Source organism: Hevea brasiliensis, chromosome 18 (assembly GCF_030052815.1).
Source record: "Hevea brasiliensis isolate MT/VB/25A 57/8 chromosome 18, ASM3005281v1, whole genome shotgun sequence".
Classification (NCBI taxonomy): Eukaryota; Viridiplantae; Streptophyta; class Magnoliopsida; order Malpighiales; family Euphorbiaceae; genus Hevea; species Hevea brasiliensis.
The window spans coordinates 51,089,451-51,151,161 of record NC_079510.1 but is presented as its reverse complement, the minus strand read 5'-3'; the positions used below and the strand labels follow the sequence as shown (position 1 = coordinate 51,151,161).

General features: G+C 34.3%; 3 protein-coding genes and 1 pseudogene across 3 annotated transcripts; all 4 read right to left on the bottom strand.

Annotated features, from left to right (window-relative positions):
* Positions 1-23,953: 23,953 nt before the first annotated feature.
* LOC110636640 (uncharacterized) lies at positions 23,954-36,520 on the bottom strand (annotated as a pseudogene).
* A 1,964-nt stretch (positions 36,521-38,484) lies between these two features.
* LOC110636592 (ubiquitin domain-containing protein 7SL RNA1-like) lies at positions 38,485-39,774 on the bottom strand. Its single transcript, XM_021786368.2, has one exon. It carries the CDS (start codon positions 39,558-39,560, stop codon positions 38,748-38,750), a length of 813 nt encoding a protein of 270 aa, XP_021642060.1. The 5' UTR covers positions 39,561-39,774; the 3' UTR covers positions 38,485-38,747.
* A 1,568-nt stretch (positions 39,775-41,342) lies between these two features.
* LOC110636614 (tyrosyl-DNA phosphodiesterase 1) lies at positions 41,343-46,707 on the bottom strand. The gene is made up of 16 exons (XM_021786402.2): positions 46,534-46,707; positions 46,270-46,449; positions 45,906-46,187; positions 45,664-45,822; positions 45,459-45,519; positions 44,569-44,645; positions 44,212-44,469; positions 44,026-44,115; positions 43,746-43,880; positions 43,285-43,434; positions 42,744-42,847; positions 42,569-42,622; positions 42,319-42,409; positions 41,925-42,005; positions 41,665-41,809; positions 41,343-41,589 (listed from the first exon to the last, which is right to left on the bottom strand). Exons 1-16 carry the CDS (start codon positions 46,546-46,548, stop codon positions 41,492-41,494), a joined length of 1,980 nt encoding a protein of 659 aa, XP_021642094.2. The 5' UTR covers positions 46,549-46,707; the 3' UTR covers positions 41,343-41,491.
* A 401-nt stretch (positions 46,708-47,108) lies between these two features.
* On the bottom strand, positions 47,109-55,776 carry LOC110636636 (chaperone protein dnaJ 50). Its single transcript, XM_058140619.1, has 11 exons — positions 55,636-55,776; positions 50,474-50,531; positions 50,259-50,361; positions 50,072-50,138; positions 49,745-49,804; positions 49,012-49,062; positions 48,821-48,901; positions 48,332-48,444; positions 47,965-48,082; positions 47,658-47,784; positions 47,109-47,496 (listed from the first exon to the last, which is right to left on the bottom strand). Exons 1-11 carry the CDS (start codon positions 55,774-55,776, stop codon positions 47,393-47,395), a joined length of 1,023 nt encoding a protein of 340 aa, XP_057996602.1. The 3' UTR covers positions 47,109-47,392.
* Between the last annotated feature and the right edge of the window lie 5,935 nt (positions 55,777-61,711).

Genomic DNA, 61,711 nt, shown 5'->3' with positions numbered 1-61,711 from the left:
CGTAATAAAAGTGACGTAAGCGCCAAAGTTAATTAAAGTTATCAGAGATTAAAATCGAGAGTAATAGAGTTATAATGAATACCTGAGATGTTAGAAGAGTGATCAGTGAATAGCCAAGAGATAAGAGCATTTCTAGAAAGAGATGATGACAAATAAGATACTATAGTAGAATCAGAGAGCGGTAGAATATCATATATAATATACGAAGAGTTTGAAGAATAAATGTTTTACCAATCTCTGCAAAGCTGAAGGAGTAATGATTGCACTTGTTCTAATAATCTTCTTTTCCTTATTTCTTTGTTATTCAAAAATTCGAGGACGAATTTTTCTTAAGGGAGGAAGAATGTAACAACCGCAAAAAAAAAAAAATAAAAAATTTGAATTGACTTTGGCGTGTGACAGTGGATTTCCACTGTCACACAGCGAACTTTTTATTATAAAAAAAAAAAAATTCAAAAGAAAAACGGGAGGAGGACCCCCCCCCCTCCCATTTCTCTTCTTTCCCTCTCCTTCCCTCTCTTCTTCTTCTTTCTTTCTCCGGTGACCGGTCGGCGACCTCGCAAGCAGCTTCCCACCCGGCCGGCGACCCTCCGGCAACGGCCAGACACCAGAAACGGCGGCAAGAGAAGGAGAGGAGAGAGAAAACGCGTGCACAGTGGGTAGCGGCTTTCCGGCGCGATTTCGGCTTCATCCGACGTCTGATCGAGGTGATTCAGGTGGCTTACAAAACTTGTTCCGAGAGCTTTCTTTTGATATCAATTTTGCAGCAAATGGAGGTCGGATGAGTGAGATATGGAGGAGAGAAGTTTCGGGTTTTTCAAGCTTTTTCGTCAGATCTACGACGATCCGACCGTTGGATCGACGATCTGAGACCACCTATGGACTGAGGAAGAGGAGAGGAATATGGTGGTACGATCAGATCCGGCAAATGTCGCCGGCGACCGACGGCCGGCCACCGTGCGCGGTGGTTCCGGCGGTGGCTCCGATGGGCTATGGAGATAATTCAACTTCCAGAGGCTTCCTTATAAATTTTTGGAATTTTTGAGACACAGATAAACTTCGGGTAAGACAATTTTTACTATTTCTCTGTCTGTGGAGCATAAATACAGTGTTTCTTAAACAGGAAAAATTAGGGAAAAATTCTAAGAAAAATATATGATGAAAGTAAAATTATTTGGAGATATTCTATGGTGTTTGTTGAATTTTTGAGTGATTGTAGAATATTTTTGAAAAATATAGATGGAATTTAGTTAGATTTTTAGCATATGGGCATATAAGATTATTTGAAATTAAGATAATTAAATTTTATATAATTGGTTGAAGCTTGAGGATGGAGGTTTAAATATGTGAATATTTAATTAGGTTAAATTAAGAATATTTTAGATGTTGGAAACTTATAGAATCGAGTAAAATTCTTGAATAAAATATTCATGGGCGATTAAAAAATTATAATTCATTTTGCAATAGCCTTATAATATTATTAAGGACCGCGGGGCAAAATTTTAGAATTTTTAGAGCTTGTTTGAGTGAATTTTTGAAAAATGTCAATTATAGGGACTAAAACGTAATTTTTAAGATTTTGAGTATTATCTTATTTGGAGGGCCCAGGAGGGGCCATGTGATATTGATGAGATGTGGTTGTGGAAATTGAGAATTTAGAAGTGTTATTTGAGCCTTTTTGCAAGTTGGGTAGGTCCCAGGTATAGGGGAAACTCTGCCAGATTTTCGGCATGAATTAGGCTTTCTATTGCCTCTTTAGAGTTTTATCTTAACTTAGTACTAATAAAATTTATAATTTAATTATTAGGTGATCGAGGTCAGCTATTTTTCTGCATTCAGCAGCCACAATAGTCATCGGTGTACTGTGAGTAAAATATTAATTTTAATTGTAATTTCGATATTATTATATGTTCAAGCATGCCCATGCATCACTTATATGTAAATATCTATGTAGTTAAACTCTAGGCACGTTTTATGTTGCATTTATAACTGTTAAGTGCTATGGATGTTGTTGTGGTAATTTGGAGCAGTGTGCGTGCGTCTGATGTGGTGTGGACTATGGATAGGATGGGTAGACACGGCTTGAGATCTTCGCTGGGACCCGGTCCTTCGGGGTAGACACGGCTTGAGTTCTTCGCTGGGACCCTGATTTGGTTATTAAGTGGAAGTCTGAGCTGAGTTCTTCGCTGGCACCAGGTTGGATTTAAGAGAGCTGTATAGGGGATCAGCTCCCATATATTATGATTGATATTACTGGGTGTGTGAGTGCTCCAAATTACCTTTTTGCTGTTATGATGCGAAATTATTGCTGATGTTGCATTTCACTCTACAGGGTGCATTAGTTTTAGATAGTTATAGAGATTATGGTTAAAATTGATATTTTACTCTCTGAGTTGAACGCTCACTCCTGTTCATCTATTTTTCCAGGCTACAGGAGGAGTTCTTTTACAGAGCAACCTGTTTTCTTCCTTGCAGGTTTAACGTCGGTTATTTAATTGTTTATTTATTTTTCAAAATTTGAAATCTAGAACTCCGCATGTGTTAGTAATAAATTGTGTTAATTTAAATTTTTGAGATTTATAAATGAAGATTTGTATGGTATTTAAACATTTTGTAAATGAGGTAACAGGGTTGAGCTGGGCTCCCCTGATTTTAGTTTTCTGAAAAGTTCTGGGCTAAGTTGGCCCAAAATGAAATTATAACAGTTTAATTTAAATTATCTTATATGCATATTGGGTCTAAATTGTGGGCCTGGTTATGGATTTGAGGAATAGTTAGGCTTACTACGGGCCTCGGGGGCTTTAAGCTGGCCCAGGTCCTAGTGCCGGTCCGGCCCATAGGTTGGGTCGTGACAGTAAACTAATGTTTTAACAAACTCATTGGCAAACTAATGTTTTAGCAAACAAGTTAGCAAACTAATACAACAGCTGCATGTCTCAACTTTTAATATTTTAAAAAATCTGATTTAGACCTTAAGAAAAAATATTTTCCAATAGTAATATCCAAGGTCATGATGAGAGAAAATTTTTAAAAGAAAATTTAATTTTGAGCTCCATTAGACTAAACTTTCATCTGTTCTTTTCACATAAGTCTTAAGACTCAATTTTTATCTCTATGTCTTTCATACCTTTACCTTGAATCTTGGCTTACATAATCTTATCATTTCTCATCTTGAATTTGTCTTGAGATACCTTTAAGTATTCTTCCTCCTTAGATGTAATTTTAAAGATTCTTTGTGAATAAGAGAAAGAATCTACACATTACTTTAAAGTTGGATTAGATAGATTCTATTTGAGTTTTGTTATCATCAAAATCAATGCTAATTTTGAGCTACAAGGGATCAACAGAAAAACAACACCAGATTCTCTTTTGGGACCCCAATCAACTCCTCAAGTCTGTACTTGATTTCCAAGATATTTGCATCATCTTAAATTCTTATGATGTCTCTCATATAATTGTAGTCAATCATGATTGCTAATTAAGCATATCTGCAGTGTTAATAATTGAAGCGCATTATGTGGAGTACAAACCACATGGAGAAATGATCTCATTATAAGGTTGAATTCGATGATCTTCAGCTTTAACTTCATCTTGCAGATGCTTCCCATTAAAGAATAGCTCTTGATCCTCCACTGCAACATTAATCAGGTCCCTGATCTCCAAATTGATGTCATAAATATTTGGATCCTTCGGAAGAATCACAGGATATCTGTAATCGTAACGAATCCAGACCAACATGATGATCTGCCAAGCAACAACAATTCATTAGCTAGGAATTAAAAAAATGTATACATAGACAAACTGATATATATTTACTATGAGATATATATAAATTTTGAGTAGAATATTCATACAATTGCAAGTAATTAAATGGAAGTTAACATTACCTTGTGGGCTCTAAGTACACAAATTAATCAGATTCTGAACTACTATATGCGGAGAACATCTGTTACAAGCTTTTTAAGTTGTGTGATCATGGACTGGGAATGATAGCTTCAGTATAATTTGAATGTTACTTTTGGTCTGGTAGAAAAGATGTGATCAATCGGCTGCTAATTAAATTCTTCAGTAATACCACCCATATTTGTTCCCTGCAACATATGCTATCATATAATCCACATGAAAACCGATAAGATTGTGTCCTTAGAAGCATCAATTCCATGAAGCAGCTACGTACAGCTATCAAGAAAATGACCCACTGGCCCGCTCAAAGCCTTTTATCCAGTATTGGATTCAAAAATTAACAATTAGGGGTGGTAAATTAACCATAACTGTTTAATTAATAATACAATCTGTTAAACTAATAATTCAGATTTACAAACTATTATTTCGCCCACTTAACTATTGCTAAGATTACTCAAATGGAATGAGAATTTCATCATTAGCATTTGCTTTAGCTAACAACGGGGGAGCACTATCATTCAACAAAAAATCACTATCCGGTTTTTTAAGTGCCAAATTTGTCATATCAAGGCCATATTGCATATGAAGAATCTGCTACAAAGATCCCACAAGCCTATAGCGATGAACAATACACTGATAAAGTCCTTGAATCCAGACAGTATACCTCTTAACTACAATAATTTCAGCGTCAGGATAATATCCCACATTTGCTTTATCTTGCAGCACCTGCTCATTAAAAATCATTACTTGATCATTTATTGCAACACCAGAAAAAATCCAAAATTTGGGCTTTGAGGAACCGAACCGTGGTTAGTCCACTGATCAGCCATTGCAATCCTCCTAGGCCTTCATATTTTAGTGTGATGTCCAAGTACTGCAGACACACAGCAAAGCAACTTAATTATGTTATTTATGGTCATGGTTTAATTAAAGTTTTATCACGATTAAGAAGCACCCACGTACCCGAATGAGACTGATTTCAGAGCCTTCATGAACCATAATCTAGCAATCTTGTTCTATCTTGTAGCACCACTGTCACGACCCAACCTATGGGCCGGACCGGCACTAGGACCTGGGCCAGCCTAAAGCCCCCGAGACCCGTAGTAAGCCTAACTGTTCATTAACCCAACTCTAAGGCCCATTTGGGCCCAATATCAAGAAAACAAACGGACAGAGTCCGGCCATAAAATGGACTTTCTAACGGGGAGTTTTCGACTCACCCGACCTATAAACATAATAAATACTCAATTGGGGAGCTCAGCTCACCCTCCACATACTCATATCCTCATAAAAATAAATGGGAGCTCAGCTCCCTCATCCAATCCATCAAACATGCATATCATTATACGTTTACAGGTCCAACATGATAATAATATTACAGACCATAATCAAATAAATACTTCTAACACATGCGAAAATTCTAAGAGTAAATAAAATTACGCAAATATTGATAAACAACCTGCGAAGGAGAAAAGCAGGTTAACCACAATAAAATCCTCCTGTAGCCTGAAAAAATATTGAACAGGAGTGAGCGTTCGACTCAGAGAGTAAAATATCAATTTTAACCATAATCTCTATAACTATCTAAAACTAATGCACCCTGTAGAGTGAAATGCAACATCAACATCATTTTCACATCATAACATCAAAAATGTAATTTGGAGCATTCACGCACCCTGTCGCATCAATCATAGCATATGGGAGCTGATCCCCTATACAGCTCTCTTAAATCCAACCTGGTGCCAGCGAAGAACTCAAGCCGGACTTTCGCTTAATAAACCAAATCGAGGGTCCCAGCGAAGAACTCAAGCCGTGACTACCCCTCGAAGGATCGGGTCCCAGCGAAGAACTCAAGCCGTGACTACCCGTCCTATCCATAGTCCACACCACATCACACGCACGCCAACGCACGCACACTGCTCCAAATTACCACAACAACATCATGGCACTTTAACATTTATCAATGCATCATAAATCGTGCCTAGAGTTTAACTACATAAATATATGCATATAAGTGATGCATGGGCATGTTGAACATATAATAATATCGAAATTACAATTAAAATTAATATTTTACTCACAGACTTGACGACAATCACTGTGGCGGCTGGGCGGAGGAAGAAGGCTGTCCCGGCTCACCTGAAAATTTTATTACAATCATTTAATAAATTTGACTCAGTACAAACAAAGAAAAAGACCAATACGTCCTAAGTCGTGCCGAAAATCCGGCAGAGTCTCCCCTATACCTAGGACCTACCCAACCTGCAAAATGGATCAAAACACACTTCTATACTCACAATCCATATATCCACAGTTCAATCATATCACACAGCCCCTCCTGGGCCCACCAATTCAATCATCCATCACAACATGTAAAATTTCAATTTAGTCCCTATAATTGACCATTTTTGCAAAAACTGCCCAAATAAGCTCTAAAAATTCTAAAACTTTGCCCCGCGGTCCTTAGCAATATTACTAGGCTATTTCAAAAAGAATCATAATTTTCTAAGCTACCACGAATATTTTATGGATTTTTAATCCTATTTAAGCACTAGAAAATTACGAAAAAACAAGGTTCGGATTTACCTTTGCCAATTCCGACTTCGGGAACGCGGTCGGGACGTCTGACAATAGGGGGCTAGCCAAAACCTCGGTCCACTTCGGAGACTTTTCCGGTAACGGGTTTGTCTGGCTGGAATTTCGCAGACCCGGTCAACTATCGAATTTCCGCGAATCGAGGATACCTACACGAAGCCCATAACACGGGGGTTAGTACATAAATTTTTCAGAATTTTCTAAGCTCATTAAATACTCGGAAAAACACTGCGAAGTTCCGTGGGACCCACCGAAAAACGTTGTCGGAAAAATTTAAAATTTATGTTGCCGCAAAGCTCTCGACGAGTGGAGCGCGCTGGTAGCCTTGGTTTTCTCGTGGGATTCACGGTTTTCGAGAAATCTAGCCCAAAAGTCGAAATGGGCTAAAATCTTCCCGAGCAAAAATCGGACAAACCGCTCGATGGATTTCGGCGTTCTTGGTGTCTATGGAAAGCTCTCGCCGAGTAGATGATTTTAGACACAAGACCTGGTCCAATTGGTGGCCGGATCGGCCGGATTTTGGCCGGAGAAGCCGAAACGACGCGCGCGCGAGGGAGGGAGATCGCGCGCGTTTTTCGGCCGTTCGGCGTGGCCACCGGGCCGGGAGGTGGGTGGCGCGCGGCCTACCGGGTGGCAGGGGAGGTGGCGGCAGGGGAGGTAGGAGAGAGAAAAGAGAGAGAGAAGGGGAGAGGGAACGACGCGCGCGGGGAAGAAAAAAGGAAAGGGAGCCGGTCCGATTCGACCGGTCCGATCCGGTCCGATTCGATTCTATCAGTTCGATTCGAAATACAAAATTTTGAATTTTTACTCTGCCTCGGGACCGAAAATGAGGTCCAAAAATTCCAAAAAAATTCCAGAAAACTTAGAAAAATACGTAGACTCCAAATATATTTTTAGTTTTGCCACGTGGTCTTTAAATTAATTTTTAAAAATCATCAAAGTTTATATTTTCGGAAAATCGAACCCGATTTTTAAAATCCGAAAAATCTCAAAAAAATTCCTAAAATTTAAATAAAATTAAAATACCAAAAATGCTCATAAATTTAAAATTTTTGGGGTGTTACATTCTTCCCCCCTTACAGAAAATTTGTCCTCGAATTTTACACAAGGAAGAATAAAACACATGATTATACATTGAACAGATAAGGGTACTTGCTACGCATGTCCCGCTCGACTCCAGTGCACTCTTCCACCGATCGACTCCTCCACAAAACCTTAACCATAGGGATCTGCTTTGATCTCACTGCCTCACTTGGTAGTCCACTATGGCTACAGTCGCTACTCAAATGTCAAGTTCTCTTTAGCTCTATCACATCCATGCAAAGACATGAGAAGGATCGGGAATGTATTTCTGAGCATGGAGATGTGAAACACGGATGAACGTGAGAGAGGTTGGGTGGTAGCTCCAACCTGAGGCAATCGCTCCAACTCTATCAAGAACCTCAAAAGGTCCGATATACCGAGGTGCCAACTTGCCCTTTTTCCAAATCTCATGACTCCTTCATTGGAGAAACCTTCAGAATACATAGTCGCCCACCGCAAACTCCACATCCCTCCTTCGGGTGCATAACTCTTACGCCTCATCGAAAGTCGTTTTGATCGTTCTCGATTAAAGGAACTACCTCAAGTGTCTTGCACTAGGTCTATATCATGCACCTTCGCTTCCCCCATTTCTGTCCAACACAGAGGAGACCTACACTTTCTTCCATATAATGCCTCATAAGGTGCCATCCCTATACTGGAATGGTAACTGTTGTTGTAAGCAAACTCCACCAAGGCTAGCTGCTCATCCCATTGACCTCCAAAATCCAAGACACTCATGCGAAGCATGTCTTCCAGTGTTTGGATTGTCCTTTCGAACTGTCCGTCTGTCTGAGGGTGGAAAGCCGCATCAAGTTCAATCAGGTGCCAAGTGCCTCCTGCAACTTTCTCCAAAACCGAGAAGTGAATCGGGGCCCTCTCGAGATATTATGGAAGCCGGAACTCCATGCAATCTGACTATTTCTCGAATGTAGAACCGGGCATACTGTGCCACAGAATATGTAGTCTTCACAGGTAAGAAGTGAGCTGATTTGGTCAAGCGGTCTACAATTACCCATATCGAATCATATCCTCGCGTGGTACGAGGCAACCCAGTCACAAAATCCATAGTAATCATTTCCCACTTCCATTCTAGGATAGGGAGCTCTTGCAGCTTCCCTGACGGTCTCTGGTGTTCAAACTTCACCTTCTGACAAGTTAAGCACTTGGACACAAAGTCTGCTATGTCTCTCTTCATGCCATTCCACCAATAGCTATCTTTCACATCATGGTACATCTTGGTGGAACCTGGGTGGACATTGTACAGTGTGTAGTGTGCCTCTCGCATGATTTCATTCCTGAAGTTATCCACATCGGGCACACATATTCTAGAACCCTGCACTAGGGCGCCATCATTGGCAAATCCAAACTCACCACCTTCACCTTGGTGTACTCTTTCTATAATCTTCATCAATTGTTGGTCTCTGTGCTGGGAAACTCTAACTCTGTCCCTCAAGTCTGGCCTCACTGAAAAGTGAGCCAACAATACCCCCTCATCTGAAAGATCTAGGATTAAACCTTGATCCATCAACTCATGTACCTCCTGAATCAATGGTCTCTTCTCTACTGAAATGTGCGCCAAACTGCCAGAAGATTTTCTGCTCAAGGCATCTACTACAACATTGGCCTTCCCAGGGTGGTACTGGATGGTGCAATCATAGTCTTTCAAAAGCTCAATCCATCTCCTCTGTCTCAAGTTTAAATCCCTCTGCTGGAAGATGTACTTCAAACTCTTGTGGTCGGTGTATATCTCGCACACTTCACCATACAGGTAGTGTCTCCAGATTTTTAGTGCAAAGACTATAGCCGCCATTTCCAAATCATGGGTGGGGTAGTTCTGCTCATGCCTCTTCAGCTGCCTTGAAGCATAAGCCACTACCTTTCCATTCTGCATCAAAACACACCCTAGGCCAACTCTGGAGGCGTCACAATACACAGTGTATCCTTCACCACTCACAGGTAGTGTCAACACAGGGGCAGTGATTAGACACTCCTTAAGCTTCTGGAAACTCACCTCACAGTCATCTGTCCAAATGAATGGAACATTCTTCCGAGTTAACTTAGTTAGGGGAGCTGCTATCCCGGAGAAATCTTGTACAAAACGCCTATAGTAGCCAGCTAAACCCAGAAAACTTCGCACCTCAGTGACTGGTGTAGGCCTAAGCCAATCAGTTACAGCTTTAATTTTCTTGGGATCCACTTGAATGCCGTCACTAGAAACCACGTATCCCAAGAATAAGATGCTTTCTAGCCAAAATTCACATTTTGAAAATTTGGCATATAGCTGGTGCTCCCTCAACGTCTGCAACACCATCCTCAAGTGCCACACGTGTTCTTCCTCGGTCTGAGAGTATACCAAAATGTCATCTATGAATACGATGACAAAACGGTCCAAAAATGGCTTGAACACCCTGTTCATCAAGTCCATGAAGGTCTTTGGTGCATTAGTGAGTCCAAAAGACATCACCAAGAACTCATAATGACCATATCTTGTCCTCGAAGCCGCTTTTGGACACGTCCTCATTCCCGATTCTCAATTGATGGTAGCCGATCGCAGTCTATTTTGGAAAAGAATCTATCCCCTTGAGCCGATCAAAGCGGATCATCGATCCGAGGAAGTGGATACTTGTTCTTCACGATCACCTTGTTCGGTATGCGTAGTCGATACACAACCTCAATGACCCATCCTTCTTTCTCACAAATAGAACAGGAGCACCCCAAGGTGAAGTGCTCGGACGTATAAAACCCTTGTCCAAAAGCTCCTGTAGTTGCTCCTTCAGCTCTTTCAATTCTGCTGGTGCAATCCTGTAAGGTGGCATCGATATGGGGTTTGTACCCGGCACAACATCAATGCAAAACTCTATTTCCCTTCCTGGTGGCAACCCTGGAAGCTCCTCTGGGAAGACATCCATAAATTCTCTGACAACAGGAACATTTTCCATGCTGACACCTTCTACAGATGTATCTCTCACCAATGCCAAATACCCTTGGCATCCACGCCTCAACATTTTTCTAGCGCTAATTGCTGACACCAAATTATATGGAGCCATGCTCCTGTCACCATCAAAACTAAACTCTTCCACACCAGGTATGTGGAAATACACCTTTTTGTTCCTGCAGTCTAAAGTGGCATAGTGAGTTGACAACCAATCCATCCCCAGGATTACATCAAAATCCATTACTGGTAGAGGAACCAAGTCTGCTGGGAGGATCTTTCCATCCACTACCACTGGGCTACCCGGAAAAACCATATCTACATCTATGTTGTCACTAAGTGGGGTAGCTACTGACAAAGGGCACTCTAAAGTTGTAGGGTTTCTACCCAACCTCATGGCAAACACAGGGGAGACAAATGAGTGCGTAGCACCCGGATCTATTAAAACACGAGCCTCATAAGAACAGACCAGAAGAATACCTGCCACAACTACATTTGAAGCTTGAGCATCCTGGTGGGTCAGGGTGAAAACCTGAGCTTGACCCCTACCCTGAGTGGCAGAACCTTGATACTGATTTCTACCTCCTGATCTGCCTCCAATTCCACGTCCCCCTTGTCCTCGGCCCTGTTGACCACTGAACTGACTGCCTGCCATGTTGAAAGTACCCGGATACAACTGGCGAGGAACATTTGCAACAGAACCCTGTGACCCCATATGTGGCTCACTGAAAACGGGGCATTCTCTAGCAAAGTGACCGGGTTGGCCACACCTGAAGCATACTCCTGATCCCATCAAACAAGGTCCTGAATGTCCTCTTCCACACTGTGCACACGGTGCCAAAGAGGATCCTGAACTGCACTGTAATCGCCAGATTCGAATCGTGACCCGCCGGATCCGCACTCGTGCAATCCTCGTGGTCTGTGTCTAAAACCACTCTTCTTGTTCCTACTTCTTCCTCTGTAATTATTCTGGCCACCACTGTCTGGAGTACCCATGGAAGGGACACCTGAGGAACCCTCTGCTCTGTTTTTCTTGGCTCTCCCGCTGTCATCCGCAGCGTAGCTGATCTCTATCTGTCTAGCTCGATCAACTACCACGTCAAAAGACCGACGACATCATGGCTAGGTTCGCATACCTCCGCCAAGCCCCCTTAGGAATCTCTTCACCTTCATAGTTTCGTAGCTCTGCTGCAGGGCATATCTGCTCAATTCGAAATTGCAGAGCATATTCGCCTCTGCACTGCCATTCGCCTTAAGGCCTCAAAGGCCCACCGCTTCGATCTCTCAAGCTTTCTCGCACAAACCGATTGATAAAAGTTCCACAACCGAGCCCATGTCAAACCCTCCATCCGGGGTAACACGTAGTCATTCATCCATTGTCTAGGCATAGGCCCCATGACATGCTGTATACACTCTATTAGTCTTCTATCACCAATCGCACTCGTTTCTGCTCATGCAGAATCCAAAACCGATATGCATCGTCGACACATCATAAGTACCGTGCACCAACTTCTTGAAATTTATGATTTGTTTGTAAGATTCCTCTTGGTGAGGTGGATCGCTGCTTTGTGGAGGGTGGACCATATCTTTGCGCTATCATGTCGATGGTTCTCTGCACTCCCAGAGTAGTCGCCATGGGGTCCATGGGACCTGTGCCATAAAGGACCGATCTCAGATCGGGGTGGCTGCTCCTCTACTTGAGCAGCTCTAGGCCTCCTACCCCGCCTCCTCGGGGTAGGCGCCTCATCCTGTGCCGACACCTCGTCAGGCACGTCTGGTTCTGGTGCAGTGGCAGCTCTCCTGCTTCTACGCATTTTCCTGAAATTTAACAGCATTAGCCCACAAAATTCAAAACTGCACATTGCACAGCTCTATAGACTCATATTTACACACAATATATGAAGCAGAAACTAGAAACAAAGACGACAATGCAAGACGAATATGGACCCTATTTTTCCGCATGTGACTCCTAGTAGACTCTTCCCAACACTTTAGACAAACATTCCCTAAGAATCTGGAGCCTAAGCTCTGATACCACATTTGTCACGACCCAACCTATGGGCCGGACCGGCACTAGGACCTGGGCCAGCCTAAAGCCCCCGAGGCCCGTAATAAGCCTAACTGTTCATTAACCCAACTCTAAGGCCCATTTGGGCCCAATATCAAGAAAACAAACGGACAGAGTCCGGCCATAAAATGGACTTTCCAACGGGGAGTTTTCGACTCACCCGACCTGTAAACATAATAAATACTCAATTGGGGAGCTCAGCTCACCCTCCACATACTCATATCCTCATAAAAATAAATGGGAGCTCAGCTCCCTCATCCAATCCATCAAACATGCATATCATTATACGTTTACAGGTCCAACATGATAATAATATTACAGACCATAATCAAATAAATACTTCTAACACATGCGAAAATTCTAAGAGTAAATAAAATCACACAAATATTGATAAACAACCTGCAAAGGAGAAAAGCAGGTTAACCACAATAAAATCCTCCTGTAGCCTGAAAAAATATTGAACAGGAGTGAGCGTTCGACTCAGAGAGTAAAATATCAATTTTAACCATAATCTCTATAACTATCTAAAACTAATGCACCCTGTAGAGTGAAATGCAACATCAACATCATTTTCACATCATAACATCAAAAAGGTAATTTGGAGCACTCACGCACCCTGTCGCATCAATCATAGCATATGGGAGCTGATCCCCTATACAGCTCTCTTAAATCCAACCTGGTGCCAGCGAAGAACTCAAGCCGGACTTTCGCTTAATAAACCAAATCGAGGGTCCCAGCGAAGAACTCAAGCCGTGACTACCCCTCGAAGGATCGGGTCCCAGCGAAGAACTCAAGCCGTGACTACCCGTCCTATCCATAGTCCACACTACATCACACGCACGCCAACGCACGCACACTGCTCCAAATTACCACAACAATATCATGGCACTTTAACATTTATCAATGCATCATAAATCGTGCCTAGAGTTTAACTACATAAATATATGCATATAAGTGATGCATGGGCATGTTGAACATATAATAATATCGAAATTACAATTAAAATTAATATTTTACTCATAGACTTGACGACAATCACTGTGGCGGCTGGGCGGAGGAAGAAGGCTGTCCCGGCTCACCTGAAATTTTTATTACAATCATTTAATAAATTTGACTCAGTACAAACAAAGAAAAAGACCAATACGTCCTAAGTCGTGCCGAAAATCCGGCAGAGTCTCCCCTATACCTAGGACCTACCCAACCTGCAAAATGGCTCAAAACACACTTCTATACTCACAATCCATATATCCACAGTTCAATCATATCACACAGCCCCTCCTGGGCCCACCAATTCAATCATCCATCACAACATGTAAAATTTCAATTTAGTCCCTATAATTGACCATTTTTGCAAAAACTGCCCAAATAAGCTCTAAAAATTCTAAAACTTTGCCCCGCGGTCCTTAGCAATATTACTAGGCTATTTCAAAAAGAATCGTAATTTTCTAAGCTACCACGAATATTTTATGGATTTTTAATCCTATTTAAGCACTAGAAAATTACGAAAAAACAAGGTTCGGATTTACCTTTGCCAATTCCGACTTCGGGAACGCGCTCGGGACGTCTGACAACGGAGGGCTAGCCAAAACCTCGGTCCACTTCGGAGACTTTTCCGGTAACGAGTCTGTCTGGCCGGAATTTCGCAGACCTGGTCAACTGTCGAATTTCCGCGAATCGAGGATACCTACACGAAGCCCATACTACGAGGGTTAGTACATAAATTTTTCAGAATTTTCTAAGCTCATTAAATGCTCGAAAAAACACTGCGAAGTTCCGTGGGACCCACCGAAAAACGGTGTCGGAAAATTTTGAAATTTATGTCGCCGCGAAGCTCTCGACGAGTGGAGCGCGTTGGTAGCCTCGGTTTTCTCGTGGGATTCACGGTTTTCGAGAAATCTAGCCCAAAAGTCGAAATGGACTAAAATCTTCCCGAGCAAAAATCAGACAAACCGCTTGATGGATTTCGGCGTTCTTGGTGTCTATGGAAAGCTCTCGCCGAGTAGATGGTTTTAGACACAAGACCCGGTCCAATTGGTGGCCGGATCGGCCGGATTTTGGCCGGAGAAGCTGAAACGACGCGCGCGCGAGGGAGGGAGATCGCGCGCGTTTTCCGGCCGCTCGGGCGGCCTACCGGCCGGGAGGTGGGTGGCGCGCCCGGCCACCGGGTGGCAGGGGGAGGTGGCTGGCCGGCGGCAGGGGAGGGAGGAGAGAGAAAATAGAGAGAGAAGGGGAGAGGGAACGACGCTCGCGGGGAAGAAAAAAGGAAAGGGAGCCGGTCCGATTCGACCAGTCAGATCCGGTCCGGTTCGATTCGGCCCGTTCGATTCGAAATATAAAATTTTGAATTTTTACTCTGCCTCGGGACCGAAAACGAGGTCTAAAAATTCCGAAAAAAATTTCAGAAAACTTAGAAAAATACGTAGACTCCAAATATATTTTTAGTTTTGCCACGTGGTCTTTAAATTAATTTTTAAAAATCATCAAATTTATATTTTCGAAAAATCGAACCCGATTTTTAAAATCTGAAAAATCTCAAAAAAATTCCTAAAATTTAAATAAAATTAAAATACCAAAAATGCTCATAAATTTAAAATTTTTGGGGTGTTACAACCACCCCTCTAAAATGTACTTGTTGTTTCTTGGGTTTAATATGAAGCAACTTCATAATCTCCACTTTAACATCAAGAAGAGTTGGATTTGGATTTGATTCTGGAATGATCATAGGTAAGCTTTGTTCGGGATAGATAACTGTTAGCTCCATCGTCTGTGTAACAGCAAGGTTACTTAATTTAATTATATGCATTGTTAGATTCAATAATTCATAAAAAAAAAAAAAAAAAAAAAAAAAAAAACTAACTATATAAGCTAATATCACCTCAATTTTCTTAATTCTGAGCAGCCCAGTGCAGAGACAAGATTAATCATTGGCATCTTTAAGAATGTGATCATAACATCTGAACTATGTCTATTATCAAATATAATATGAATGATTTCCTTTTTTAAAGAAAAAGATAAAAATATGGGACGGCAGAGAAGACATGAGCACTCTTTCTTCTGTTCTTTTCATTCACATTTAAAAAAAAAAAAAAAAATTGTTATGCACATTTGTTGAATGATTTGGGAAGAGGGTATATTAAACCCTAAACGCAGCGTTTTGGAAGGGGAGTACTAAATCGCAAGAACTAAAACCACGCAATTTTTTTTTTAAAAAAGAAAAAAAAAATTAAATCACACAATTTTATTTTAATCTATACTACATACGATAGTAATAATAGAATATATAAAAAGAGTAAATTTATGAAAGAATTAGAATATTTTTATAAATTAATTTAAAAAAATAAATTAATATAAATTAAAATTTTATTATAAATTCTATTTAAAAATTATTTATATAATAATATTTATTATTAAAAATAACTTATAAATTTTGGAAATATACAAGAATAGCGCTTGTACTTTTTAGCTACATTCACAATTAGACAAGAAATCTTATTCATATGATTTATTCATATTAAAAATTAATTTAAAATTTTAAATGAAGTCTAATAAGGAAATCAATATTTTAAAATGCTATTTTAATTTGGACGTTCAATTTAAACTTAATTAAAATATTAGAAATATATAATTAATTTTATATATTTAAAAAACCTATTTATCTATAACCTATCAAACAAATACAAAAATGGAAAGGAAGATGAATGATGTGAGGGAGAAGAAAGGATATGGCTGAATTTAATAATGATAAATTATTCTCTATTTTGATTTTATATTTATATTCAAATTTTGTTTTATTAAGAACTATAATTTTATTAATATTTTTTAAATTATATTAAAATTTAAATTAATCAATAAAAATATTAAATAGTATCAATAATATATATAAATTGAAATTTCAAATACATTTCAATCATATTATGATCGATTTCAATTGAATAGAAATTTGATTTTTTTCCACTCTAGGCTGAATTTTTTGATTTAATTATTAAAATTTATTATTTTATTATAATATATGAAAAAATATTAATAATAATATGAAAGATATATTACTTGAGAAAATATATATTATAAACCTTAATACTAAAAGAAAATACAATTAAAATAAAAAATTATCAGTCATTAAAACAAGATAAAAAGAAAATAAAAGAGTTATTTTAAAATCTTGTCAGAAGTCATGTTTTCTAATTTTATTTTTTTATGGCTAATTAAAATAATATTTTTTTCAAGTAATTTATTTCTTTTTAAGAATAAAGGAAATCTTTCTGAAAATCATTGTTGAGATCATAATAAAATTTTTCATCGTGTATTTCAACCATCTGAACACCAACTTCATATCTAATGCAGCGTTTCCTGATATAAGAGATTTGGCAAAGATCATGCAATGATTCATGATTGACCCTCCAATCTTCTTCTGATAAAAAATCAAGTTACAAATTTCTTGCTCTCAAAATGTTTGAAATGAAAACTTGTAAATTAATTTGGTATCATGTAAGTTTTTTCTGAGCCAGAGTCACCATATGCAAAAACACATATATTATATCCATAAAAAACGAACTGAATCTCTTAAAATAGAGAAAGCACATAAACACAATTAAACTTTCAAAAACAATTCTCACATTTATTAGCTTTTAGACCAAAAATCTTATTGAATTTGAATAGTTTATGACTGTGTTTTCCTTGATTTGAGGGATTTAAAATAAGTAATTCACCTTTTTTACCAATATCCTCTCTAGTTGTTTGCTTTGTTTTTTCGTTGGTGAGTAGGAAATGTCCTTATCCAACAATACACTCTAATATCTATATAAATGCCACGTTACTTTTTATTTCATAGGATTGTTATGTAGCATTTCTCTATTTGATCCTCTTTTACATTTCTTTTAATTATATAATAAAATTTTAATATTTAAAATGATAAAAATAGTTATATGAAAAAATTAATTTCAAATGATTTTATATCTTTAAGTAATATTCTAATTATATTACTATATTTTTATTATAAAATATTCGTTAAAAATTTTGCAAAATAAAAAAATAATAAATAATATTTAATTAATAAAAAAACTATATCTTTAAATAATATTCTTATTATATTACTATATTTTATTATTTTTATTATAAAATATTTATTAAAAAAATTGGAGAGATAAAAAAATTAATAAAAAATATGAAATATTACTTAATTAATAAAAAATAAAATGTGAAATAATTAATAAAAAATTATGGCATTTTCTATAGGTGGCATTTCTCTATTTAATTCTCTTTTACTTTTCTTTTAATTATATAACAAAATTTTAATATTTAAAATGATAAAATAATCATATAATTGAACCACCTTCAAATGATTTTATATATTTAAATAATATTCTTATTATATTACTATATTTTTATCTTCATTAAAAATTTTAAGAGATAAAAAAATTAATAAAAAATATAAAATAATATTTAATTAATAAAAAATAGAATATATAAAAATAACTATATTTTTAAACAATATTCTTATTATATTACTATATTTTTATTATGAAATTTTTATTAAAAATTTGAGAGATAAAAAAATTAATAAAAAATATGAAATAATATTTAATTAATAAAAAATAAAATATATAAAAAATATGAAATAATTGATAAAAAAAATAAAGATATTATTTAATTTTCATATATTAAAATTAAAAAATATATGTCAATTAAGATTATTTATATTTTAAAATTATTAATAACTATGTGCATTAGTACGGACAATTTCTTAATATTTTTCTATAATGAATGATAGAATAAATAAAAGGCAAAAGCAATGATGGTCCGGCCTCTAAAATTTTGATTTTATTTTCAATTTAGAAGATTTTTAATATGGATATGTATTTAATAGACTCTTAGATTTAACTTCAAATAAATTTTTAACAAAAGATTAAAAAATTAAATTTTTTTTATTAGCTAATGAAACAAAAATAATTAACAATAATTTAAAAAATTATTTTTTTATTAGTCTAGCTAAATCTAGATATTAGTGTCAGCGTTTCAAAATTTCCTTTTGAGTAATAAAAAAGAATTTAAAAAATTTTAAATTAGTGGCCACCTCATTTTTAAATTTATTTAGGTTAATAGAAAATCTTTTAAATTATTTAGTGTGTAGGCTTATTAATTTTTTTATTTAATTAAGCCAATAAAAGAAATTCAAACTTTAAAACATAGATTAGAAATTTTTGGGACTAAATATAAGAGTCTATTAAATATATACACGTATCAAAATTCCTCCAAATTAAAAATTAAAATTTTAAAGGAGTGGAGGCCCCTGCTAGCCCTTGATCAATCGTCGCTTCTATACTTCTTTTTATAGCACCCAATTCAATGCCAAATACTCTCTCAGCAAAACTTTAAGGTACTTATAATTCTGGAATAGGAATCCATAATATGATTAAGTTGGACAAATATGAAGGTCTTTGCTTGACCACCTAAAATGCAAAAGAGGTTAAACCAAGTTTCCAGTTAAAAAAAATAATAATAATAAAACATTAACTAAATTTACAATATTGCATATTATGGAACCATGCACCATGAAAAATTGATGACTTAACATATTACCTAGAGAACTTTGCAGCATTTGATTCAATTTACTATTTGATAGAAAGGAACTGCAGAGTTGTACATCCTAACTCGTTCGTGTATGAATGGACAACCTGTGGATAAAGTAGCAGTAGAAGTAATCAGAGAACTCCATGAATTGGAAGCTCAGAAACAGCAGACTTCACACGGCAGCAGTGAACATGATGCCACCTACAGCCAAGCATCGGATATCACTTTAGTATGGGCTTCTAAGGCCCAATGGAATTTTCAATCTATTTAATGCCCATTTCAATAGTTCATATATGCTTTTGCAATAAAAAGAAAAACTTATTTAGAAATGATTTATTATAAATTTAAGGCATAAATTTGAAAAGAAAAATAAAAATGAGAGTTGTCTTGCGGAAAATGACAAACTTCAAACATGATTACTACAGCAGTTTTCTAAACAAGAGACCACAAGCGAAAGCTACATTAATTTGAAAGAAAAGAGAAAAAAATAAAAGAAATACAATACATTAAAGCAGTCGATGCTATTCCTACAAAACAAAGACTCTACAACTTGAAATTAACCAAAAATACAAAGAATAGTACCTATAAGAGACTAATATTAATCATATATTAGGAAGATCTCAACTGAACCACCTTGACAAACATGGTGCCACTTGAAGGACCAATCATCATCCTTAACAGACTGTTTGTATATGAACAAAAATACCCTTCTGGTGGAGGATGAAAATGCAGGCTCTGTGTGACATCCTCACTTTAGGTAGTTTGTATGTTCTACTGTTTCAGTATCCAATGTCTGCCCGGATAGTTAAGATATCTGAAACTATATTTAAACTAGAGTGAGGAGTCATAAATAATATAAATAATGACAAGAAAAAAATTAAGAAAAAATTTAGGAAATAAAATGCAAAGAGGTTAAATGAGCCGAAACTACGGTGATGGATAGATCTAACGGAAAGCGTCTGTGAAGATAGTTGGCAACTCTAGACCCATGGGGAACCCTGTGAAATAATTTTTAGGAGTCAAGTAAAGGATTCTTGAGGTTTAGATGACAATAGATTGCTAAGAAAATACAAAAAAAATTTAATTAATCGGTACAGATAATTTTAACTCGGTAAATAAAACGAAGGGCATTTTAGTCATTTCACTCTCAGAGATGAATTTTGACCTAAATGTCAATCAAAATGAGAGAGAATAAAACCTTAAAAATAAATTAAAAATCATGAATTATAGAATGGAAAAAGAGAAAAGAAAAGAAAAGAAAGAAAATAAAAATATAAGTGAATTATTACATAAGCATGACACAAGAATGACATCATTAAAAATTTCTTAGCCAATCACAATTTAACAAGACTAAGTATAAAAGGTAAAAAGAGAATAATGGAACAAAAAAATCAGCTCATCTTCTTCCTTGGGTCAAGTGGCCGAAACCCATTGAAAGCCATCCTTCATTGTTGAGCTTACCAAGCTCATGAAACCCTAGATTTCCACCATATTTCTTATAAGTCCCAACACTAAATTTTATTGAAGTTTTGGTTGGCTTGGACTTGAGCTATAAGAGGTTAGTGCACTAATTATGTTTCCTTCCTATTTTAAGTATGATTATCATGTGAAATTAGGTTAAAATTTCTTGAAAATGAAAAGAATACTATGAGTAAGTAGAACCCTAATTTTGGCAGCCATGGGAGCAGGTTGGAATTTGTTGATTTGTTTGAATTAAATTGCTTAGAAGTGATTTTTTATAAGTATATTTGAGTTAGATATTGGTTGGCATGTGTTACATGAAATTACAAAATTAATAATTTAGGGTTTGGTATAAAAATTAGAAATTTTATGATATGTTAATTAATTGATGATGTTGAGATCAAATATGGACTATTTGAAGTGTTTTGATTGTGATTTGAAATTGGTAGAAGTGTGGAATGGTGGTATTGGGACTATTGTTTTAATGCAGGATTTTCTGGACCTTGAGTCCAGTATAATTTTTAGGCTATAAGTAAAGTTGTGTTGCTCCAATTAGTGTGAGACCAATTGGAGATGAAACGTAAGACAATTTTCCACATTTCTCATGAAGAGATCCTGCTTAGAAAACCAACACAAAGTGACCTAAAATTAGCTTGAATCCGGGTAACCAAAATCTGGACATGGAAAAATGATAATATGAACAGTGATTATTCAAATGGCCATAACTCACTCTAGAAAAGTCAGAATGACCTGATTTTTAAACCCATAGAAAGCTTAGACATAGAAGAACAACTTTTATGAAGAACAGAAATCCAAATTTTGATCATAACCTAATCAAATTACTAATCAAAATTAGCTCATCAAAACTGTCAGAACTAGAATTGTCCAAAAATTCTCGACAATGATCAATCCGGCCAGTTATAGTAAAAATGTCATAACTTGAGCTATAAAACTCCAGATAGGTCTAATGGAATAGTAAACTTAAGTAACCAAAACTGAAATTTTAAAAATACATCTAGGGAGCTTTGAATTGCAATTGACAACTAGTGCCAACAAGTATATAACCCAAAATATAGTACTATTATGAATTTAGAATTAGTAATCCTATTATTTATTAAATAGTCAAAATTTGCATGAATAGTAATGTGAATAGTAAATACAATGACATAAATTGCAAGAACTAAATTGTTAGAGGAAATTAAGGTATGAAGTTTAAAATCCATAAAATGTTCATGGATTACTTAGAATAGGAATGATAATTCACCTAAATGACTTAATAAATACTTAAATTATGTGAATAGATAATTAGAATTTGTATTCCCATCACACATGAAACTCATAATACATAAGTAATACAACCTAAAATATGAAAAGTAATTAACATAAATGGATTGTTAAAGGTATCAATGAGATGAAATTATTATTAAGACTTATGTCTCTATTACAAATAGGATAATAATACCTTGTACAATAAGTGGTACATAAGAGGTAATAATGTGAATGATAATTTATATAAATATTGTAATGATTAAATGAATCATATAGATGCGTGAATTGGCTAAATGTTATTATCATGAAAGAAAGAAAAATATTTCGATGTAAAAATGATACATAAAAATCGATTGATGTGAATTACAGTTAACATGAATGGTATGATGAATGCATAAAGTATGTAAAAATTAAGATTTGTGGATTTATGTTTCTACTATGAATAAAATTAAAATGCCATAAATTATAATCGGAACATAGAATAAAATAATGAAACATATGAATACTTAATGGTGCTAATGTGCCTACGTATTACTTAGATACGTGTATCAGATTGGATAGATTGATATGCCAATAGGGAATTGTTTGAGCAGTACTGTATAAAACTTTGTGCCTGTATTTATGGCTTGTATGCCCAACTATTTGTTATCATGACTTCTTAGCCGTATTGATTGCATATGTGGTTGACGTTTTGTGCATTCACGTTCTATGGTATGACGGCCTGAGGCATTGTGGTGCCCTGTGTCTGCTATATTGATTGTATACTTGGTTGACGTTTTGCATCCCATGGTATGACGGCCCCAGACACCACAGTGTCCAGTGCCAAGGACCCGCTTATCCAGTTTAGTCAGCCTGTCATAAGTTACTTGGGTAGTAAAATAAGTTAAGAATATTATGAATTAATAATATTAGAAATTAAATAAATGAATAAGAGATACTTGAAATGAACCAGATTAGTTATAAAATTTTATTTATTATGAAATGATCTAAAACATAAGAAAATGTGAAATAAAGCGATAAAAAGATTAGTAAAATAAATTTAACTTAAATAAATATTACAAATGCATCTTCAATAATACTATGAATATAAGTTTTAACATTTTAATTAATTTTGTATAATATATATATATATATATATATATATATATATATATATATATATATATATATATATATATATATATATATATATTACTATGAAATTAAGAGATAAGCGCTTCCAAAGAACGTCAAGAATGACAAAACATATTTAATATTAAAATTCTATATGAAATTAAAATAATTTTTTATTACATGAATTAGGCTTTATTTTTATCTTTATTTTTATATTATTTCCTTATTGTATTATTGCACTACTAAGTAGAAATATTTAGTGCGATAGATTGTTTCCTCGCGTAGGTACTAAAGATAAAGCCCAGTGGATATTAAACTGGAATTTTGGAGTTCGGATCTGCAGAAGTATTCAGGTTGTCACCTCATCAATAATGCATGTAGATATGGCCCATATAGGTCATATTAATATATTCTGTACATCATAAATATTTCCTATATTATAATGTAAATTATGAAAATGTATTTAATATGTATGTGATGTAAATTAATAAATTGGCTCTTTCATACGTAATTAATTTGGATATTATGTAAATTATGAACTTATGTAGTTAAATTGTAAATAATGTAAATTAATGAAATTTGAGAATTTTTGTACATGAATTGAGCATGAATGGAAATATATGAAAATGAATATGGGAATTGAAATACATATATGATACTAGAAATGATGAGATGGTTTTGATGAAGGTATGAATGAAATTATGGTATGAAAATATATTGTTAAATTTTTTTTAAATAGATGAATAGTGAAACACGTCAACTGGCAATAAAATATGAGAAACTCCGTTAGTTTCTCCTTTAGAAATATATCTTACTTTTAAAAATATAACGAGAATAAATTATTAAAGAAATAAAGTAAAATAAGATAGGATGCTCTGGCACCGAGTATGACATGTCTTGCTCAGCTACACTATAGACGGGTGAGGGGTGTTATACTCTGATTCAACTTTTGTATCTCTTTCTCAGCTCCCAACATTGTCCGATGTGTTCACTTCAACCAGTATCTTCTTTGTAACACCCTCCCGGTAGCAACACCGTACATTCTACTGTTCCGGTGACCGGTGTCGGTCCGGACAGCTAGAACGTCCGGAAAAATATTTAAACTAAAGTGAGGGACCAAAATTAACTCAAATATTAATAAGAAAAATATAGTAAAAATTTTAGAAATAAAATACAACCAAGTTAAATGAGCCGGTGCCCAAGCGATGGGTAACCAGAGGGAAGTTGCGGTTCTCACAACGAGGAGCCCTAGACCCGGGGGAAAAATTATAAAATAATTTTTGAGACTCCAGAGAAGGGTCATTGAGGTTCCTATGGCATTAGAATGCCAAGAAAATATTTAGAAAAATTTTTCGATCGGTACAGACAATTTTGACCCGTTAAGCCAAACGGAGGGCATTTTGGTCATTTCGCCTTCAGAGGTGATTTTTGGCCGACTTGTCCAGTTGAGTAAATAATTAATATGACATAAAATATGAATAAATATTACAAAAATTAATGTGAAAATGAGTAGAGAAAAGAAGAAAAGAAAATGAAAGAAAAACCTAAATATGACATCACATGATGTCATTTGGAGGGCTTCCACCAATCACAACCTAATAAGCCAAATTAAAAAGAGAAAAAAAGACAAATGAAGACACAAAATTTCTGGTTCTTCTTCTTCATTTGGACGTGAATCTCTCCCTCTCCCTCCACCATTTTATCAAGCTTTGAACTTGATTTTCTCTTCATCCACTCACTAAAACCCATAAGTCTCTTCATCAAAAATTAATCCCACACCTAAACAAAGCTTTTGTCAGCCTAGAAAAGGAAGGAAAGTGAAGTTTTAGCTTGAAGAAATCTACCCTACAAGAGGTTAAAGTGAGGTTAGTGCTATCCTTTCACTCTTACTCCTTTAATCCTTGTTAAAGCATCATTTTAAGTTAAGAAATTGTAAGAGTTTGAAGTAAATTATATGTGTTAGGGCATCTTTAATTTTTGGCAGCCCTAAGGAAGGATGAGGTTGATTGTTTTAATGAATTTAGAATGGATAGAAATGATGTTTAAGGTATGAATATGCATGGATGTTGAATTAGTGTGCTAATTGAGGTTTATGGGTAATTTAAATTGGACATTAGGGTTTTGAGAAGTGAAACTTGGATTTAGCTTATGGAATTGTGAAAGAACATTATAAGGGTCAATTAGTGACCATTTTAGGTATGTTGACCATGAATTGGACTGAAAAATAGTATAGCCAAGTGAATGTGTAGGCTGCCTTGTTAGTGCAGCAGAGGGACTGAAAATTCAGTCCACTTGCACAGCCATAACTTTGGCTGTGTAGGTCCAATTGATGTTTGGCCAATTGGACATGAAACTAGGCTTATAATGGCACATTTTTGCTGAAGAAACCATGCCCAAAAGACCAAAGCAAGAGGACCAAAACTTGGCCCCAATCCGGATCCCCTGCAACAGCACCTGCAGAAATGACCAAATGAACAGTAATTGTTCATTTGGCCATAACTCACTGTAGATTTGGTCAATTGACCTGAAATTTTTACAGCAACAAGTTAAGACATAGAAAAACAACTTTCATGAAGAAACCTACCCCAAATTATGACCAGAACCTAACCCAAATGGCAGTCACAGTTACTATTCAAACCTGCAACTCTGCAGATTTTCATTTGAGCAGTAATGTTTGGATGGCTATAACTCTCTCTAGAAAACTCGGATTTAGGCGATTCTTGAACCGATGAAAACCTAAGGCATAGTAGAACATTTCATATGAAGAAAGTTAGACCAAATTATGAACTTAACTTGATCAAATTACTGACCAAAGTTGGACCAAAAATCGCTGCACTCCAAAATCTCAAAGATGAATAAAGCACGTGAACAGTAAACTTATTTTGGCCATAACTTGAGCTAAAAAACTCCAAATGGAGTGATTCAAAAAAATAAATTCAACTAGACAAAATAAGAAACATTTTCTATGAAGGAAGTTTTGTCAAATTCCAACAGTAAATCGACCAATGAAACAGTGCAACTTCGGAACACCAAAACCGAAAATTGGCAATTTTGCCAAAATGACCTAAGCTTTGAGAAAGTGACCAAAACCAACAAGTTTTAAATGAAAAATGTAGTATGTTTGAAGTGCCAAAGTCAATGTACATATTTTCTATGCAAAAGTCAACATTTTAGTTGACTAATGAAGTGAATAGTGACATGAAAACTTGAAATAAGCTTGGAAATGGATTTGGTAATTGATTCTAACAAGTTTTAAATGCAAAATGTGGTACATCGGGAGTGTTAAAAACAATGTACCTATTGTCTATGCAAAAGTCAACATTTTTGTTGACCAATGAGGTGAATAGTGACACCAAAACTTGAAATTCAAAATTTGAAATTAGAAATGCATCTAGTGGACTTTAAATTTCAATTGTAAATTAATACTAGTAAATGTAAAACTCAAAATGTGGGATCTTGGTGTAATTAGAATTAATATATCCATTAAGTATAAAAAGGTCAACATTTTGGTTGACTAGTATGGTGAATAGTAATCAAAATGATTAGTGAATTAAGATGAAGACCTAGAACCAATTCTAAGCTTAAATGCTTAGAATTGTATGACAAATATGGACTATGCATCCTAGTCAAAATTGTTAAAAAGAAATTAGGCCATAAATTTGAAATCCATGAAATATTCATGGATTACTTGAAACATGAAAAATAAGTCACCTAATTGATGTGAATAGATAGTTAGGGCATATATGCCCATCACAAATGGAATTCATAAAATATTAGTAACTCAACTTGAAATATAAAATTTGTAATTACATAAGTAGACTCTTGAATGTATAAATGAGAAAGGAAAAATGTTTTGAATACAATGGTACATATGAACCATTATTTAGAATTGGGATCAATATGAATAACATAATGAATGGATAAATAAACCATATAAATGTATGAATGAGAAATTAGTTCTCATTATTGTAAAGAGGAAAAGTATTTTGAGTACAATGGTATAAAAGGATAATTGATGTGAATTGTGATCATATAAATGATCAAATGAATGTATGAATTATGATTGAAATTTATCATGAAATAATGAAGTCATAAAGCACAATATATTAATATTTTAAAGTATCAAATGCCCTAGTATACCTAACAAGATTGGTTTGGATAGTTTGGCATACCAATAGGGTATTGTTTTAGCAGTACTGCGAAAGGAAAGGCTTTATGCCTGTATTCATGGCTTTATGCCCGTATCCATGGCTTTTATGCCCGTATTCATGGCTTTTATGCCGATTATGTGATATCATGGCTCTTTAGCCATCACGATGCATACGTGGTTGACGCTCTGCGTCCCATGGTATGACGCCCGAGGCACCGCATGTCGATGCCAACGACCCGTTATCGATCCGATCGTCTAGTATAGGTTACTTGGGCAGTCAATTAAAGTATTATTCAATTCAGGCAGCTAAGTTAAGTTAAGTATAATGAAAATCTAGTACAATTAAATTAAGTATTGAATGAATAAGCAAAAGAGATTAGCAAAAGAAACATAACAAAAATATAAATTGCGTAACTGCATGACTTGAAATACAATACAGATAGAATAAATTATATACCGCTAGTATTATCAAAAGTTATAAACTAAGCACTTCCAAAGAGGAACAAACTAGTATATAAGATCGTTGATACTAGAAATACCATACCAAATTAAATTGATTCTTGAGTATCTGAATTATCATTTATTTCTTTCTTTACTTGTATATATTATATCTGGTTATATTATTGCACCACTAAGCAGAAATGCTTAGCGCGATGGAATTGCTTCCTCGCAAGTGCATCAAGGTAAAACCAAGAGACTGTCGATCGAGATTTTTGGAGTCCAGATCTGCGAAGTGTCGAAGAGTTCAAGATTGTCACCTCCTCAAAGAATGCATGTAGATAGTGCTCATTTTATACATGTTATGTATATTGTTCATTCCTAGCACATTGTAAATTATTTGTATATCTTGTACAAAATAAACTCATGTAATTAACCTATGAATTATGGAAGCTATTCAAAGTAAGTATTTTAGTATGTGAATTGAATTTGAGTTATAATGAGATTATACTTGTGAATATTGAGATATTGAAAATCTAATGAGATTTCTGAGAAATCTGGATACTGCATTGAGATATATTATGTTTGAAAATTTTTGAGACTATTAAGTTTGAGAAATTGAGTATATATTGAAATTGTCTTTGACAGGTTCAGAAGAACTATTAGTCCAAATTACAGCCGACACTTTGTCGGATTATCGTTTAAATTTTTGAAATTTCCAACTTATTTAGATTTTGATAAAAGTAAAAATAGCCTAAATCTTCAATAAAGTTTTTGAATAAATAAATCAAGGACTGTAATGAAATCAGATAAAATAGAGTGCTCCGGCACACTGAGTGGCATAACTTGCTACACAATCGTAGTGCAAGGGGTGTCACATTTAGTGGTATCAGAGCGCGGTTTAGGCGTTTCTGGACCTAGATAGATTGCATATCATGCATTGCATTCATAAGAGTCGAGGTGACACTATTGCAAATATGTATTTCCTGTTTATTTTAGGTTAAGGTATGGAATAAGAGAATGAAGAGACAATGAGGTAGTGAATGGAGATGAGAAGGAGACTATATTTAAGATGAAAAAGGATGAGTACATAACTGTTTGTGGATAGGATTGAGACTAAGGAGAAAGTGAAGTAGGATAACACGGAAAGGTGAAGAAATAAAGAGGTAGTAGCTCCTTGGCTATTTACATTGGGTAAATTTCGAGGACGAAATTTAAATTAGAGGGGAAGAGTTGTAACACCCTCCCGGTAGCAACTCCGTACATTCTACTGTTCCGGTGACCGGTGTCGGTCCGGACAGCTAGAACGTCCGGAAAAATATTTAAACTAAAGTGAGGGACCAAAATTAACTCAAATATTAATAAGAAAAATATAGTAAAAATTTTAGAAATAAAATACAACCAAGTTAAATGAGCCGGTGCCCAAGCGATGGGTAACCAGAGGGAAGTTGCGGTTCTCGCAACGAGGAGCCCTAGACCCGGGGGAAAAATTATAAAATAATTTTTGAGACTCCAGAGAAGGGTCATTGAGGTTCCTATGGCATTAGAATGCCAAGAAAATATTTAGAAAAATTTTTCGATCGGTACAGACAATTTTGACCTGTTAAGCCAAACGGAGGGCATTTTGGTCATTTCGCCTTCAGAGGTGATTTTTGGCCGACTTGTCCAGTTGAGTAAATAATTAATATGACATAAAATATGAATAAATATTACTAAAAATTAATGTGAAAATGAGTAGAGAAAAGAAGAAAAGAAAATGAAAGAAAAACCTAAATATGACATCACATGATGTCATTTGGAGGGCTTCCACCAATCACAACCTAATAAGCCAAATTAAAAAGAGAAAAAAATGACAAATGAAGACACAAAATTTCTGGTTCTTCTTCTTCATTTGGACGTGAATCTCTCCCTCTCCCTCCACCATTTTATCAAGCTTTGAACTTGATTTTCTCTTCATCCACTCACTAAAACCCATAAGTCTCTTCATCAAAAATTAATCCCACACCTAGACAAAGCTTTTGTCAGCCTAGAAAAGGAAGGAAAGTGAAGTTTTAGCTTGAAGAAATCTGCCCTACAAGAGGTTAAAGTGAGGTTAGTGCTATCCTTTCACTCTCACTCCTTTAATCCTTGTTAAAGCATCATTTTAAGTTAAGAAATTGTAAGAGTTTGAAGTAAATTATATGTGTTAGGGCATCTTTAATTTTTGGCAGCCCTAAGGAAGGATGAGGTTGATTGTTTTAATGAATTTAGAATGGATATAAATGATGTTTAAGGTATGAATATGCATGGATGTTGAATTAGTGTGCTAATTGAGGTTTATGGGTAATTTAAATTGGACATTAGGGTTTTGAGAAGTGAAACTTGGATTTAGCTTATGGAATTGTAAAAGAACATTATAAGGGTCAATTAGTGACCATTTTAGGTATGTTGACCATGAATTGGACTGAAAAATAGTATAGCCAAGTGAATGTGTAGGCTGCCTTGTTAGTGTAGCAGAGGGACTGAAAATTCAGTCCACTTGCACAGCCATAACTTTGGCTGTGTAGGTCCAATTGATGTTTGGCCAATTGGACATGAAACTAGGCTTATAATGGCACATTTTTGCTGAAGAAACCATGCCCAAAAGACCAAAGCAAGAGGACCAAAACTTGGCCCCAATCCGGATCCCCTGCAACAGCACCTGCAGAAATGACCAAATGAATTTGGCCATAACTCACTGTAGATTTGGTCAATTGACCTGAAATTTTTACAACAACAAGTTAAGACATAGAAAAACAACTTTCATGAAGAAACCTACCCCAAATTATGACCAGAACCTAACCCAAATGGCAGTCACAAGCATCGTTCAAACCTGCAACTCTGCAGATTTTCATTTGAGCAGTAATGTTTGGATGGCTATAACTCTCTCTAGAAAACTCGGATTTAGGCGATTCTTGAACCGATGAAAACCTAAGGCATAGTAAAACATTTCATATGAAGAAAGTTAGACCAAATTATGAACTTAACTTGATCAAATTACTGACCAAAGTTGGACCAAAAATCGCGGACTCCAAAATCTCAGCATGAACAGTGCACGTGAACAGTAAACTTATTTTGGCCATAACTTGAGCTAAAAAACTCCAAATGGAGTGATTCAAAAAAAGAAATTCAACTAGACAAAATAAGAAACATTTTCTATGAAGGAAGTTTTATCAAATTCCAACAGTAAATCGACCAATGAAACAGTGCAACTTCGGAACACCAAAACCGAAAATTGGCAATTTTGCCAAAATGACCTAAGCTTTGAGAAAGTGACCAAAACCAACAAGTTTTAAATGAAAAATGTAGTATGTTTGAAGTGCCAAAGTCAATGTACATATTTTCTATGCAAAAGTCAACATTTTAGTTGATTAATGAAGTGAATAGTGACATGAAAACTTGAAATAAGCTTGGAAATGGATTTGGTAATTGATTCCAACAAGTTTTAAATGCAAAATGTGGTACATCGGGAGTGTTAAAACCAATGTACCTATTGTCTATGCAAAAGTCAACATTTTTGTTGACCAATGAGGTGAATAGTGACACCAAAACTTGAAATTCAAAATTTGAAATTAGAAATGCATCTAGGGGACTTTAAATTGCAATTGGCAATTAATACTAGTAAATGTAAAACTCAAAATGTGGGATCTTGGTGTAATTAGAATTAATATATCCATTAAGTATAAAATGGTCAACATTTTGGTTGACTAGTATGGTGAATAGTAATCAAAATGATTAGTGAATTAAGATGAAGACCTAGAACCAATTCTAAGCTTAAATGCTTAGAATTGTATGACAAATATGGACTATGCATCCTAGTCAAAATTGTTAAAAAGAAATTAGGCCATAAATTTGAAATCCATGAAATATTCATGGATTACTTGAAACATGAAAAATAAGTCACCTAATTGATGTGAATAGATAGTTAGGGCATATATGCCCATCACAAATGGAATTCATAAAATATTAGTAATTCAACTTGAAATATAAAATTTGTAATTACATAAGTAGACTCTTGAATGTATAAATGAGAAAGGAAAAATGTTTTGAATACAATGGTACATATGAACCATTGTTTAGAATTGGGATCAATATGAATAACATAATGAATCGATAAATAAATCATATAAATGTATGAATGAGACATTAGTTCTCATTATTGTAAAGAGGAGAAGTATTTTGAGTATAATGGTATAAAAGGATAATTGATGTGAATTGTGATCATATAAATGATCAAATGAATGTATGAATTATGATTGAAATTTATCATGAAATAATGAAGTCATAAAGCATAATATATTAATATTTTAAAGTATCAAATGCCCTAGTATACCTAACAAGATTGATTTGGATAGTTTGGCATGCCAATAGGGTATTGTTTTAGCAGTACTGCGAAAGGAAAGGCTTTATGCCTGTATTCATGACTTTATGCCCGTATCCATGGCTTTTATGCCCGTATTCATGGCTTTTATGCCGATTATGTGATATCATGGCTCTTTAGCCATACTGACTGCATACGTGGTTGAGGTTCTGCGTCCCATGGTATGACGGCCCGAGGCACCGTGGTGTCCAGTGCCAACGACCCGTTATCCAGTCCAGTCGTCTAGTATAGGTTACTTGGGCAGTCAATTAAAGTATTATTCAATTCAGGCAGCTAAGTTAAGTTAAGTATAATGAAAATCCAGTACAATTAAATTAAGTATTGAATGAATAAGCAAAAGAGATTAGCAAAAGAAACATAACAAAAATATAAATTGCAGAACCGTACAGACTTGAAATACAATACAAATAGAATAAATTATATACCTGCTAGTATTGCTGAAAAGTTAGAAACTAAGCACTTCCAAAGAGGAACAAACTAGTATATAAGATCCTTGATACTAGAAATACCATACCAAATTAAATTGATTCTTGAGTATCTGAATTATCATTTATTTCTTTCTTTACTTATATATATTATTTCTGGTTATATTATTGCACCACTAAGCAGAAATGCTTAGCGCGATGGAATTGCTTCCTCGCGCAGGTACTGAAGGTAAAACCAGTAGACTGTCGACTGAGATTTTTGGAGTCCAGATCTGCAGAAGTGTCAGAAGAGTTCAAGATTGTCACCTCCTCAGCAATGCATGTAGATAGGGCTCATTTTATACATGTTATGTATATTGTTCATTCCTAGCACATTGTAAATTATTTGTATATCTTATACAAAATAAACTCATGTAATTAACCTATGAATTATGGAAGCTATTCAAAGTAAGTATTTTAGTATGTGAATTGAATTTGAGTTATAATGAGATTATACTTGTGAATATTGAGATATTGAAAATCTAATGAGATTTCTGAGAAATCTGGATACTGCATTGAGATATATTATGTTTGAAAATTTTTGAGACTATTAAGTTTGAGAAATTGAGTATATATTGAAATTGTCTTTGGCAGGTTCAGAAGAACTATTAGTCCAAATTACAGCCGACACTTTGTCGGATTATCGTTTAAATTTTTGAAATTTCCAACTTAGTTAGATTTTGATAAAAGTAAAAATAGCCTAAATCTTCAATAAAGTTTTTGAATAAATAAATCAAGGACTGTAATGAAATCAGATAAAATAGAGTGCTCCGGCACACTGAGTGGCATAACTTGCTCGGCTACACTGTAGTCGGGTAAGGGGTGTCACATTCTTAGTCCTTACTTTGGCAACACCATCAATTTTAGCTTCTTGGTTCTAGAGGTGGTGCCTCTGTAGACCCTATTCCTGAACCAGTGGGTGATAGTCTTATATTCACTTTAATTTCACCATTATCCATCAGCTCACACTAACATAAAGAGCGATTATCCTGCAATTCTCCACCACTAGATTGAAGTATTAACCTTTGGATAAGGCACTATTTTTGCGTCTTTTCTTTTAATTGTAAAAAAGTATCATCTACATCCATTTCAAGTGTGAATCATTTTGGAGGATGTTATTTTGATGCTATTTTGAATTTTATTGGAAGGTGAGGATTGTTCAATCTTGATTTGAGGCTTATTATCATTATCTTGAGCTATAAGGAGCAAAATAAGAGAGTTATAGAGGATTTCACAGTATTAGATAACACAATCATCCTAAAAAACTTGACCAATGAAAACTAGGGTTTGATTGTTTATTGATATGCCTTATTATTTAAAGTTAAGAATAGCTAGATTTGGATTTGACTCTGAAAGGATCACAAATAAGCTTTCTTCATGATAGACAACCATTAGTTCCATGGTCTATTTAACAATAATTAATTGTTAATTAAGAATTTAATTATATGAAATAATTGAGGACTAATTACTAAAAAAAGCACTGAAATTTGGTAATTTTTGTAATTAAATCCTTAAGTTTATATAATTACCAATTAAACCTTTACATTTGATTGATATCTTAAATTGACTCAAACTATCAAAAAAGCTGCTATATTATCATTGGAAAAGCCACATCAAAAACCTTAAATTTGTGTTAATAGTCAAAAAACTTATGAAATTTGCCACTTTTTACAATTAAACTCTGAAGTTTACGTAATTATCAATTAAACCCTTACGTTTTATTAATATTTTAAATTGACCCGACTATCAATAAATTATTAGTATACTTCAACAAACTATAAATTATAAGCCAAATTACGTTTTGTAAATACAGTTACCCTATCTCATTCTAATCAATCTATAGATTAAACTAACATTAATAAAGTTTGTTCACTGTTACTATACATATGCATAACAATATAATATAACCTTAGAAACATAACAAAATAAAATAAAATCAAATTCTTTCTCCTCTGCTTAGTCAACTCTTTCTTCAAATAAACTATTTCATTTTTTATTTTATTTTTTTGGTCTTTGTCAACACTTCAACTTTGTTTTGCATATCATTAATCAATTTATCATTTTGATTTCATTTTTCATTGAGTTACATCCATTTTTCAGTGATTTTGTTGTAAATCTCATCCAACTCTGTAACTTTCTCCTTAAGAGCATTTTTTTGCCAAAGTAAATATGTAAGTAGCTCATTCTCCTGGACATTGCAAGGTGGATCAAACCACTAGAAAAAAGAACAGTCATTCTTCTAAATCAATTGTTCATTAATATCAGCTATTAATAAACTTATAGAGTGTAACTTTCAACCAAAATGGTCAAAATAAAAGCTATCAAAATTACTTGCCAAGCATCACATACTAATGGTTTATTGATGGCCGAATCAATTTGAGACATTAATAAAATATAAGAGTTTAATTTATAATTATGCAAATTCCAGAATTTAATTACAAAAATTGATAAATTTCATGTTATTTTGGCAATTAAATCTGATTTGAGGTTCTGATATAGCTTCTTTAGTGATGATATGATAGTTGATGTAAAATTCTCATTAAGTATACTAATGATTATTAACGGTTAGATTAATTTGAGACATCAATTAAATGTGAGGATTAAATTAACAATTATGCAAACATCAGATTTTAATTACAAAAAATAACAAATTTCAGGATTTTTTTGTAATTAACCGAATAATTAATAAAAAAACATATTAACTGTGAAAAGCCTCAGTCTTTCGCATATATATGCTACTTAATTCTAAGCCATCACCATTTGGCTTCTTAAAGAATGTGATCACTCCTTATAGAGTTCTGAACTATGGATATTATCAATATAATCTGAATGTTTTCTTTTTCCTTAAAGAAAAAATCTGGTACAACAAAGAAATATGAATTTCTTTTTTTTTTTTTTTAAATTACATGAATTATGGTTGGTTCTGTTCTTTTCATTCACATTTATTATTATTTTCATGCACATTTGTTAAATGATTTGGGAAGTGGGTGTATTAAATCCTAAACGGCAGTGTCTTGGGAAGAGGACTGCTAAATCCTAAGAATTAAAACCACGCAGTTTTATCTAGGTTTAAATGAAACAAGTTGTGTTGAACTAGAAATAAAACTACCTCATTTTGGCATTTGAGTTATTAACCTTTATATGATAATGGAAAGATAATATAGAGAAATACCAGTCGCAATAGCAATTGATCTCGCTATCCATTACTAAATAGTATGTTTTACGCGTACATTAGATTTACAGGGGATATAAATTTAAAAATAATATTAATATGGAATCAATTTTATATATTGAATATTTATTATTTGAATTTATTTGTCTAAGTAAATAATTCATTAAATATAAAAATATTAGAATTTGTAATAATATTTATGCAATTTTAATTATTGTATTTTAAATAAATAAAATTTAAGTCTTTAAATACATGACTGGTCCATGTTTTTATCCTGTCAATTTTATGATAAAATATTCTTTGAATGAAGATATTATTATTATTATTATTATTATTATTATTATTATTATTATTATTATTATTATTATTATTATTATTATTATTATTTTAGTGTGAATCTTCTTATAAAAAATATTATTTTGCTTATGATATATACAATTGGAGTGAATCTCATTATATAAACCTATAAAATTTTCATGGGAAAAAAAATATTATAATTCAATTGTACATCATTTATCTCACTTGTGAAAATTTTAGAATATAATAATTATATATGTATAATAATTTTATTTTAATTATTGATGATGGTGATTTTATGTGGATTGTATTATAATCAATTGGCAAAATATATTTTTATATTTTTTATTTTTTAATTAATTTCTAATATGTAAATCATATAAAATTGAGTTATTAACTCGATTTAATAGTAAAATTTATCCTAAACGCTCTAAAACATTCTAATTAATGGCAGCCCATTAACATAGTCCTAAATCTTACTGACTGATAGTAGTATGAATTTCAGACATTTTGGATCTTAAGTATAATGATTTCAGTGTTACGATAATATCCTACTTCATCCCCGTTTTGCAGCACTTTCCCATTTAAAATCAGCATTTGTTCCTGCATTTCTAAACCAAATAAACACTCAACATGGCCTTTTTAAGTTCAAACCCCCTAGCATCTTCATGAATCAACACTTTGCGTCTTTCACCTTTATAGACTAGCATGACCTCCATGAACTGCATGGAACATGGGTAATTATAGTTAAGCAGCAGCTAATATATGGAAAATTTTCACTTAAATCTAATTCATCATTCAATGAAGACATAAATGTATAGTAAAATTTACGTATTTGTGCTTAAACTCCTTAATATATATATTGCATACTCGAATGAGATTGATTACAGAGTTTTCATCAATCTTGTAATATTGCTGTCTTGCTTGAATAAATAGCGACTCGCCATTAAAATATAGGGCATGCCCCTCGGGTGACACATCAATAAGTTGGTGAATAATTTGTTTCAGGTCAAGAATAGCTGGGTTTGGATTTGATTCTGGAAACATACAACTCATGTCACCTTCAGAATAGACAACCTTTACCATCATGCTCTGTCGAGCAAAAACCACTTTATGTTATGTTAACAAAATGTTAATTAAGCAATTAATTATATGTTTTTTTAGCATAAATAAATTAAAACATAAATTAATGGCTAATATCACCTCAGTTTTCCAATGCAGAAAATTTGATTTGATATATGCCAATTGATTTTGAGTAGCTGATATTGAGAGTTAAAAGATCTATTAACTAGCTTTAGGTAATGTTTGGTATAAATGAAAATTTTGTAAAATTTATTTGTGAATCTAAAATTTTAGTGTTTTTTTTTAATGAAAATTCATTTAGAATTCTTAATAATCAATTCCATGAAATTTATTATAATTAAATCAAATTCTATTAAAATTGATAGAATTTACAAATGAATTTCAAATTTAAAATCATATATATGATCAAATGACAAAATTATCTTCTTATTATATATTATGACAAAATTATCTTCTTATCATATATCATTTTATTTTAATTATTCCAAACACAAAATTCATTTTATTTGAAATGAATTTCATATTTAATATAAAATAAACCAAATAAAAAAATTCATTTGTAGATTAATTATATCATGGAATTCAATTACAAATGAAATAAATTTTACCATAGAATTAAACCAAACAAGGTCTTATAAAGAGTGTTATCACAACATTTGAATCATGGGTACTTTTTCAATATGATTTGATTTTTTTTTTGAAAAAAAAATATTAATAAGGTGGAGAAGATATGAATGCACATTTTATTTATTCTAAATACAAAATTCATTTCATTTGAAATGAATTCTGTATTTAATATAAAATATACGAAATAAAGAAATTTATTTGTAAATGAATTCTATCATGGAATTCATTTGCAAATGAAATGAATTTTATTATAAAATAAAACCAAATAAGGTCTTATAAAGAGTGTTATCACCCCATTTGAATTATGGGTACTTTTTCAATATGATTTGAATATTTTGTTTTTTTAAATCCAAATAGGGTGAAGAAGATATGAATGCTTATTTAATTTGCAGAGTATAAAATAAAATTATGACTAGTTATTATGATAAGGTTAAATTATGCCTGAATATATAAAATATTATTTTAGAGTATATTTAATATTATTATCCAAACTGTTAAGAAAAATATTTTATTAAGTATATTAATTAGAAAAATTAAAAATTAATTTAAAATTAAATTTAAAATATTTTAATCATAAAAATTTAAAAATAATTAAATAACTTTTTTCAAATTTGTTTTTTAAACATTTAAAACAATATTTTTCGAAAATTATTTTTTTAACTTCCCAACAACAAACTTGAAAAAATCAAAACTATTAGGCATTGAATCCCAATGAAAATATATGACTTTTATACCTGATTTGGTATTAATTTAAAATATAAATTTATCTAGAATTAAACATCATATATATTTTTATTTTGGTTTCGTGATGAATTGAGAATTTATATCATTCGGTAGAAGCAAAAGAGAGAGTCTTGTAAGTCTTGTAGGAAATGAAGCACTTGAAACAATGATTACTACAACATTCTAAACAAAAGCATACATTAAAAGCAAAACTACATTAATTCGAAAGCAAAGATAAAAGACAAAATGGAAAAGGATACATGCTGTTCATAAGTACATAACATACTAAGCAACTGGATGCATCATGTTGTACACAACATAACAAAAACCCTGCAACTTGAAATTATCAAGACACACACATAGTATTACCCATAAAGGGTAACATTAATTATAGATTAGGAATTTAGGATCCCCCCGTGATGCTTCCATTAAAGATCTCAACTGTATCACCTTGGCAAACATGGTGCCACCTGAAAGACCTATCATCGTCCATCACATTCTGTTTGTATATGAAAAAATACCCTTCTGGTGGAAGATGAAAATGCAGCCTCTGGCTCAACTTTTGCAGCTCTTTTCTCAGCTCCCCAACATTGTCCGATGCATTCACTTCAACCGGTATCTTCTTAGTCCCGCACTTCGGCAACACCATCAATTTCAGCTTCTTTGTTCCAGTGGTAGCGCCTCCTGTAGAGCCTATTCCTAAGCCAGTGGATGATGGCCTTATATTCACGTTAATTTCACTATTATCCATCAGCTCACACTCACGTAAAGAGTGATTATCCTTCAATTCTACACCACTTGATTGAAGAATGAGCCTCTGGGTTGGAACAGGCTCTATTTCATGTATCTTTTCTTTTAACTGTAGGATGGTATCATCTACATCCATTTCAAGAGGGACAAGCATTTTGGAAGATGGTATCTTGATGCTGAGTTGAATTTTGTTGGAAGGTGAGGATTCTTCGATCTTGATTTGAGGCTGTGGCTTATTATCATTATCTGGAGCTATGAGGAGCTGGATGTGAGAGTTATGGAGGATTTCACAGTATTCAATATCACGATCATCCTGAAGGACTTGACCATTGAAAACTAGGGTTTGCTTGTTTACGGGTATACCTCGGTATTTTAGAACCTTTTCTTTGATCTCTAGGACAGTGTCAAAGTAACCCAGTTCAATGGAGAATGGTGAGCCTCTTTGGGGTTCAAAGAAGACGTCCATTGAAAATGGTGGTGGCGGCGAAAGGCAAGTAAAGCAATGGAGGGACTTTTTTTTAGTGAAGGGTTTTGCTTGTAGTTGCAACAATATCCGATATTGTCTAACTGTGAACCGATATCAATGGTGATATTGTTTATGTGGATGTGAAGTTTTGAAAATGAGAAGCACTCTTATAGAAGTGTTTAGATTCTTTCTTCTGCCACCCATCAAATTTATGTGACATTTGTAATCTGCAAATTTATGTGACATTTGTAATATATATCTCTTCTTCTCTGTTTTCCTTCAAAATCTGCATTTAATAGTATATGTATAATTTCAATTTTTACATCTCAAATTAAGCAATATCCTACACATAAATTCTCCTTATAAAATAAATATTTTTAAACACACCTTTTTTTTCATATTTAAATTTTCATTTTTTTTTTCTTTCAAATAGATCATAAAGTGCAAAATTTTTTTAAAAAAATGGAGTTCGTCATTTTGTAACAAGAAATAAAGAATTATTTGTTTCACTATTTTTTTTTTTTATAGGTATGAATTCACTTGTATTAAAGAGATTATTTTTTTCTGTATAAATAGAAAATAATATGTTATATTATTACGTAAAAATTCTAGATAAAGTAGATTCCCAAGTGCGTAATTATAAAAAAAAAAAATCGATCGTTTCACCAATTTTATTGTCTCATTCAAAGTAAAGAGTTAGCCGTTTTGCCAAACCCTTTGTCTTGGCGAAAATGATAATATAAGTATTCTCAAAAGAAGAGTTGGCAACAAATTCTGCACGTGCTCACCTGTAAATAGGGAATCAGTTGTTTCATCTCATTCAATATAATGAGAGCCATTTCATCATAATACAATGTCTTATTCACCATAAAGAGTTAGAAGAAAGTTAGCCGTTTCACCAAATTTTTTTGTCCCATTAAAGATTATCAAGCACACATATTCTCAAAACAAAAGTCATAGCAATTAGAAATCAGTGGTTTCACTAAACTTACATCACATTCACTATAAAGAGTTAGCTGTTTCACTAACTTATTTTCTAATTGAGATATTATCACGTAAGTATTCTCTATTTGAAAATTAGAATTTTATATTTAAAATAAAAAAAAATTATTTTAAAAAAAATAAAAATTAAGCATAATAATATAAAATTTTAATTAAATTATTTTCTTACAAAATGATCTATTTCAAAATAAAGTTTAAAAAGAAAAGAAAAGTTGATTATTCATATATGCTCATTCATAGAAAACATATGTAGTTTTACAAAATTATATTTATTGGTTCATCCAAAATAAGGAGGTGGTTGTTTCATCAAATTTATTATTTAATTGAAAAATATTATTATATGAGTATTTTGAAAGGTAGATAATAGGTGTTTTCACCTATAATAATCAATTTTACTGTTTTCACCTCAGTTATTGTCCGATTCAAATGGTATTATATAAGTGTAATTAATAGATTGTTATTTGTCTCATCCATAATTCAAAAAATAAAAATCCATTCTTAATTAATAATTGAAAATAATTATTTTAGAGAACACTATTTTGCACTTTCAACTTTTAAATGGATGTTAAGTTACATAACTGTCATTCTATATAGAATAAATATCAAATCATTTTATTAAAATTGTGAGACATTTTACACAAAAATAAATAAATAATATCCTATTATATTGTGAAGCCTGTCATAGGATGAAGGGCTGATTTCCAGTATATATATATTTATCTAACAGACCTTTGATATACTATAACATGCACAAACAGATGACAAATCAACAAGAATGAATTTCCTCTTTTGTAAACCCATGACATAATAAATAAATTAAATAGGTTTGGTAGCACAATGAAATAAATTAACAGAAAAAAAAAAAAACTCATAATAAATTTAAAAGGAAATATATTCCCTAGGAACACGTTCCAAACCAAAACCATGAGTCATGAATCCTGAGAAGTATAAAGCTGTACAAGCCTAGGCCAACTTTGACCATAAACATCCTTCTTGCTATATCGCTGGTCCCAGGACCAAGGAACATCTGCAGATGGGATTAAGAAGAGTCATACCAATATCAGAAGTGAAGAACACGGCAACAATGGGGAAAAATAAACACCTTCAGAGGAGTATGGTTGAGGAGGTAGCTCATAAGGCACCGGCAGTGGAATCACTTCAGATGATGAATCTACAGTTCCTTGCCACATCAAAGTCACTAGTTTCGTCCTCAGCGCTTCAGAATCTGCTAGTAATCCACATTTATTCTGAAACCCAAACAAGCCAGCATTTTTCTTCCTTACATAATCTCATGTCAAGTGACACTCCTAAATATATCAAACACGCATATAAATGACAAAAAGGCCAGGATGTAGCCACTACCTCTGATGGAACTCCATTGTCTGTGCAAGAAAATCGAAGACCATGTCTTTTACAGTGAGATGGTAAAAATAGCACCCCCAGCTGAGGTAAATCACACAAGACGAGTAAAGGCTTCAATGCTTTCAGTGTAGCAAAAAGCAGGAAACATCAAGTGTGTGAATAGGCAAACTGTTAAAAGAATCCAAACAAAGAAAGTTTTCTTTTGTCGTCTGTCTATAATTTTCTGTATCTCATTCAAGCAGAAAATGGTATTTAGTTGATATTGCACATTAATTTTAGCGATAATTACACCCAGCACCCTAAACTTTGGGGGTTATAACAAATTGAACCTCACTCTTTTAAAGTTACAATGTCAATTCAGGTTCTCTTGCATGCTTCATTTTAATATGCATACCTCATAGGAACGAATCATCAACTGAGAATTATTCTTCTGCAAGGCCCCCCAGGCTGCTTTGCTTAGATTTGCTGAAGTTAGCAAGAACCAACTGTTTGAACAAATACATATTCAGGTTCAACAATCAAAACTGGCATGTATCTAGGAGTAATATGAGTTTCCTATTGGCCTAGATAACAATCTAACAAGAACATTGAACACACAAGAACCTAATACAGTGATATTTAATTCATCAGAAAGTAAGACTTACGCAAGTTTCTGACCATTATAACGAGTGAATGTCTTTATATGCGGCATCGCACGACTGAAAAATTAAAGAGCAGAGTTTAAGCATCAAACCCAGGCACATGTGCATATTAGAGTATAAGATAAATCCAATTTGATTTTGTAATCCAAGATTACAAAGGAATTCCATGGATATATACCAGCGGCCAGTGTGGTTAGCCTTCCATTTTGACCAATACTTTCTCAAAAATTCTTTCTCCACATTCTTTAATGGGCTTGGGATGGCATTTCCAGCTGCATAGCCCTGCATGACAAAGTAATATATTATAAAATCAGAAAATTTTACTTAGCTAGTGGAAGCCAACATTTGCAAATTAATGAACTTCAATTTGAAATATGCAGCTAAAGAACTATTCATCTTTATTTCATGCTTAACAGACAAGATGAAATATGTCAGCAAACGAGAACCATCTTTTCAACAAAGATCAGCAGAGTAGCATAATAAATATCTATCTTTAAGCCAAAAAACTTGCATGAATCACTTGGATGAAATTCAGTCTAGATGAGGCCCATCTCATGTTCTAAATTATTCTATCCCAACCAAGTCAACATAAACACACTTTAGCAAGGATGAATGAAATTGATTTGGCCCTGTTTAATGGATTAATGACCATAACCTCACATAGGAGAGGGAAAAAAACTTGTGGAAAAGAATTGTAGAAATGACCTACTCGTCACTACCTCTAAAGAGCATCTGACATCTTCTACAGTAGGCCATATTATTTGAGGCTCTCCAAGACCAAGAGGTGTTTTGTCATCTGAGAATCCAGAAGACATTGAGGTAGCCAGCTCAGTCATCCACTTTTGATCTAGTGAACCAAGGGAAGAGAACTGCAATAAGACAAAAAAAAAACATGATTTAATCAAAGCCATCTTAAAATGGAAAAAAAAAATTACCTTAAAGCCCGATGCATAATGTGGAATAAAATCAGTGTCATAATTTTCTTTTATGATGCCACATTATTTCATATTAGCAGCTCATATTGGTCATTAAACACAAATAGCATTGACATGATGACATACACTTCACATTGATTAAGATTACACCATTTCAGCACCTGATCACTGAAAAAACCTAGCATGACATCTGCCTAAACTGCAATGTCACCATAATAGCAACCAAGAATTCACCATATCCATACCTGATAGGCAAGAGGAGAATTTTTAAACTCCTTTCCAAAGGTGCATTCCTGGAGAACACTCCGTAGCTTCATATGTCCCCACCTTTTCAGGTTGGCACCAGTATGATATCCAGGAACAGATGCTATTAACCTAACCTGGAAATTATGCAGTTAGGTTTATAAGATACCACTTAAGAGCATGCAAGACAGTCTTTAGCATTACAAGGAAATATCATTTAGGAACCAACAAAACAATTAATACGTGAGAAAGAATGATAAGAGTGAGAAATTGAAAACATACTGCTGCATTGCTATAATCAAACTTTTTGAAAAAGGTTGGGTTGATAGTGAAGTTCCCAAGGGCTGGTAACTTAACGGTGAATTCTGGCCACTGTGAACATTCAAATAAAACATAAAATTGATCTCAGAAGAGATCCTTATGTTGAATGCCTTTTATATCCAATCTACCATTTACATACAATAATACCTTTAATGCATTGAGATAATCAACCAAGTCATTTTCAAATCCACATCCTTTGCTTTGATTCTGTTTATCCTTCCAGGGGAAATCTTGCATCCACAAACCTTGGCTTTTGTTGTTCCAGTCAACATATATTAAGTTTGCTGTATGTATAATAATTCTCAACCCTCGAGGATAGACTAGAAGCATGGCCTTTGAATGGTGTGTCCCAAATGAAATGGGTAGTGGGGGTTTATGCAGAATCCAACTTGCAGGCTTGCTTCTCTAAGAACAATCAGAGCTAACAGAGTCAATGTCCAGGCTTCCAAAATAAAGTGTCAAACGTGTAAATGGAGACTGGTGCAAACAGGATCTAATGCAAACCTTCATATGTTCAACTGTACCGTCACCCTCTCCATGAATAACCAAGACATGACGAATTTTCGCAAGTGTAGGGCATGCTTCATGAGAGAAAAGCAAGGTAAGGAAAAAAAAAAAAAATAAAGGAAAGTCAGAATTCCAAGAATGTGATATGATTGGAAGGAACAAAGCCAAAAACACAACCAGCAATTAGCCTGTGCTTACAAGCTGATAAATGATACCACAGCATAAGTTTACAACTGCACCAAGACCGTTATGACTAAAGAAATCATGGCTGTTAGTGCAAGCACAGTATAACTAGAAGAAAATGATCTACAATGGGCAAAGTGCTAAAAGGTTTGGCAATACATGACAGTGAAGCAGAACAAGAATCCATTATTCCATTACCTAAATCTACTAGTAACCTTGGAAATTGCAATTTTACCTATAGAACTACCATTAATTACTGGACCTCTACTTAGAAATGATGGATTACCTAACCATGCTGATGTGCATACATTCACAAATGCGTATCCCTGTGTACAAATGAAACACTCATCAAAGCCAGCAATAGAATGCAAATGGTTTATCTGAATCCTTGGCTCCTCTCTCACCAGCTATAAATGCATAGAAAAGAAACAAAGCATCAACAAACTTGGTAGGCATGTTTGTGGGAGTAAAAATAACCTCTGCTAAAGAAGATAACTCTCTTTTTGAAGCATACTCAACAAATGTGAAAGAAAAGTTGAATTTCTCAAGCTGTTTATAGTTAATGTAAAAGCCTCTCCAAGAAGAAAGTTGGAACTAAATCTGAAGAATTTATTAAAAGAAGAAGAAGAAGAAGAAGAAGAATAATAATAATAATAATAATAATAACTTTTAAATGCAGATCACACAGACTTAAAAGTACTCACCAGACATCAACCAATCAACGTCCACCATGTAGTTTGAAAGGATAGCAACAAGAATATCCCCCTAGCGAAGAACCCAAAAATAAATAAATCAATTAAATAAACTATCTGACTGAATTGTATATCTCCAAGCAGTTCTTCAACATCAAAGTCAGCGACTTACAGAAAAAAAGAGGCACAAAGGAACAAATTGCAGGATCATTTTTACCTGAATCACATCGGTTATAGAAACGCAAGAGGTATTTGCCCAAGCTGGCAGCCCTTGCACTTTCAAAAGCCGGAAGGTCAATGGCAAATTATCATTAGGAACACGAAATTTACGAATGTCCTCTTCACAAATTACTGGTCCACTATTCTCTGCCTCATTCTAAGCATGCAACACCAAAATGCAAAATTAGAACAAAAAATTAATGCAAGCTGCTCTTAATTTCGATGGCATAAATTCTACACCTTATTAGCAGCTTTGGCTTGATCTTCAGGTGCTTCTCGCATCTTCTTTAAGCAAGGTTGGTCGCATTTGACAATTCCTTCACCGTCATTGCAATGCCTCTTCGACGTGTTAAGAGAAGAAGAGTTGCTGCTACTATTCGAAGGCGACGAAGCCACGTACTTGAAGAAATGGCGGCCAGGTATCAACTCTATAATATCACCGCTAGTAATCGATACCAGTTCTCCAGGACTAAGCTTCCTTCTCTGATCCCCAGATTTTACCACAACCGGATTGGTACCCACCTACGAATTTTTTTTCCCCATTCTTAGAACACAGTAATGAAGTAAAGGTCCGAGAAAAATAAAAGCAAATTAGTGAAATTACGACAGTTATATTAGCAGAGCCATCGGCAGAAGCGGTGAGAGCAAGGTGATTGCGGCTGAGCCTCTTATCGGCGACAGAAACGTGGCTGCGGCCGATGGTGTTAGAGCCTTTGGAGAGAGGTAGCTTAGGAATCGAAGTTTCCTCCTCTAAACAGAGATTTAGTGGAACCAGATAACCAATCTTCCATGCCACACGAGAGAGTCAGAAAGGAATAAAAAAGAGAGATTGTATAAAGATTTTGATCTCGTGCAACGAATAAGTTACCTGAGAGTGAGACATCGGTTTATATTTTTCATAAGGAGAGAATGAATGGCGCAATTCCGTTGAGAAAGAGAGAGGAGCTTTTTCCTGCAGTAAAGAATTTCGAGCACCGAACTCTTCGTGTTGTGAAGAGCGAGAGCTGCAAGACGAGTGTACAGTGGTGTACCATCGATACGGTAGTGTTTTATGTGCACTTTGAAAATTAGAAAACGCTGCCGTTTAAAATGAGAAGATTCTGTATTAACATAAAAACCTTTAATTTTTAATTAAAGTAATTTTTTTTAAATCAAATTTGAATGTAATAGTTTTTATGAAAAGAATTAAAATTTATTTTTTAAAAACACTCATAGCGACCACAAAAATAGAAGGCTTTCTAATGTGCAGCATTCCAATTACATTTTCGATTTTCATATTTTGAAAACAAGTTCAAAAATAAATAGAGGAATTGCATCCTAACGCTATTTTTCAAGCTTTCCAAGATGGAAGATGAAGCCAAGCTCCCATGGATGATCTGTTTCTCACATGGTAATCTGTTCCACAAGAGTGGGTAAATGGGAAACTAGTGAACAATCTGAGAATGCCAAAAATAATTTCACAATAGCTCACTGCCACCAAAGTGTGCAATGTTAATGCAACAGCACCCATAATATGCTCGTCCTCAAAATTTCTTATATGTTTACAGGTATATAATTGGTAAATGGCAACAACAATCTTTGCTCTGCCTTCGGATATAAATCAACTAAAGAAATCACCTATTTTTTATTTCAATATGGGTGAACTCTAATATATCGTTCAACTTCTACCGAAAACAGTCATGTTGTCAGGATTTGAAGAACATGAGAAAGCATAGCAGCAAAATCTGCTATCTTCTGCGCTTAGATTCTTTGCGCACTTCTGCGAGGTACCTCTCTAAGTTGGACTTATCCCACAATCGTCTCTGAACAAGATCATCCTTCATTGATTCATCTAATAAACATAGAAATACAGCCATTTGGTGAAAGAACAAACTACAAGTTAATTAAGCTTGTTTACTTCCCTAACAAAGTTAATGTGTTGTCCTTTATATTATCATGGAAGGGGAAAAGAAGGGGGTGGAGCCGAGGATAAGACTTTTGAAGTATGATTACCAACACTTCTCCATGCATCAAGAGGCACGCTCAGGGACCTTTGCGTTAGGTAGGATGCATCCTCCCAAGAATATGGAGCCTTTTTCACTTTGTATCTCCAGAACCAGCAGCCATGCCACAATAGTAGCTGGGTTGACAGAAAATCAATCAGTGACCTCATTATACAAAACTTGAGTATCAGATTAGAAGTGAGCACTGTTTTTGGATACAACAAAATAAAGAAATCAATTTAAGCTGTTTTTTCTCCTTTATTCTTTAGAAGATGATTGAGGCCATAAATATATGATAATAAGAGAGGTACTCTAACCTTGCCTATAGTGTAAGGTAAGAGGACAAATCGAACACCAATAAGTTCCCAGATGACAGGTTTTTGAGCTCCCTTTATGTCCAGTTCAAGTTCTTTGCTGAGATCTTCCTCCACTTTCCTGCCATAGAAATATTGCCTGTTACCATTAAGCATAACCTTAGAACAACAGATGTGACAGCCCAACAGTAAGAATTAACAACCCCCCTTCCCAAAATTCCAGTCAAAACTAGTAAAAATGCACCCAGCAGGAAGGGGATGACAAGATAAACAACTGAATAAATCAGACCTATCAATGACACAGCATATTCACATCCATGAGGTAAATTTGTCTTATCATGGAAGATCAAAATAAGTTCACAGTTCATACTTGTCCATCTGCTTGCTACCCTTCTTCTTGGTTGTAGTTCCTCCACTGCGTTCAAGTTCCAGTGCTCGTAACCTATTTTTGTAAGCAGGTGTCTTCTTGACCATGGCTACAGCCTGCAATGATGTGAAGGACTATGAAAAAGTAACTCAGAGAACTTATAAAACTGATTAATGCAGGGAATGCAAAAGATAAAATGATCTCTGCATGTAAAGTTACACTACATATTATATAATCCTTGATGCCATAACTTCCTTATCCTGTGACATTTCCTACCACCAGTATCACACTCTTAGAATGCAAAAAAGATAATACTTACTGTAGAACTCAAATGCACAGGCGATGTTGTTAGCCAAGAAAAATGACATCATAATATTAAAGATTACAGTTGCAACAGAGCTAGGATACTGACATCCAGCATAGGCATCAATATTTATCACACCAAATTTCAAATGTACCCATGTATGAATTTTATTTAACTTGAGACTATACCTGATTATACCTTGTCCACTGATTCAGATATTGAAATCCTGAGAGAATCAGAAGAAGACCAACCAGGACATATTGAGGATCCTACAAAGTATATATATCAATGTTAAATTCCAACATAGCTTCATCTATCAACTAAAATACGTAGTTCCAAGCCAGTACTAAAACCATCAAAATAATGGATAAGTACTCACCGTTTTATGACCATAATATGCGTGATAGTAACGAGCTGTATTGTAAAATACCTAAAAGGAAAAGAACATTGAAATAGTTTTAGCATTACTTAATAATCTGAAGTCCAAGAATTCTCCATTGCTAGTTACTGGGGATGCTGACAGCCAATGACAAAAGAATGTACAAGAAATTTTCTAATTAGTAATTTGCTTCAAGGCTCCACCTCAATGAATGAGTGTACACACACACAAAGAGATAAACAATCCTGAGTATGAGATGGCATACATCGCCTTCAGATGTCATCTCCCTCTTAAGTCATAACAGAAATTTCTTCCAAAATGCTTCTCGCTCATCACATACTCAGTATTCTAGTAGGGAATCAAAGAGAAGGTCATATATATACTGCAAATTTCAAATGCAGCATGTTAAAGATTTAGATCAACATCTGTAGCCATCATTGTTTTATAACAAATATGCAGCACATTGAAAAGAAAATGATTTTTCACAACATACAATGTAATATTGTAACTAAAAATCTTTTATGATAACCAAAAACTCGCAGAAAAAACAATCAGTCCTTGGACTTAGCAGAACTTCCTTAACTCCAAAGTAATAGATAGATTAAGTGGTCTTAAGATAGTATTCAAAAATATGAAAATAGACGTTACAAAGCTATAAGTTCCACTAAAATTCTGTTATGAATAAACAGGGGGAAAAAATAACAACGAAAGTGAGAATGGAAACGAGATGCACCTCCTCTGGATGTGCAATTGCATAATCATACTGCTCCCGAGTAGCTTCATCTTTCAGAATCTGCAATCCAAACATGACTCTATATCTCATCTTACATAAACACAAATTTTAAACAAGGAACCAAAATTTTTTGCAATCCAAATCATTATGAATTGTTTGTTTCAAAAGTAAGAAGTTCATATAAGCCAAATGATATTCATTGAATATATAAAATTCACTCATTTCTATTGAAATTACATTCAATATACAATTAGAGCCAATGTCGCTTCCATTGAAGTTAAATCGCAATGCATTGATTTGAATAATTGAATGAAGGATTAGTACTACCTCATAAGCATTTGCGATTTTCACAAACAGTTTTCTGGACTCCGGATCCGGGTTTTTGTCTGGGTGACTTGCCACAGAACACATATTAAAAACTCGAATTAAGCTAAAAAAATCAACGCACAAAGAAACAAATAATAATAATAATAATAATAATAATAATAATAACAATAATAATAATAGAACTTACTATTTCAATGAGAGTTTGTAGTATGCTTTTTTTATCTCTGAAGCATTGGCGTTTTGAGAAACCCTAGAATTGGAGGTAAATGTTACTAAATCAGTCACAATTAAAAAGTTTCAGAGAGAGAGAGAGAGAGGAGCCGACCCGAGGAGATCATAGCAATCGTCTTCATCGCAGTATATGGCAGCTGATGGAAGGATGAAGAATGACATAACAAAAACTGATAGGACTGCTCGCCACCGTATCGCCATCGGTGGCGCCATTGGCTTTCCGGTTTGTCTGATAATCGCGTTTTTGTAAAGAAAAGAAACAGAAAAGAGAACCCACGTGTTGAATGAAATTACCCGAATTTCATTTATTTGACACATGAATGTCAACAGATCCAGAGAGCTTGATATCTGCACCGTCCAATAAGGTTGCGCATTTTAATCCATCAGAGCTAATTTTATAATAATATTAGTTGACAAAGGATATTTACGGCATTTGATATCTTTTGATTTTGTTTTTTTAAACATGACCACTTTATTTAATGAAAAGAAAATCAATAGATAAGAGTTAATTAATTCGATTTTAAAAATAAATAGATTAACTAGTTGATATTGTGAAAATTTACTAAAATTAAATAATTATTTAGCATTAGATATTTTTCAGAAATTAATGCTTAATGAATTTAATAATTTTTAAATAACTATAAATTTAATAAATAAATATATAAATTCTACTGATTTTTTATACACAAGTCCTATGACAGATAGATATAACTCTATCTAGCTACCGTATAAGAAGAGAAGAAGCGTATATCACCGTATCGAAATCATATCATCAACATTGTTGTTGATTTTTTTTTTTTTTAACTCTCTGTTAGAAGACTCCTTACCTTAATTTAGAATGGTTTTTTTTTATATTAAAGCTTTTAACCCACATCAAAAAAATTTATTTCAGTAATTATAGACTATTAATAATTACACGTGGAATCAAAGAGGCCTCTAACTTCAGCCTTAATGAAATAGACACGCAGCTAATGATTATGACTTTTATTTTTTATGGATCGGCCTCTGTTTCTCTTTCTGACATTGTGTATCTCAAAAATTTCTCCGCTTTAATCTCGAATATGTACTTTTTTGGGTTTAATTTTATTCTTACTTTGTCTAACACATCAAATGCCTCTATTATATCTTTGGCATAGTCTTTCACCTATTTACTTTTGATGATCATGTAATCTACATATACCTCCATCACTTTGCTAATTAAGTTTTTTAACATCATGTTAATTAGACGCTGGTAAGTTGCACCTGCATTTTTTAACCCGAATGGCATTACTCTATAACAATGCACTCCATCATTAGTAACAAATGTTATTTTTTCTACATACTCAGGCTCCATTAATATCTGGTGGTATCTAAAAATTACATCAACTAGTGAACATACAACATGTCTTGTTGTGGCATCTACCAAACGATTAATGGTGGGAAAAGGGTAGTGTTTTTTTGGACATGCCTTGTTGGGTTTTTTTGACAAGGACAACATTGGCAACCCTAGTTGGATATTAAACTTTAAAGATCAAACCTGCGTTTTTTAGTTTTTTTACTTTTTCTGCTATTGCCCTTTGTCTGTATGGGGCAAAATTCCTCTTCTTCTGTTGGACTGGTTTGACAATAGAATCAACATTCGGTTTGTGAGTCATGATTGATGGATTAACACCATATACATGATACGGTGATTTCCGCAAGTGCACGGGTCACAATAGTATAGTTTTAAAAAAATGATATCGATCCCACAGGGAATTGTGCTTATATTGGAAATAAAAGTATAAGCTAATTAGAATGACAAAAATTAAAGATGTAAAATGAAATTTCAAATTAAGACAAAAATTAAAGATGTAAAATGAAATTTGGAATTAAAATTGGTATTTGAGGAATTAAAACTAAATCAAACAATTAACTAAAATTAATTAAACTAGATTACCAAAAATTAATGTGGAATTTCTATTTATGAAATTTGAGAGGAATTAAATCTAAATTCAATAAAAATTAAAGTGATTCTAGAGATTGGATTTAAATTGTATTTAAATTTAAATTGGATTTAAATTGAAATTGCTATTTAAATGATTTGGAGGATTTAAATCTAAATTCAATGAAAATTAAATTGATTCTAGATATTGGATTTTCAATATTGTTTGCATGTGGTTTATCCCTAATTTAGCCAAACACATGAGAATTGCAATTTTGAGGGAAATCAATTCTTAAATTTTTGAAACATTTTTCAAGCATTTCAAAGTTGGTTTTCATTAAATCAAACCCTGTTTTCACGGTATTTCAAACCTAACAAAAACACATTTAAAGCTCTAATTGATTTTTGGAAAGTTCCCCTTAATCTTCTTAGCTTATCTCTAACACCAAGAAAATAAAGTTTATTGCAAGATTATCTATCCATAATATTCACTTTTCAGTCCATCTATTAAGGATTAAAGCTTAACTTAATGAGGGCCCATTCATCAAGCAAGGCAACAAGCTCACAAGCAATAAATCAAAATGTAACAAATCTCATTTAAATGGCTAAATCAGTTCAAAACCACAATACAAATCAATATTTACAAACCCATCTCTAGAATCTCAATCAACTACTCACAAATCATTGTTTAAAGACAAACCCAAATGTATAAATGAAGAAATAATGGAAATGTAAGCTCAAGGGTAGAAAAACTCAGAAATATGCAGCAGAATCTGCTGCAGAAAAGTGCAGAAACGTGATCTGCAGCTGCTGGAAAAAAAATGCAGAAAGTGCTCCCTCCTTCTCTTTCTAATCTTGCCAAAAATGCCTCTCTTGCTCTTTATGGAAAGAAAATGATAAAATGAGGCTTTATATAGGCTAAGGGTCTGCCCTAGAATGGGTAAAAGGGGGAAGGTTCCAGAGAAAGTGAGGTAAAAAGCTGGAGTAACGGAAATGCCACGTCAATTATTTCCAGTAAAAATGACATAAGCTGAGTCAGTTGTGTCGTGGGTTGTGTTGCGGGTTGTGTCGCTCTCGGCCTGAATATCTGACGATCGACACAACCTGCGACATAAGCTAACTCGGTTGTGCTGCAGATTGTGTCGCTCTCGGCCATTTTTTACTCAACTTCAAAATTTTTGCAATTCGACTTTAATCTCCTCCAAATGGCTACTCTGATCAAAATACATCAAATTTCTCCAAATTTAACCTACAAAACAAATAAATTCCAAAAATTAAACTAAGAAGTGTGAAAATTGTAAAGTTGACTAAATATATACTAATATCTATAATAATAATAATGAACAAGGGTAAATTATGTGTAAAAATTACTCCTAAATGATGATATTAAATGCATGCATCAAATTCCCCCATACTCAAACTCTTGCTTGTCCTCAAGCAAAAATTTCATTAAAACTCATTTGGAAGGGAATAGAATCAGTCTTTGAAAACACAAAAATCACTAATCCAAACCACCAACTTACCTCTAGCCACCAACATTCCAAATTCCCACCAGCAAAAGCACAAAGAATGAAGCAAGCACTCTCAACAATTACAGAATAGCTAAGAATTAACCAATCAACCCAAGCAACAAATACCAACCAGCTACAAGAGTCAATTGTGCCAAAACAAACCTAAATGAAATAGATAGCCAATGTGTCTCAAATAGATGGTGAGTAATGTATGGAAGATTATATTGCCAAACCCATATGCAAGCATAAAAGATCTAACTCTACTAATGTAACAAGCATTTTTCAAAGAATCATTAGGTCTTTTTAAGGGTTGTAATGGGGTCTAATAGGGTAAAATTGTGGTTAACAAAGAAAGGGAATAAGGAAAACAAAATATGAGAATAATATTAATCATGAAACTCAAAGTGCATCCATTTTTTTTTTTTATAAAGAGGAAAGAAATTCACAATGAATCTCAAGTGCTATCACAATGATTATACAAAAGGGACTACTTTTTATGCTTATTTTATTTTATTTTATTTTGATTTTGTATGTGTCCCTATTTCATGTCACACCCAAAATTACCTTTGGGATATTTTGGTGACCTTTTCAACTTTTGACAATTACTTTAGCACTTTTCAAGATGTTTCAATCCTCCGAGATTTTTTTTTTTATTTTTTTTTATTTTTATTTTTATTTTTATATCATTATTTATTTTATTTTTTTATGCACTTAATTGCTAAAATATTATTCTCATAATAGGTGGTAGTGTTTAGGTTTAATGGCTAGGTAAATGATTTGGGTTCCAAAGAAATTAGGGAATTAAGGTTCAAGGGGGTTTGCAAGGGTTAAAATGAGATTAAGGTAGGTTAAGGCTAAATGCGAGGTTTAAAATATGAAGGAATGCCTAAATCATATTTTTATCGAATGCAAGTTAAAAATTTCGCTTTGAAAGATCTAAGATGCTTGTTCTAGGAATGGTGAGACGACAATGACCATTTTATTCCTTAAAGGCTTATCCAGACACTCAAAACTCAAAATAACTAATCAGAATCTGCATACCTAGATGAATGTATTAATTTTCAGCTATTAAGTAAGAGAAAGAATAATGCTTAAGACTTTGTACCCAGCTGGAACTTTCATTCCACTAACCATCTAAAGGCAAGTTGGATTGCTTGAATAAGTGGCTTATGGAATTCACAGACTGGTTTAAAAATCCAAAAATTTTAAATGAATGAATGAAATGCATGAGTGTATAAATGTATAGTGAATCTATATGCAACTAAGTATGCATAACTAAGTATATGAAGCTATATGCAGTGTATATACGTGAATATGTACAAGTATGAAGTAATGAATGAGTATGTCACTATATGCAAATGAAAAAGGAAAAAATAATTTTTGCAAAAAATTTACCCTCTCTCCCATACTCAGAATGAACATTGTCCTCAATGTTAAAAGAGTGCAAAGAATGGGATAATTTGGTTATATGTGCATAGAGAATTATTACCCTGTTGCATAAGCGATAGCATAACTTGTGTTGAAAGTGACACAAGCTGAGATGAGAATTGTTACCTCATTGAAGTGCAGCCAATTTAATTAAATAAAATTTGGACAGCTGCTGCACTCATTGCAAAAGAAACAGTGCAATGGAATCCATTAAATCAATTAAACTCAAAAAGTTGAAATAGGAAGTTAAGCTCAAAAATGTAACCATCAAGTGTAAATTCGAAGTAGCACATAAAAGCAAGTGAGCAATGTATTAAAGATATAAAAGAAAAATGTATGTTATGAGGAACTAAAAAAAACGGAATCAGTAAATGGTTCAAGTAAAATAAAAACAACACAAGCAAAATATTAACTAAACAAGTTCAAAATACTAATTAATTAAGCAACGAAATTAAAGACATGAAATGGAGAATAAAAGCTGGTCAGTCGGGTACGAGAAGTCCTTTGCCCTTGCCATCTTGTGGAGGTGGTGGTGCTTGTGGTGGCTGCTGTGGAGAGATAATGTTCAAAATCAGTGCTTGGTTTGTTTCGATCTTCTCCAGCTTAGCTCGCATGACTTTCAATTCGTCTTGCATTTCAGCACTTCAATCCAAATATATGTCAGCTAAATCTCGTAGTGTCTGAAAATTGACATCCGTCATTTGCCGAAAAGAATAGATCTCATCACTGAGATTCTCCATGAATGTCAAAAGAGTTGCTATGGATGGTCCAGAAGCTGTTGATGAAGCAGGTTGAGCGACTGGTGGAGCTCGGCTTGAAGGTTGTGTAGAAGGCTGCACAAATGGTCGCTTAGATGCTGAGGAGGAACTAATAGCAGTGGGAGAACCAGGTGGTTTGTCTGTTAGTGCAGGAATCTCATACTGCTTGGTAGCTTCATTTTTGATACAAAATTTTTGGTTGGCTAGATGAGGTCCATCCAAAAATAACAAACCAGTTGGAAGAGCAGGACACTTGTGCATTTGAGGATTAAAGCCAAAATAATGTGCAATGGGTGTGACCAAACCTCCAAAGACAATGCTACCAGTACCTCTAGTGGTCTGGCGGATCACATGGCGGCAGAAATAATAACCAGGGGAAGCTTTTTTGCCAGTTTTTGCACACCACAAAAAGAAGAGATCATATTGTGACATTGTGCCGACACTAGATCCTCTGCCTAAAATTGTATTTGCAATTAGTCGCTGAAGCAATCTCAAGGCATGATTCTCAATCTTGGAGGCCTTACTGTGTCCTGGTTTGAAGGTACCTGCTGAAGGTGCAATTCGCTTTCAAAATTCACACGCATTATAGTCCCATTGGTTAGTAGGTATTTTGAACAGACCATCAGGTGGAAAGCCAAATATATGGTGAAAATTATCCATAGACAGGACCCTATCTTGACCAAGGCATCTAAAATGGATTGTCAAGTCATTATCCAAGGCAAGTTTATGCTCATTAGTGGACAGGGAGGCCAAAAATTCCTGCACTAAAATGGGGTAGACCAGTTCCTGTTTATGTGCAAATCGCACCCAACCTAAAGCATCTAACAGAGACTGCATTTCATCATAAATCTTCAAGGATTTGAGTGTAGACACATCCAAATACCGAGTTTGAACCATTTGTCGGGCTACAATTCTTGCCTTATTTTTCTTCATGTCGGCAGTAGGTAATATCCAATGTGTAGCAGTAGGCAAAGAGGAGGGGAATGCGAGGTTACCTTTAGATGTACCGGGGCGCTTGACCGCTGATTTCGGAATGCCATGTCGGTCAGCAGGCGCGGCGGGCATTGGAGGCGGGATTGGGGGTTGTTGTGTGGCCGGTTCGGGTTGTTTCCGCTTGACGCCGCCTGTCGATTTGTGTGGTTTAATGCTTTTCGCCTTTTTCTTCTTGAGTGTGGCGATTGGAGCATCAACAGAATGGGCCGGCGATGGGTCGGCGTGCATGGGTGGGGTGCCTTGGGGCTGCGACGGGTGTGAGGAGTGGGGAGGCGAGTTTTCGAATGATAATGGGGAGTCGAACATGGCGAAATGGAGGGACGTGATTGGAAAAGGATGAAATATGGGAAGAAGTTGAAGGTTTCGGCGACAGTGAAGATGAAGGCGACGGCGGGAGGGAAGGGTTGTGTCGGGAGCGATGTCGGGAGGGAGAAGAAGGTTATGGGTTTACGGGTTGTGGGCTTGGGGATTGGGGTTTAGTCGGTTGGGCTGGTTTTAGGTTTGGTTTCGGGCTTGTAGGCTTTGGGTTTTTTAATCGGTTGGGTTTTAATTTTTTTTTTTGGGCGTGGGCTTTTGGGTTTTACTACTGGCCCATTCCGGTGAAGGAAGTTGTTATCCTGCAAAACAAACAGGCGACACAAGTTAGAACATAAGGATAGGGGGGTTTGCGTCGGAAGTTGTGCAACAATCTGCCCAAAAGTGTGCCCAGCGGTCATAAGCAGTGACACAAGCAAACCCGGTAATGTCGCAAGTTGTGCAGTCTGCTGCCCAAAAATGACCGGATTTCATAGCACCTAAAAAATTGAAACAAATTAGATTTTAAATGATTAAACCTTTATAACATGAATTCTAATTATTCAACTTGTTGTGTTCATTAAATACTCGCACAAAATAATTTTTCAAAGCTCCAATTCACACACCCATATTCAAATAATTTTCTTGTTAAACCAAGATGTCAAAATTTGGAAAAATTTTCTCTTAAAATAACCAAAAGGGCAATGAATCCAACAATATGAACCAGCAAATACTCAACAAAAGAGAGATGAAAATTATAAGTGAACAAATTTAAAACCTAAAATTTAAAGCTAAAATTTAAAGCTAAAAATAAAATTTTTATTGCTCATTTGCTTGCAATGCATTGCATCCCATCTGCACAAGGAAATTAGAACAATATCAAACTCTGAATAAGGAGTATAGAAAAATTTAAAACAAATATATATAAAGAATCAATGAAAAATTTTGAGTTATGTACAAAAATGCTAAGTTTAGGTCTTTAGCTTTACCATACTTACTCAAAATTTCATGGAGAATGAGAAAGATAGCAAGTTGCTATTTTCTCAATTGGCTCACCAGCTGAATAATGCCTCAACCTTTGCCCATTTACCTTGAAATTACCCGATTTTTCACCAAAGATTTCCACAGCACCATGAGGTAAAACTTTCAAAATTTTAAATGGACCTGACCACCTTGATTTTAATTTTCCTGGAAAAAATTTTAACCTTGAATTGAATAAGAGAACCAAATCTCCTTCTTTAAAGTCCTTTTTCTTGATATGCTTATCATGCCATTTTTTTGTTCTTTCTTTATAGATCTTAGCATTTTCATAAGCATCAAGTCTCAATTCTTCTAATTCATCAAGTTGCAAAAGTCTTTTATGTCCAGCAGCTTGTAAATCAAAATTGATTGTTCTAATGGCCCAATAAGCTTTATGTTCTAACTCTACGGGCAAATGGCATGATTTCCCAAAAACTAACCTATAAGGTGTAGTTCCTATGGGGTTTTTAAATGCTGTTCTATATGCCCAAAGAGTGTCATCTAATTTAAGGGACCAATCTTTTCTGGACTTATTGACAATTTTCTCCAAGATTTGCTTGATTTCTCTATTTGTGATTTCTACTTGGCCATTTGTTTGAGGGTGATATGGTGTGGCAATCCTATGCTTTACCCCATATTTTCTCATCAATTTTTCAAATTGGTGGTTGAAAAATGGCTACCACCATCACTGATTATGGCACGTGGGGCACCAAACCTGGTCAATACAAATTTTTTCAGAAATTTCACCACAACTTTTGCATCATTGGTAGGTGTAGCAATAGCTTCTACCCATTTAGATACATAATCCACCCCTACCAAGATATATTTATTCCCATAAGAAGATGGAAATGGCCCCATGAAATCAATTCCCCACACATCAAACAATTCAACTTCTAATATGGACTGTTGGGGCATCTCATCTCTTTTGGAAATGTTGCCTACCCTTTGGCACCTATCACACTTGCTTACAAAGTCTCTCACATGTTTAAACATATTAGGCCAATAGAAACCTGATGTCAAGACTTTTTCAACAGTTTTTGAGACACTAAAATGACCACCATATTCAGAGGAATGACAATGGTAAATAACATCATGTATTTCTTCCTCTGGTATACATCTCCTAATTATTCCATCATTACATCTCCTAAACAAAAGAGGTTCTTCCCAAGAATAAAATTTAACATCATGCAAGAATCTTTTCTTTTGCTGCCAAGATAAATCAGGTGGCAAGACACCACAAGACAAGAAATTCACAATATCAGCAAACCATGGAAGTGCAGAATTCAACACATACAACTGCTCATTCATGAAAAATTCATCAATTGGCACAATTTCATCGTCTTTATTTTCAGTTTTTATCCTAGAAAGGTGATCAGCCACCACATTCTCAACACCCTTTTTATCTCTTATTTCCAAATCAAATTCTTGAAGTAATAAAATCCATATAATCAACCTAGATTTAGCCTCTTTCTTGCTTATTAGATACCTTATTGCTGCATGATCAGTGAAAACTATTACCTTTGAGTTGACCAAATAAGAACGGAATTTATTGAGTGCAAATACTACCGCAAGGAACTCCTTTTCAGTTGTGGCATAATTAACTTGAGCTTCATCAAGGGTTCGGCTTGCATAGTAAATGGCATAAGGTTTCCTATCTTTCCATTGCCAAGGATACTCAACAAGAAACTCGCTTGCATCACACATGATTTCGAATGGCAAAGTCCAATCCGGGGGTTGCATGATAGGAGCTGTTGTTAAGGCCATCTTCAACCTGCAAAAAGCAACCATACAATCTTGATTAAAATCAAATTTAACATCATGATTCAAAAGATTTGTTAAGGGTTTAGCAAGTTTAGAAAAATCCTGAATAAATCGCCGGTAAAACCCGTCATGTCCAAGAAAACTCCTCACTCCTTTGACAGTGGTTGGAGGTGGCATTTTTTCAATAATTTCTATTTTAGCTCTATCCACTTCAATTCCCCTATTTGAGATCAAATGCCCTAAAACGATTCCCTCTTGGACCATAAAGTGGCATTTCTCCCAATTCAACACCAGATCATTATCAGCACATCTCTGCAAGATTTTAGACAAATTAGTCAAGCATGAATCAAAATTAGTGCCATATACTGAAAAGTCATCCATGAAGACCTCCATAATTTCTTCAATAAAATCAGAAAAAATGGCCATCATGCACCTTTGAAATGTGCCAGGCGCATTACACAATCCTAATGGCATCCTTCGATATGCAAAGGTGCCATAGGGACAGGTAAAGGTAGTTTTTTCTTGGTCATCAGGATGTATTGGAATTTGAAAGAAACCAAAATATCCATCTAAGTAACAAAAGAATGAATGCTTGGCTAATCTCTCTAACATTTGATCCATAAAAGGAAGGGGAAAGTGGTCTTTTCTTGTGGCATTGTTTAACTTCCTATAGTCTATGCACATTCTCCAACCTATAACAGTTCTAGTGGGTATCAATTCATTATTCTCATTTTTAACAACTGTCACCCCACCCTTTTTTGGTACAATATGCACAGGACTAACCCACTCACTGTCAGAAATAGGGTAAATAATTCCAGCAGCTAGTAATTTTAGGACTTCCTTTTTCACAACATCCTTCATTGTAGGATTCAATCTTCTTTGGTGTTCAATGGAAGGTTTACTATTTGGCTCAAGGAAAATCCTATGCATACAAACTGTTGGACTAATTCCTTTTATATCATCAATTGCATAACCCAAAACTCTTCTATATTCTCTCAAAACTCTCAACAATTTTTCATTCTCAATATCAGTCAAACATGCATTAATTATAACAGGATATGTTTCATTTGGTCCAAGAAAAGCATACCTAAGGTTGGAAGGAAGAGGTTTAAGATCTACCTTTGGGGCATCCTCTACCTTTAATGATGGTGGTTTGATCTCCAAAGTTTGCACTTCTTCAAGTTGAAAAATTGTGGCTTCAGGATGTGGTGGAAAGCTCTCCAAGTGTTGTGCAAAAGCAGCTATGTTGAGATTGTCATCATCAATATTCCCACCATGGACTAAGCAATTTTCAAGTGGGTCTTGTGGATAGCTTTTTCTGAAATGCTCTTGAACAATCTCATCAATTATGTCTACCCGCAAACAAGACTCAACTTCTTCATGTTTCCTTTTCATGGCTGGATTGATGTTGAAAATCATTTGATCATCTCCCACTCTAAGTGTCAATTTCTCACCCTTTACATCAATTAATGCACCAGCTGTTGCCAAAAAGGGTCTTCCCAATAAGATAGGAACTTTTGTGTCTTCTTCCATATCTAGAATGACAAAGTCCACCGGAATGTAAAATTTCCCAACCTTGATAGGCACATTTTCAAGAATGCCTTCCGGATACTTAATTGAACGGTCAGCCAATGAGAGATACATGTTTGTGGGCTTCAACTCTCCCATATTCAACTTCTCATATATTGAAAGAGGCATTAGGCTGACGCTAGCTCCAAGGTCACATAAGGCATTTGCCACACAA

Bases quoted from the DNA above. Each gene is read 5' to 3' on its own strand.
- LOC110636592 (XM_021786368.2), bottom strand. From the start codon at position 39,560: ATGGACGTCTTCTTTGAACCCCAAAGAGGCTCACCATTCTCCATTGAA.
- LOC110636614 (XM_021786402.2), bottom strand. The intron at 46,188-46,269 runs GTAATTTCACTA...AAAAATTCGTAG, and splicing joins GCTCTGCTAATATAACTGTC to GTGGGTACCAATCCGGTTGT. The intron at 42,623-42,743 runs GTATATATCCAT...TTAATTTTTCAG, and splicing joins GCTAACCACACTGGCCGCTG to TCGTGCGATGCCGCATATAA.
- LOC110636636 (XM_058140619.1), bottom strand. From the start codon at position 55,776: ATGCAAGACGAATTGAAAGTCATGCGAGCTAAGCTGGAGAAGATCGAA. The intron at 49,063-49,744 runs GTGCATCTCGTT...TTTTCCTTTTAG, and splicing joins CAATTGCACATCCAGAGGAG to GTATTTTACAATACAGCTCG. The intron at 47,497-47,657 runs GTAATCATACTT...TATGTTTATTAG, and splicing joins TGATGCATGGAGAAGTGTTG to ATGAATCAATGAAGGATGAT.